The sequence below is a fragment of the Thalassophryne amazonica genome, chromosome 23 (genome assembly GCF_902500255.1).
Source record: "Thalassophryne amazonica chromosome 23, fThaAma1.1, whole genome shotgun sequence".
Taxonomy (NCBI): domain Eukaryota; kingdom Metazoa; phylum Chordata; class Actinopteri; order Batrachoidiformes; family Batrachoididae; genus Thalassophryne; species Thalassophryne amazonica.
In genome coordinates, this window is record NC_047125.1 from 30,738,365 (window position 1) to 30,790,293 (window position 51,929).

A 51,929-nucleotide genomic window follows, 5' to 3' on the forward strand; every position below is an offset into this window, starting at 1 on the left:
TAAGGTTTTTGCAAGCATATAGGAACGACAAAATAGCAAAACACGTTAGCGACAGCGAAAGTCTGGTCTCACATCGATATGAAATTGTTATGGCTTTAAGCCTCCAGTCTCACGAAGTACAAGGTCTATTAGAAAAGTATCCAACCTTATTATTTTTTTCAAAAACCATATGGATTTGAATCATGTGTGATTACATCAGACATGCTTGAACCCTTGTGGGCATGCGAGAGTTTTTTCACACCTGTCGGTTACGTCATTCGCCTGTGGGCAGACTTTGAGTGAGGAGTGGCCCACCCTCTCGTCGTTTTTTTTCATTGTTTAGGAATGGCTCAGACTGCTGCTTTGTTTGATCAAAATTTTTTCAAAAACTGTAAGGCACAACTGAGTGGACACCATTCGATAAATTCAGCTGGTTTTCGTTGAAAATTTTAATGGCTGATGAGAGATTTTGGTCTGGTAGTGTCGCTTTAAGGACGGCCCACGGCGCCTGACAGCGATCTGCGCTCCGAGGCAGCGTCATCTCGCTGTTTCAAGTTGAAAACTTCCACATTTCAGGCTCTGTTGACCCAGTAAGTCGTCAGAGAACAGAACTTTCAGAAGAAGTCGGCATGAGGAGTTTATTCGGACATTCCACTGTTAACGGACATTTTGTAATGAAAGAACGTGCGGGCAGAGTCACATGTCGGGCCGGACCCGACCGCGGGTGGTCGCAACAGGAAAAACACCTCCGTTGGAAACCTTAACAGGCAAGTTGGAACATGCCCAAGCTGTTAAACAATTTCTCAGTTACTCACTTGTTGAAAGCCATCAAAAACCACCTGAATGTTACAAATGGTTTTCAACACGGAGGTGTTTTTCCTGTCGCGGCGCACACAGATTTGCCGAGTCGTCACGGAAACGACTCGGCGAATTTGCGCGCACGTCTTTCATTAAAAAATGTCCTTAAACAGTGGAATGTCCACATAAAGTCCTCATGCCGGCCTCTTCTGAATCTTCTCTGTTCTCTCACGACGTCCTGGGTCAACAGAGCCTTAAATTAGGATGTTTTCAGCTCGAAACAGCCAGACGACTTCGCCTGGGAGCGCTGCGCGACGTCCCGCTCCGTGGGAAGTCCTTAAACTTTTCACCGAAAACCAGCTGAATTTCTCGAATAGTGTCCACTCGGATATCCCTCACAGGTCCTGAAAAAAGTTTGATAAAGCAACGCGCGCCGTCTCGAGCAGCGTCTCAAACAAAGGAATTCAGCCGAGACGGCTGGACCAGTGCTCACTCAAAGCCTGCCCACAGGGAAATGAGGTCACCAATACGCGTGAAAAAACTCACGCATGCGCACGAGGGTTCAAGCATGATTGGTGTAATCGCATGTCATTCAAATCCATATAGTTTTTTTCTTATAAAACTGCCGGTTAGTTTTATAAGATACCTCGTAAACATTGTAACCCTGAACTAATATGCAGGTCACACCGCTCCCTGCTTAAGGCTGGACTGTTAATTAAAACGTACATCTGTGCTCAGCAAAAACATGATCTCAGCAAAACAGTCTGCCCTCTCACTCAGCCAAAGTTCATCTTCTCTTGTGAGCAGTTTAACGATTACTTAAACTGTTCACTGAATATAGTGAATAGATATGTACCAATCAATCAATGTAGTGAATATAACTACTTTAGCAGTTCAGTGATTATCAAAGAGTAATATTAAAATGAAACACATTGATATTGAATTGAAACACGTGTATATGGAGAATGAGATCAAAGACAAAATCAAAGACAGCAAATCAAAGTGAAGACATTAATAATTGATAATATATTGAAAATTCCTGACAGTTAGTTTTTCCTTTTGCTTTTTGTTTTTTACAGAACATCCAGATTATTTGAAGGCCAAAAACCACCTCCACTGTAGATGCAGCCAACCACAGCTGGAGGTTTGAGTGATGCTCCTACAAACTAACCAGGAGAAAGCTGCCACCATGGATACAATAAATCCAGTCTTGAGCTTTCAAGTGGAAGCTCGTGGGCTCTGTGTTGCAGCAGGACTTGAGTGAAACGGGCAGGCAACCCAAGACACCTCACCAACTCCTCACCAATGACTTATTGGCAGCAAATGGTGCATTCCAACCTCAGGGGGCGGCCTGAGGCAGGTTTTAGCTAGTGAAGATTACTTGGAATGAAATCTATGATCCAGAACATTTAAAACTACATCCTGCCTCTCCCCCTTGCCTCTCACCTCCCTTCCCCTTCCTTCCAACCCCACTTTGTTCCTGACATCTCTTCTCCCCTCAGCCAGCTCCTTCTGGAATGTGTTCAAGCCTTTCATTTAATAGTGGAATTCCATTTTCAGCAACACGCCACAGAAGGTGAGCTTCAAGCAAGGTAGCTGCCCCCCATTTGAACATCTAATCTCAAGGGTCTCAGTCTGGCATGGGTGGCCCAGGGAGGGCTCTCCTTGGCGGTTTTGGTTCCACAACCTCCTCCCTGGAGGTAGGGACCCGAATGACTTGGCCAAGCAACAACTCCCTGGACCTTAATGAAAGCTTGGGATGGGGCATAGGGTTTGGGAGCGGTGGTGGAGGTGCAGCAGCCAGTGGTGCAGGCCTGGACTCCAATATTTCCCAGCAAACTGCTTCCAGAGCTGTAATCGGAGAGAAAAACTGGCCGGCTCTGCTGATACTGGTCATCATTGCACTGACTATCGGTGGCAACATCCTGGTGATCCTGGCAGTTTCGCTGGAGAAGAAACTTCAAAACGCCACCAACTTCTTCCTGAGGTCCCTGGCTGTGGCGGACATGCTGGTAGGGATTCTGGTCATGCCGATCTCCCTCATCAACATCCTCTATGGTGAGTCCTGATGAAACAAAGTAAAATATTTTCTCTGCACTTTTGAGGGCATCTTTAACAATGTCGTTTTACCACATTTGGTGAAGGTTCAGAAAGACACCTGGATCCATGTTTTCTGAGTGGTACAGAATTTGTTGTACGCTTTAGATAACATCCTTACAATCTGATTTCAAAAGTACAATATTTATTGTAGTCCTAAAATATTGTGTGACATTTTTGTCAGTCTAATTTAAAACATTACAATATTTGTTTTAAACATTAGATGGCATTTCATCTGCCAGCTTTTACAGTTAGAAAATTTCTCAGCTTTCACAACACCATGAACTCTAACCTGACGATAGCACGTGGTAGAAAGCACATGGTGCAAGTGCATCTACGGTATGTCCAACTTCACATGAGCACAAACAATTATATTTTGCCTCCTAATTAATCATGGGTGTGTTTCAGGTGTAGCATAAATATGATCGATCAGAATGTCATCTCTCATTGTCTTTAAGACTTGTGTGCACAGCATCTGTAATGCAGGCGTCATGTTTGGAGGAAACTAGGCACCATCCTTACAGCATGAAGCATGGTGGTGGCAGCATCATGCTGTGGGTGTTGTGAAAGTGTAGTGACACGGACCCACAACAGGGGGCGCAAATGAACGGTCAATAGATGAGCCAAAAAGTAACAATTTAATGTTGTGAAATGTGCACAACGAATATACAGACAATCTCAGAATATGATTACAGTCAAATTACAAAGGTGACGTGTGGGCAGGCCCGAGGATAGAAGACGTCTATCCTGAGAAGAGCCGGAACCACACGATTTCCGCCACCACCGAACCTGGTGAATACTGGAGCCGCCAAGTCCCGAATTCCCAGGTGATCACCGTCTCCGACTGTCGGATCTGGTACTGCTGGCGAGAACAAAGACAGTCAAGTGTGGGTGTGTGTACACCCAGTAACAACAACGGTGGGAATGCCACCTCCACCTCTCACTCAATATGTGATGAGTACCGCAGTGATTCCTCAGGGGAAAAGAGTGCCGTCCTGCACTCACTCAGCTTCCACAGAAAGAGGAACCGGTACTCCTGCAAACACTCACAATATACAGATATATTGTAACACAAAACGGCTGAGGATATTACCTTCAATGAAGTACGATATCTCGGCGATGAGGTGGAGATGACGTCTGGGTTTTATGGAGTGAGATGATGAAGAATGAGTGACAGCTGTCAGGAAGTAATGAGTAACAGCTGACACTCCCGGCTGTGTCCGTGGCGGCAGCACCCTCTCGTGCCTGAAGCCCGCACTTCAGGCAGGGCGCCCTCTGGTGGTGGGCCAGCAGTACCTCCTCTTCTGGCGGCCCACACAACAGGACTCCCCCCTCAACGGGCGCCTCCTGGCACCTGCCCAGGTTTGTCGGGGTGTCGGCGGTAGAAGTCAGCCAGGAGGGCCGGATCCAGGATGAAGCTCCTCTTCACTCAGGAGCGTTCTTCGGGTCCATACCCTTCCCAGTCCACCAGATATTGGAACCCCCGGCCCATTCGACGGACGTCCAGGAGCCGGCGCACTGTCCAAGCCGGCTCCCCGTCAATGATCGGGCAGGAGGCGGCGCCGGACCGGGAGCACAGAGGGGTGAGGTGTGGTGAGGTTTGATCATGGAAACATGGAAGACCGGGTGGATCCGCAGTGAAGCTGGGAGCTGGAGCTTCACCGCGGCAGGGCTGAGGACTTTGAGGATACGGAAGGGGCCGATGAACCTGTCCATCAATTTTGGAGACTGTACTTGCAGGGGGATGTCCTTCGTTGACAACCACACCTCCTGCCCGGGCTGGTATGCAGGGGCCGGGGACCGCCGGCGGTCTGCATGGGTCTTGGCCCTCGACCGGGCTTTCAACAAGGCAGAAGGGGCGGTGCGCCACACCCGACGGCACCTCCGAAGATGGGCCCGGACCGAGGGCACACCAACCTCTCCCTCCACCACGGGAAATAATGGGGGCTGGTACCCCAAACACACCTCAAATGGGGAGAGGCCGGTGGCAGAAGACACCTGGCTGTTATGCGCATACTCGATCCAGGCCAGATGATTACTCCAGGCCGTCGGGTGCGCGGATGTTACGCAGCGGAGGGTCTGTTCCAGTTCCTGGTTGGCCCACTCTGCCTGTCCGTTCGTCTGTGGATGGTACCCGGATGAGAGGCTCACGGTGGCCCCCAGTTCCCTGCAGAAGCTCCTCCAGACTTGTGAGGAGAACTGGGGACCACGGTCAGAGACGATGTCGGTGGGTATCCCATGCAGACGGACGACGTGGTGGACCAGGAGGTCTGCTGTCTCCTGGGCTGTTGGGAGCTTCGGGAGGGCCACGAAGTGGGCCGCCTTGGAGAATCGGTCCACTATCGTGAAGATGGTGGTGTTGCCCTGGGACGGCGGGAGGCCCGTGACGAAATCCAGGCCGATGTGGGACCAGGGGTGATGAGGCACCGGTAATGGCTGGAGAAGTCCTTGGGACCTTTTATGGTCTGCCTTGCCCCTGGCACAGGTGGTGCAGGCCTGGATATACTCCCGGAACGTCAGCCTCCATAGACGCCCACCAGAAGCGCTGCCGGACAACTGCCATGGTCCTTCGCACCCCTGGATGACAGGAGAGCTTGGAACCATGACAGAAGTCCAAGACTGCAGCTCTGGCCTCTGGTGGGACGTATAAACGGTTCTTCAGACCTGTTCCTGGGTCCGGGCTCCGTGCCAGGGCCTCCCGGACGGTCTTCTCCACGTCCCAGGTGAGGGTGGCCACGATAGTGGACTCCGGCAGGATGGGCTCCGGTGGATCCGACAGTGCAGTTTTGACCTCCTCTTCGTGTACCCGGGACAAGGCATCCGACCTCTGGTTCTTGGTCCCGGGGAGATAGGTGATCCGGAAGTCAAAACGCCCGAAGAACAGTCACCAGCGGGCTTGCCTGGGGTTCATCCGCTTGGCGGTCCTGATATACTCCAGGTTCCGATGGTCAGTGAAAACCGTGAACGGCACAGACGCTCCCTCCAACAGGTGTCTCCACTCCTCAAGAGCCTCTTTCACCGCAAGGAGTTCTCGATTGCCGACGTCATAGTTCCGTTCAGCCGGGGTCAACCTGCGTGAAAGGTAGGCACACGGGTGAAGAACCTTATCAGGCTCTCCGCTCTGGGACAGCACAGCTCCTATCCCTGAGTCAGAGGCGTCCACTTCAACCATGAACCGGCGGCTAGGGTCGGGCTGCACCAAAACTGGCGCAGTAGAGAACCGTCGTTTCAACTCCTTGAACGCGGCTTCGCACTGATCCGACCAGGTGAAGGGGACTTTTGGAGAGGTCAGGGCTGTCAGGGGGCTAACTACCTGACTGTAGCCCTTAATGAACCTCCTATAGAAATTAGAGAAGCCGAGGAACTGTTGCAGCTTCCTACGGCTTGTTGGTTGGGGCCAATCTCTCACCGCCGCAACCTTGGCCGGATCAGGGGCGACGAAGTTAGAGGAGATGATAAACCCCAGGAAGGACAAAGACGTGCAGTGAAACTCGCACTTCTCGCCCTTCACAAACAGTCGGTTCTCCAACAACTGCTGCAGGACCTGACGTACATGCTGGACATGGGTCTCAGGATCCGGAGAAAAGATGAGAATATCGTCCAGATATACGAAGACGAATCGGTGCAGGAAGTCCCGCAAGACGTCGTTAACCAAGGCTTGGAACGTCGCGGGGGCGTTGGTGAGGCCGAACGGCATGACCAGGTACTCAAAATGACCTAACGGGGTGTTAAATGCCGTCTTCCATTCGTCTCCCTTCCGGATCCGAACCAGGTGATACGCATTTCTAAGATCCAGCTTAATAAAGATTTTGGCTCCATGCAGGGGGGTGAACACGGAATCCAACAATGGCAACGGGTATCGATTGCGAACCGTAATCTCATTCAGCCCCCTGTAATCAATGCATGGACGGAGTCCGCCATCTTTCTTGCCCACAAAGAAGAAACCTGCCCCCATCGGGGAGGTGGAGTTCCGGATCAGCCCGGCAGCTAATGAGTCCCGGATGTAGGTCTCCATTGATTCGCGCTCAGGTCGTGAGAGGTTGTACAGCCTGCTGGACGGGAACTCAGCGCCTGGAACCAAATCAATGTCACAATCGTATGGACGGTGTGGGGGAAGGGTGAGTGCCAGATCCTTGCTGAAGACGTCAGCAAGATCGTGGTACTCAACCGGCACTGCCGTCAGATTGGGAGGGACTTTGACCTCCTCCTTAGCCTGTAAACCGGGAGGAACCGAGGATCCTAAACACACCCGATGGCAGGTTTCGCTCCACTGAACCACCACCCCAGACGGCCAATCAATCCAGGGATTGTGCTTCAACATCCATGGGATGCCCAAAATCACGCGGGAGGTAGAAGGAGCTACAAAAAACTCAATCTCCTCCCGATGGTTTCCAGACACCACCAGAGTTACTGGTTGTGTCTTGTGTGTGAGTAAAGGGAGGAGGGTGCCATCTAGTGCCCGCACCTGCAATGGCGAAGGAAGCGCCACCAGAGGGAGCCCTACCTCCCTTGCCCATCTGCTGTCTAGCAGATTCCCTTCTGACCCCGTGTCCACCAGTGCTGGGGCTTGAAGGGTTAAATCCCCGCTCAGGATTGTGACTGGGAGTCGTGTGGCAATCTGTGTGTGTCTCACTTGAATGTTTTGACCCCCCCTTAGCCCAGTCTCTAAGGGCGAGTGTTGTCGTTTTGGCCGTTTGGGGCAGTTTTTCTGTATGTGCTCCTTTGAGCTGCAGAGAAAACACTCCCCGCGGATCAGCCTCCTCATCTTGGCCCTGTGCATTTCCCTAACAACGTCAGCAGGGGGAGCTGTTGCCCCACAAAGCGCTGCGGCTGTGGAGCGTGGGGAGGGCGGCCCCTTTTCGAACCCGGAAGGGAGAGGGGCGGCGCGTATCCGGTCACGTCCTTCGCCTCACTCCCGACGGCGTTCCTCCAACCGATTGTCTAACCGTATAACGAGATCGATAAGCCCATCTAAATCCCGCGGTTCCTCCTTAGCTACCAGCTGCTCCTTCAGAACCAACGACAGTCCGTTTACGAAGGCGGCACGGAGCGCAACGTTATTCCAGCCGGACCTCGCAGCCGCGATGCGGAAGTTGACTGCATAAGCGGCTGCGCTCTCGTGTCCCTGTCTCATTGACAGCAGCACAGTTGAAGCGGTCTCTCCTCTGTTAGGGTGATCAAACACTGTTCTGAACTCCCCCACAAACCCAGTGTATGCTGATAACAACCGTGAATTCTGTTCCCAGAGCGCCGTAGCCCAGGCGCGTGCTTTACCCCGAAGCAGAGCAATCACATGAACTATTTTACTAGCATCTGACGCGTACATGACGGGACGTTGTGCGAAGACGAGCGAACACTGCATAAGAAAGTCCGCGCACGTCTCCACACAACCTCCGTACGGCTCAGGAGGGCTTATGTATGCTTCAGGGGATGGTGGGAGGGGTTGTTGAACCACCACTGGAACGTTCATATCCTGCACAGGGTCGGCAGGAGGACGAGCTGCAGCAGCGCCCTGAGCGCTCGCCGCCATCTGTGCGGAGAGAGCCTCCACCCTGCGGTTCAGGAGGATGTTTTGCTCAGTCATTTGATCCAACCGAGCCGTAAAGGCGGTGAGAATGTGCTGCAGCTCACCAATCACGCCTCCTGCAGACGCCTGCGCTCCCTGCTCTCCCATTGGTCGTTCAACAGCCGGGTGACGCCCCTCGGAGTCCATGACGCTGACCGAGATATCCTGTTGTGAAAGTGTAGTGACACGGACCCACAACAGGGGGCGCAAATGAACGGTCAATAGATGAGCCAAAAAGTAACAATTTAATGTTGTGAAATGTGCACAACGACTATACAGACAATCTCAGAATATGATTACAGTCAAATTACAAAGGTGACGTGTGGGCAGGCCCGAGGATAGAAGACGTCTGTCCTGAGAAGAGCCGGAACCACACGATTTCCGCCACCACCGAACCTGGTGAATACTGGAGCTGCCAAGTCCCGAATTCCCAGGTGATCACCGTCTCCGACTGTCGGATCTGGTACTGCTGGCGAGAACAAAGACAGTCAAGTGTGGGTGTGTGTACACCCAGTAACAACAACGGTGGGAATGCCACCTCCACCTCTCACTCAATATGTGATGAGTACCGCAGTGATTCCTCAGGGGAAAAGAGTGCTGTCCTGCACTCACTCAGCTTCCACAGAAAGAGGAACCGGTACTCCTGCAAACACTCACAATATACAGATATATTGTAACACAAAACGGCTGAGGATATTACCTTTAATGAAGTACGATATCTCGGCGATGAGGTGGAGATGACGTCTGGGTTTTATGGAGTGAGATGATGAAGAATGAGTGACAGCTGTCAGGAAGTAATGAGTAACAGCTGTCACTCCCGGCTGTGTCCGTGGCGGCAGCGCCCTCTCGTGCCTGAAGCCCGCACTTCAGGCAGGGCGCCCTCTGGTGGTGGGCCAGCAGTACCTCCTCTTCTGGCGGCCCACACAACAGTGGGGATGTGTTTCAGCAGCAGGAACTGGGAGACTAGTCAGGATTGAGGGAAAGATAATGACCCTGAGCACACAGCCAAGATATCAAAGGAGTGGCTTCAGGACAACTCTATGAATGTCCTTGAGTGGCCCAGCCAGAGTCCAGACCTGAATCTGATTGAACATCTCTGGAGAGATCTGAAAATGGCTGTGCACCGACGCTCCACATCCAACCTGATGGAGCGTGAGAGGTGCTGCAAAGAGGAATGGACAAAACTGCCCAATGATAGGTGCACCAAGCTTGTGGCATCATATTCAAGAAGACTGGAGGCTGTAAATGCTGCCAAAGGTGCATCAACAAAGTGTTGAGCAAAGGGTGTGAATACTGATGTACAATTCTTATGATGATTGCTGTGTGTTGTGGTAATAATGGGGAATCCAGGAGATAATCAGCACCAGCAATAACTGAGCAGGACAAGTTAGAATGTTTATAAAAGGTGAGTAACTAGATAAATTCTTCAGCATTAGAGACACGAGGGGTTTCTACACCATCGTGTCAATATCTCCTTTTCAGCGTGCTGTCACTTTGTACTCTGTGTGGCACTAAAGTGTATCATTCTTGCGCAAAGCAGAAAATCATGACATTTTGTTTCCACGGAAGCAAAAAGGCCGTCGAACAAAGTGTGAACGTGTGTGATCAAAGGCTTTATATTTGTGCTGGTTTAAGAAACTCAGCCAGCTGTGAAGGGTTAACAAGAGGTCAGAGGGCTGCGCCCCCTGCAGGCTGGTAGCAGGTACCTGACAGCTTTGTTTCAGGTTTTGGATTCTTTTAGTATCTCAATAAGAAGATTGTATGTGGTACTCACGTGGGCTGAAAAAATACACTTTCAAGTTATTCACATAATCCTTTTTCTCATTTTGGAGGTTGTAGGAACACTTGTTATCTACGTCCTTCACCTAACTGCTGCCAAAGGTGTATCAACAAACTATTGAGCAAAGGGTGTGAGTACTTATGTAGATGTAATTTCTTAGTTTTTTAATTTTAATAAATTTGCAAACATTTCAGAAAACTTTATTCATGTTGTCATTATGGGGTGTTGTGAGAAGAATTCTGGGGGGAAATGAATTTACTCCATTTTGGAATAAGGCTGTAACATAACAAAATGTGAAAAAGTGAAGCGCTGTGATTACTTTCTGGATGCACCGTATTTAGATGGTGGAATCAGTAGGTGACAGAACTGAGAGGTTTTCTGGCAAGGGATAGGATCTGTGTGCAAATGATCAAAGTCAACAATGCAGTATATAATTTACAGGAGCAGCAACCACCACAGCTCTTTGGGATAAAGCTGTTGTGTACATCGTTCTTTCAAGATCTCCTCTCCCATCTCCTAATCTATGGGGAGCCCCTGCAATGGCCAGCCCAGTCTTTGTACTCCCCACCAGCAAACTCTGAGAAGAAGAAAATGTGTGCAACGTGTCTGAATATTGCACAGATAACAGTAAAATGCAGCACTTGACTTTAGACCAGGATCTGGCGGTCTATGGTGCAATCAACTTCTGTTACCTTACAACAGCAATGCACCAACGATAAACCTGACCACGCCTCAGTTTATGACTAACACATGGGTGTACAAATGAGTGCAAATGCATTTGCTTTTCATACAACATGGACATAAAAATGACAACCGCATCAGCAGGAAACCACTTTTGTGCTGCTTTGTATCTTATGTAGCACGGAAAACGAGGCGTTGGCCAAATCATTTTTATACACAAATGTGCCTCATTCGGAGAGTTTCAGCTCCCCAAACGGCTCCAAGTAGAAGAAAACCGGTAGTGGTGGTGCCATTGATTGATTGAATTACATATTCCAGTTGTGCAGATTTAAACAATTCTCACTGCAGAGTTCTACCATGATTCGGGCACCCGCCCCCTCACCAGCTGTTAAGGCACTCTGCAGCGTGCACCCCATCAACATTTCAAAACATTTTTCTGTGCAGTTATTGAAATGAGAATATTCCTTCTTTGACATTCTGCACTGTAATTTCCAAGTGATTCAGATGGCAAATGAACAAGAGCAGCACAATAAATAAATATATATATATCAGGATTCTGCACCCGAGGGGGGCTTTTTACTCTGCAGGCTGTATATTGAGGGTTTTTTTTTTTTTCCGTGTTGGGTTAAATCACTAAATTAAAGCCCCCTAGTGGTGCACTGATCATCGCAGTGGATGAGTTGTTTATATGTGTTGAGAGCGGTGATGGGACAGAGTTTTACCTCTGCAGTCCACCTCAGCTCCACAAAGCTTTTCATCTTCTTTCATGTTTTGTTTTATAGGCTGAAATGTGCACTCTTCAACCTCAGCTCAAGTACTAATAAACCAACTTTTGAGTTTAGCAAAGAAACATGGAGGAGGAGGAGGAGGACTTCCACATTGCACTGCAGGCCTCAGCTTTCTCCTGGGTCAGAGGCCAAGCAATTACAGAACCAGCTCTCTTTAATGTGCTTGTTTGTCCTCCGACTGTCCTTTTCAAATGCTGCTTCCAAAGCAAACGGCTTCAAACAGGGGACGAGAAAGAAGGCTCTGTTTAGAAAGACGAGGAGCATTTCTGGTTTGAATAAAATGATTTGAGGTTTGAGAGGAAAACCGATAAATAAGACTGGGGTTGTCCTGCATGTGGAAACCCGTTTCTTCTCATTGAACAGGGTTCAGGTCTGCCCATAGTTTGGTGTCAGGTCTTGCCGCATCATCACACTATGGAGCAGCCTTGGCTCCTGGTTTCAACCACCTATGCAGATGATCAGTCCATCACCACCTTTTGAAAGCATCTAGATGTCCTTGGTTTTGTCCAGCCACTGGGGTCCTCGACACTGAGGCACCCGTGTGCTGGATTACGCACAGAGAAGCACACCACATGTCCATAATGTCACAGCTGAAGTTCCCTTGTGATGCAAGTGACTGAGTCTCTCTGAGAAACCAATCATTCAAGTGGGGCCACAGGATCCTCTGAAGAGACCTACAATCAAAGATGTCCAGTCATCTGCTGAGGTCACTGCTCACAACCACACAGTGAGACAGGGAGCACCAGGACCCTAAAGACTTTGGACCTTTGTTCCCCTGCAAAGGTCATTCTTTTACCTCATTTTAAAAAGAAAAATATTCAGGAAGTTCCTTTTCTCCGAAAATGATGTGGGGTCATTGTTCTCATCATTCTAATAGCTTTATTACTTGACATCTTGGAATTGTGACTTTTTCCATCCATCCAGAAATCGTGACGTCATCCTTTTAGTGTGACTCAGCATCTTGGCGTTCCGACTCTGTTTCTCATATTTGTGGCTCAGAATCTCATATTTATGACAGGCAGCAACTCATAATTATTACTTGGAGACTTGTTGTAACTCAGTACCACAGAAGCACAACTCAGCTGCTCACAACTACGACTCAGCATCTTTTAATTACTGCTCAACATGTTGTTTCATAGTCTTATAACTCACTGTCTCTTAATTACGACTTGACATCTCGTAATTACAGCTCAGCATCTCGTGATCGAGCTGGGTCCGGTCTCGGAGTATGCACCGCTGCCACACATCGCCGCAGTTCTTGTGTTTTCCCACAAGAACTTGGCCAGTCTCTTAAACTGCAATGCCATATTTGACATTCAGAACTAGGCCCAGCTAATCATAGGCTGTGACTCTTTAGCAAAGTCAAAAAGCACTGAGCCATTGCCACCACAGCTAGAAAATCCACGGGAACCAATATCATCCAACACTGACAGTGCCACTGGACACTTTGGAATCACCCATGACTGGTGGAGTGTCACCACTGAGGCAGCCGTCAATCACAGAGTGAAGCTCCCACACTGAGACATCACTCACTGTGGTCAGAGCTGAAACTGAGACAACACACACACACACACACACACACACACACACACACACACACACACACACACACACACACACACACACACACACACACACACACACACACACACACCCAAAGAATTCTTGGGTCCGAGTACATTAACACACTCATTGAACAGGCTCTAATAGAAGACGTTGAAATTCTTTATAGAACTCTCTGCGGAGACCATCACTGCCACTGAAATCAGGCTGTTTAATTTACATTTCTAATCCTGTGATATTGTCGGGAGATCAAGTTCAGAAAAGAAAGCTTCCATTGGTGTTTTAGCATTACTAGCTTGTTCCGACTGATATCATTTTGTATAAAAAATTACTAAAACTGTCTTTAATTAGTGTAGAATCTGACAATTAAGTCTCTGACCCATTTAAGATCAACTCAGTAATTTCAGAAGTCCTTTGCTTTTGAGTTAAATTGGCTAAATATCTTTCTGGTTTGTCCCCATGTTCAGTTAATCTTTGTTTTGCATATCCTAATTTTTCCCCTGCTTTCTTTGTGAACAGGGAGTCTAACGTAGAGCGAAGAGCAGCAATTTCCTTCCATTTAGCTGCTTTGGGTTTCTTGACATATTCCCTCTCTGATATACGTAACCTTGTTTTCAGTAAAGCTTATTGTACCTTTTTATGTCTTTTGATAGCAGTATAGGATATGATAAACCCCCTGGCACAGGCCTTGGAGGTCTCCAAATTATTAACAGAAGGGGAGTTAATGAAGTGGAAATGCCTAATTCTGTAGTGAAATATGATATGAATTTGTGATCTTTTAAAATTGAGGTGTTCATTCTCCAGCTCGTGGGGGGTTTTTTGGAGAATTTTTTTCTTTATGTGGTGTCCATGTACACAGCCGTGTGGTCTGATTTTATAATGTTTCCACTGGAGCAGGAGACAACAGATTCTACAAGCTGACTGGGGGCAAGAAAAAGTAATTGATTCTTGTGTAACATTTGTTAGGGTTAGAAACAAAGGTTTATTCTTTATCTGTAGGGTGAAGTGTCCTCCAAACGTCCACATATCCAAAGTCCTCGCAGAGACCAGTGGTTTGTTTTGACTGTTTTGATGGGGATAAGGTACCTAAAGGAAACCTATCCATCAAAGGGTTCATAAGACAGTTAAAGTCACCTCCTGCAATAGTGTTTCCCACAAGACCAGATAACTGTGCAAATTCCTCAGTCGAAAAAGTCCTCTCTGTGTAAGGAGGCTGCAATAAGTACAAACCGGCCATATTTGTCTTTAATACTTTGACTGGTAAGTTTTTCCTAATGGCTATTGCCGCCCCTCTGCTTTTGGTGGTAAAAGATGAGAAATAAACTTGATCAAAGCCGCACTGTTAAAACTTTAAATGCTCTTCATCATTCAGGTGTGTTTCTTGCAACATAGTCAGTCTTTTCCTTTTTTTAAAGTTAACTATTTTTGTCAGTTTGGTTTCTTTAATATTCCATGTGCATAGTCTCAATATGTCACGGGTCATAACACTTTTTGATAAATATTTATGCTCTCAAATGTATTGAAATCTCTACGTTGATTTAGTACCTGATTGTAACCCAACTGAAAGACAAAAAACAGACAACATACATTACAAATAACAAATGTGCCGACAGCACTGCCGGGGGGAGCTTCCCCAAGTGCTAACGAGGGGATTACCATAACTGGACACTAACCTGACTAACGTCTCTTACAGTTCCAAGCTCAGATAAAACCACCTGAATGATATTAATATCCACCCTTAGGCAAGAACCAGAATGACCAGTCCAATGAAAATTAAAAAACAGAGAAAATCCTCCTCCCATCACAAAAAAGCAAATTAAAATACTTTCTGAACTGTTAATTTATCCAACTTGTTATCAGCCACCCATGGTCACCGTGAACATAGGATTTTAGGGCAGAGATGAACATTTTTGTGTTCAGTTTGTTCACATTTAGAAATGATTCGCACCTGAATCTGCCCACAAACATAAACAAATCGGCTGGTGGCTCACGTGTTGATTGTCTGAGAGTGCCAACAAAAGCTGTGTGTTTAACCAGGGAATCAAAGCTCCTGGTTTCCCCACCATGGATTATTTTCAAACTGGCCGAGTAGAGCATCATGTATTTAGCTCCAAGATCCCGTAGGCGTTTCTTCACATCATCAAAACCTTTTTGTTTGCACAGAACCACAGCTGACAGATCCTGGAAAAACATGATGTTGGACTCCTGGGACCTCACGGTCCCGCTGCATCGTGCAGCATCCATCACTCTGTTAGTCAGCAAAGTTATGAAACCTAATTAGGAGGAGCTAGAGTGCGGTGAGCTCTTTCAGTTTTCATGCAGCCAGCTTTCGCTTCCAGCCCGAGCAGGCTGGGTATCCAACTCTCACAGACCTTTATGGGGTTGCTACCCTCCGTGTCTTCTGGTAAGCCAATAACCCGTATCACTTTTCTTCTTCCTCTGTTCCTGAGATAGTTGATATGCTCGGCCATGCTTTGTATTTGGGTCTCAAGCACCTGGATCCGTATCTCTGCCATCTCAGAGGCGTGTTCAGCCACAGAGATCCCGTTTTCTGCCTCGGCGGTTCTCTCCTCAATTTTTTCCAGCTGCTGAGCACGGGCCTGTAGCGTTTGGGATAATGGCCCCAGCTTCTGATCAATCACCCTGGTCATGTTTGCCGTTATTTCCTGAATAGCTTGACGAAAAGCCGGGTCAAGTACATCCTCAGTTGGCTATTAGCGGTTAACGCTCATCCTCCACTCAGGAAAAGTTGGGCAAGCTAGCAGTAGCTTCTGGTCTGCTCATCTTGGTGTCGATTTTCTAGTATCTTTTGGTGGCATCTTATCCTGGCATCTCAAACAATAGTCATCAATGCTCATATTGAAATGCCTGACATGAAAATTGTCATGGATGCCGAATTTGGCAGAGTAATTGTTACGATTAGTCATCACAGTCACAAAGAGAACCCCAATATGCAGAGCAGCCGAGACGGGAGGAGTACTTTAATAAAGGTGATTTATTAAGCGAATGCACAGGCACCAAAACTGATCACATGAGTTGCAAAACCAAAAACGCGAAGACACAGTCTCAACCAGTGAGGGGACAGCCCGAGAGCAAAAGGCAGGAAATAACCAGACACTCCAAAAATCCACATGCAAAAAATGACAGGTGACATGAAAAAAACTAAAGGAATGAAAACATAATCATATCTACTGACACAACAGCTAGAAGGCAGAGTACTTACAACCACGGTGAGGCAGGAACCAAGGAACACAAGACAAAATGTAGGAATCCGTGAATAACCAGGGAACAGGTGCAGACTTAAATACACAAATACTAATTAGACAAGACACATGACAGGTGTGGAAACCGGAACTAAGGCTACACCTGAAATAATCTGATAGAACAAACAAATAGTGTTACCAATCTTGACCAACAACCGAGAGGAGAGAACTAAAGGACAGCACGATAAATAAAATCAATGATAACAATGATCAAATAAACCAAAAGACAAATGTGGACAACACCATAAATCAATAATTCCACAAACGAACAGGGAGCAAAAATCAACCCGGCAATAATAAGCGTACAAAGAAAACATAGGCTATATACAAAACCAGATAACAGATCACACTGAAAAACGAACAACACAAAAAATAAGGAAGAAGCACGAACGGAGGAGACAGACAACAGGAAACGGCCGCATACACACAGTGGACGAAACGGGACACATGCAGGAGCGAACACACATACACACACTGACAGCCGGGACACACCCACACAAACGCAGACACAAGGCAGGAGGAACAGAGACGCACATAACAGATAAGACCCGAAACAGCACAGAACCAATAACAAACCCCAGTTTGGATGATCCCACAACAATAATGTAGGAAATATAAGTGCAGTGGTGCAGAGCGGAGAAAAGTCGACCACTCTCCACGCTACCATCTTCCTCCTCCCAAGTCAACAGAGACGTAATCAGGACCGTCTAATAAGAGCGATCATCATTAAAACGTGTTATCAACAGTAATAGAGTTTGTACAATGATTGAAGACATGAGCATATTGGGGTGTTTTGTTTTGTTTTGTTGGTATACAAGTCACGTTGACATATAAGTCACAGCACCTCCCAAGCTTATAAAAAACAAACACGGCATATATACTCAACAAAAATATAAACGCAACACTTTTGGTTTTGCTCCCATTTTGTATGAGATGAACTCAAAGATCTAAAACTTTTTCCACATACATAATATCACCATTTCCCTCAAATATTGTTCACAAACCAGTCTAAATCTGTGATAGTGAGCACTTCTCCTTTGCTGAGATAATCCATCCCACCTCACAGGTGTGCCATATCAAGATGCTGATTAGACACCATGATTAGTGCACAGGTGTGCCTTAGACTGTCCACAATAAAAGACCACTCTGAAAGGTGCAGTTTTGTTTTATTGGGGGCGATACCAGTCAGTATCTGGTGTGACCACCATTTGCCTCATGCAGTGCAACACATCTCCTTCGCATAGAGTTGATCAGGTTGTCAATTGTGGCCTGTGAAATGTTGGTCCACTCCTCTTCAATGGCTGTGCGAAGTTACGACGACGAACTGGAGTCAGGTTGAGACCCCAATGAGGACGACGAGCATGCAGATGAGCTTCCCTGACATGGTTTCTGACAGTTTGTGCAGAAAGTCTTTGGTTATGCAAACCGATTGTTTCAGCAGCTGTCCGAGTGGCTGGTCTCAGACGATCTTGGAGGTGGAGGTCTATTTGAAGTTTCAGTCAGGTTTTAGAATTCATCATAGTACAGAAACAGCATTAGTGAAGGTTACAAATTATCTTCTTATGGCCTCAGACAGTGGACTCATCTCTGTGCTTGTTCTGTTAGACCTCAGTGCTGCTTTTGATACTGTTGACCATAAAATTTTATTACAGAGATTAGAGCATGCCATAGGTATTAAAGGCACTGCGCTGCGGTGGTTTGAATCATATTTGTCTAATAGATTACAATTTGTTCATGTAAATGGGGAATCTTCTTCACAGACTAAAGTTAATTATGGAGTTCCACAAGGTTCTGTGCTAGGACCAATTTTATTCACTTTATACATGCTTCCTTTAGGCAGTATTATTAGACGGTATTGCTTAAATTTTTATTGTTACGCAGATGATACCCAGCTTTATCTATCCATGAAGCCAGAGGACACACACCAATTAGCTAAACTGCAGGATTGTCTTACAGACATAAAGACATGGATGACCTCTAATTTCCTGCTTTTAAACTCAGATAAAACTGAAGTTATTGTACTTGGCCCCACAAATCTTAGAAACATGGTGTCTAACCAGATCCTTACTCTGGATGGCATTACCCTGACCTCTAGTAATACTGTGAGAAATCTTGGAGTCATTTTTGATCAGAATATGTCATTCAAAGCGCATATTAAACAAATATGTAGGACTTCTTTTTTGCATTTACGCAATATCTCTAAAATTAGAAAGGTCTTGTCTCAGAGTGATGCTGAAAAACTAATTCATGCATTTATTTCCTCTAGGCTGGACTATTGTAATTCATTATTATCAGGTTGCCCTAAAAGTTCCCTAAAAAGCCTTCAGTTAATTCAAAATGCTGCAGCTAGAGTACTGACGGGGACTAGAAGGAGAGAGCATATCTCACCCATATTGGCCTCTCTTCATTGGCTTCCTGTTAATTCTAGAATAGAATTTAAAATTCTTCTTCTTACTTATAAGGTTTTGAATAATCAGGTCCCATCTTATCTTAGGGACCTCATAGTACCATGTCACCCCAATAGAGCGCTTCGCTCTCAGACTGCAGGCTTACTTGTAGTTCCTAGGGTTTGTAAGAGTAGAATGGGAGGCAGAGCCTTCAGCTTTCAGGCTCCTCTCCTGTGGAACCAGCTCCCAATTCAGATCAGGGAGACAGACACCCTCTCTACTTTTAAGATTAGGCTTAAAACGTTCCTTTTTGCTAAAGCTTATAGTTAGGGCTGGATCAGGTGACCCTGAACCATCCCTTAGTTATGCTGCTATAGACGTAGACTGCTGGGGGTTCCCATGATGCACTGTTTCTTTCTCTTTTTGCTCTGTATGCACCACTCTGCATTTAATCATTAGTGATTGATCTCTGCTCCCCTCCACAGCATGTCTTTTTCCTGGTTCTCTCCCTCAGCCCCAACCAGTCCCAGCAGAAGACTGCCCCTCCCTGAGCCTGGTTCTGCTGGAGGTTTCTTCCTATTAAAAGGGAGTTTTTCCTTCCCACTGTAGCCAAGTGCTTGCTCACAGGGGGTCGTTTTGACCATTGGGGTTTTACATAATTATTGTATGGCCTTACCTTACAATATAAAGTGCCTTGGGGCAACTGTTTGTTGTGATTTGGCGCTATATAAAAAAATTGATTGATTGATTGATTGAACATGCTGGATGTGGAGGTCCTGGGCTGGTGTGGTTACACGTGGTCTGCGGTTGTGAGGCTGGTTGGATGTACTGCCAAATTCTCTGAAACGCCTTTGAAGATGGCTTATGGTAGAGACATGAACATTCAATACACGAGCAACAGCTCTGGTTGACATTCCTGCTGTCAGCATGCCAATTGCACGCTCCCTCAAATCTTGCGACATCTGTGGCATTGTGCTGTGTGATAAAACTGCACCTTTCAGAGTGGCCCTTTTATTGTGGGCAGTCTAAGGCACACCTGTGCACTAATCATGGTGTCTAATCAGCATCTTGATATGGCACACCTGTGAGGTGGGATGGATTATCTCAACAAAGGAGAAGTGTTCACTATCACAGATTTAGACTGGTTTGTGAACAATATTTGAGGGAAATGGTGATATTGTGTATGTGGAAAAAGCTTTAGATCTTTGAGTTCATCTCATACAAAATGGGAGCAAAACCAAAAGTGTTACGTTTATATTTTTGTTGAGTGTACTTCAAAAAATACGGTAATTGTGATGGGACTCTTCTTTGCCAAGTTTCCAGCCCTGAACATTGTTAAATGTTGTCAAAGGGAGAAAAAAGTTCAGATTTCCACATTGTACAAATGTAAAAATTTCAGATCATTCCTGATCCGGTCAGATTAAGACAGTACAGACTGTACTACAACTGTTACAGTATAACATATATCTGGCAGGAGTGAATTCGCCCCCACCACCACCACCAGGCCACTGACAAAAATGTGCTAAAATATGGGAAAGGTTTTGCTTGCGCAAAGACTGACTGATGAATGCTGCAGAATTGGAAGATTTCCAGTGTTTAAGATAAAAATTGTTTTTAAATTGATGACTAGAGAGTCAGTGTTTAGCTTCCCAGGCTGCTTTAATGTGCAGGAAAAGGGCTTTAGCTTTTTAACATTTTCCAGGGGGGCACCCCCCCCCCCCACACACACACACCTGAAGCTAGATCTGCCTGTGTGCACTTCTAGTTTCCTGTTTTTTGGTTTCACCTTGCAGTTTGTGTCTCTCCAGCCCAATTTTTTTAATGTTCTTATTTCTATTTGTACCTGTCAAGCTTCCTAAACAGGACAGGAAGGAATGATTGTGGTGTAATGGGCCGTGTGCAGTGTGCACACGCACGCACACACACACACACACACACACACACTGTGGGTGTGGGTTGTAGCTGCCGGTGCCACTGATTGCTCACTGCAGTAATCAGTGTTTTGCACGCTCAGGAACTGACAAGTGTGTATTTTTCCTTTCAGAGAGACGAGCAGCGTGTCGTCCTGTCATTCAAACGCACACGAGTGAACACGTGCACACGTGAACTTAGCAAATAACTGCAGTCTTCACCAGCCTGATATTCAACTGACTGAATGATGGATGACATTTGTGCACAAACATTTTTTTATTATGATTAAAATATACAAGTAATGATGATTGGGGGGGGATTATAACTGGGACTTTCCATTTATTTAAGTGTTACTTGATTAATCCTACAAACAAACCAGCACTCAGACTTGGGAGAAGATAAATGTTGCTGAGTCCCAAACCTTGAGTCAAACGTGGAGTCAGCGACCTGCGGTTGTCATTGGTTCCAGGTCTTTTTAGAGGATTCTTGAGTCAACGCTGGAATGACTTCATGTCAAACGACTGAGATGAGGCGTATCACTCGCAGTATGAGGGAGCATCAACTTCGACATTTTGGCCATGCGGCTGGTTTCACTGTGCACGGTCCAGCGTGGACGTGTCTCATTGTTGAGGACCCCCAGGACACGCCCATGTGTCACCTGGCTGCAGCAGACAGATGGATATTTTTGCATTCATGGTGTTGTAGATGCATTCAACTGCAGCACCAGCGCCTGCTCCCAGACTTTACTGGACTTGAGTTATTAGTTTGTATTTCAACATCTTTCTCACAGTTCACCGTCAAATTCTGAGTCACACTTAGCACATTTTTGCAGAGCACATATTAAATAAAAACATCTTCCCGCTGCCTGATCTGTTGACATGACAAATCCGAGCCTTTGAGTTGTTTTTCCAGTTAAAGTGCAAATACGTCCTTTAAAAGAAGGAACATGATCTCAAAGTGTGAGTTCACTGGTACAGTAACCAGCGTTAGAGAATAGAAAGCTGCGCCCATTGGCCACGACAAGCTTCTGACCTCTGTAAATCACATCACATACATGTGTGTGCGCCCACAGGGAATCTAACCATGTCTGCAGCACATGGCAGCATTTTTTTTTTAACATACGAGGTCTGTGATAAAAGTAACGGACCTTATTATTTTTTTCAAAAACCATATGGATTTGAATCACGTGTGATTACATCAGACATGCTTGAACCCTCGTGGGCATGCGAGAGTTTTTTCACGCCTGTCGGTTACGTCATTCGCCTGTGGGCAGTCTTTGAGTGAGGAGTGGCCCACCCTCTCGTCGTTTTTTTCATTGTTTAGGAATGGCTCACAGACTGCTGTTTTGTTTGATCAAAATTTTTTCAAAACTGTAAGGCACAACTGAGTGGACACCATTCGATAAATTCAGCTGGTTTTCAGTAAAAATTTTAACAGCTGATGAAAGATTTTGGTCTGGTAGTGTCGCTTTAAGGACGGCCCACGGCGCCTGACGGCAATCTGCGCTCCGAGGCGGCAGCGTCTCGCCGTTTCAAGTTGAAAACTTCCACATTTCAGGCTCTGTTGACCCAGTAAGTCGTCAGAGAACAGAGAACTTTCAGAAGAAGTCGGCATGAGGAGTTTATTCGGACATTCCACTGTTAATGGAACGTGTGGGCAGAGTCGCATGTCGGGCCGGACCCGACCGCGGGGGGGTCACGACAGGAAAAACACCTCCGTTGGAAACCTTAACGGGCAAGTTGGAACATGCCCAGCTGTTAAACAATTTCTCAGTTACTCACTTGTTGAAAGCCATCAAAAGCCGCCTGAATTTTACAAATGGTTTTCAACACGGAGGTGTTTTTCCTGTCGCGGTGCACACAGATTCGCCGAGTCTTCACGGAAACGACTCGGCGAATTTGCGCGCACGTCTTTCATTACAAAATGTCCTTAAACAGTGGAATGTCCGCATAAAGTCCTCATGCCGGCCTCTTCTGAATCTTCTCTGTTCTCTCACGACATCCTGGGTGAATTAAGCCTTAAATTAGAATGTTTTCAGGTCGAAACAGGCCGACGACGGCGCCTGGAAGCGCTGCGCGACGTCCCGCTCTGTGGGAAGTCCTTACAGCAACAGAAACACCCCATAATCTCTCATCAGCCGTTAAACGTTTCACCGAAAACTAGCTTAATTTCTCGAATAGAATTGATAAAGCAACGCGCGCCGTCCGCAGCAGCTATTCAGACAAAGAGATTCCGACGGGCGGGGTGGAGCACTCCTCACTCAAGGCCTGCCCACAGGCGAATGACGTCACCGACACGCGTGAAAAAACTCACGCATGCGCACGAGGGTTCAAGCTTGTCTGACGTAAAAACATATGAATCAAATCCATTTATTTTTTGAAAAAAATAAAAAGGACCGCTTTTTCATCACAGACCTCGTACTGCTGCTATGTGAAATGTTTATTTAACTTTGTACGCTCGCAGCATTAGCACTGCTAGCAGCTACCAGACACTTGATTATGTTGTGTACGGTTAATTCACAAATACAGAGGAGATAAAACATCATACTTTTTAATACCCACACGCACGCCACCCAGCCACAAAAATATGCTTTAATAAAATACCCAAACCAAGGTTAGCCTGTTAGCTTTACTTTGTGGGGTATCTCTGAGATGTTGGCACATTTGGGTTTCCTTAGTCCTGCCCAGGTCCCACAGGGTCTTGCCTTTGCTTCACCTCTTTACACTGCACAAACTGATATCTAGGAAAGTAAAAAAGACTTGTTTAGAGAAAATTCGACTTCATTTTTTGTCTAAATAGAAAAACAATCCTGTCAAACATTTTTTACATAAGAAAAAATGTCTTATTTTGGGAAAATATATTTCATGTTTATCCATCTTGGGCTGATACAGATACAAGGCATGATAGTGTGATCCATAAAGAGACATGTAATAAGATATTTATCATATATGACAACAAAAATAAAGAACAGTAATCATGCACATGAATCATGTAGAATGAATAACGCAGGTAAATCATGTAAATATGTAAATTATGGGCTGTTCTTATGACTCTCGATAACGTCATGAGTGTCCTCTTCACTAACTTCTTGATGTCTCACAATTTCAGTATGAGACTCAAGTTGTAGAATTCTCCCTGCTATGGAGGCTACAACTCTCTCACTTCAATCAGACATCTTGGTTGAATGAAATGGGTGCTCCTGATTGGATGAAAAAAGGAGCGACACAAAGCCTGATATTTTCAATGTCTTTTTCTGTATCGCCCTGTTTTAAGATTTGTATCGCCCTGATTTTATTGCCAAGCGAGTAAAATATATGAAAGTGTGATTTATCAGCCCTATTTTTTTCTTGTATCTGATGAGGGCTGGTTTATGAGTGTAGGGCAGATTTTTGTTGTAATATGTGATAACAAGCTGTACTTAACCAGTAACAAGGAAAGGCGATGGATTTCAAATCATCCAAGCAAAGGAACAAGATTGTTTTCTTATTTTAAGACAGAGGCTAATCTTAAAATAAGAATTCTGTCTAGTTTTAAGGCACATTTTGATTATTCAGTGCCTAGACATTTTCCTAGTTTTGAGAATTCTAACCAAGTCAATTTTTCTTACCCCAATGGCAGATTTTTGCTTAACACAAGACAATCTGGCTAGATTTCAGATTGTTTGTATTATTTTGAGAGGGACAGTTTTTGCAGTGTACCTATTTAAGGTTTTTCTAGGACATAAGCGGACTAATCACTGCCAACATGGTGATAACCAGAGTCACACTTTAGAGCTTCAAAACTGCTCTTCCGGGTCTCTTCTGACAACCTGTGGGTGACACCACAGAGGGTTTATACACTATGAATATAGTCTACAGTGTTTGCTGGCTCTTGATTGGCTGATGCCATCTAAATTGGGTAATTAGTGGGTGGAGCATGCAGGGCAGGTGTTCTCCAGTAGCAGGGTTGGTGACCACTGATCTCAACCTTATACCCTAACATTTGCAACAGTGGTAAAGAAAGTATTTTTGAGAAAGCTGACACAGCTGAAAGCTCAGTGTAGCTGCACACAAACACAATCAGCTTCCCTGAAAGTCCTTTAGTGGCATATTTCATTTTATTGTTCCAGGCAAGAGAGTCTTTTGGGAAAATATATATATGATGATGAATAAAAAGGGGGTGGGGGGGGAACTGTTCCAGTAGATCTGCCATGTAAAACTATTCAATATGATTGCTGTTGTAAAAGCGCAGCTTCAAGTGAGCTTCATTAATTCAGCTTTGGACAAAATCGTCATCTGTTGTTTTGTAGCACTGACAGAAATAATAATGAGAATAAAAATGTTTGACAGAAAAGATATGAAGTAAGAAAAGAGTATGAGTTTGATTTAGGTCATGAAAAGGAACGTTTGTGCTGCAAAGGGAGACCATAAGGCTGTGCTTGCTCTTTTTAATAAGTCAAATCAAATCAATTTTATTTATATAGCGCCAAATCACAACAAACAGTTGCCCCAAGGCGCTCTATATTGTAAGGCAAAGCCATACAATAATTACAGAAAAACCCCAACAGTCAAAACGACCCCCTGTGAGCAAGCACTTGGCGACAGTGGGAAGGAAAAACTCCCTTTTAACAGGAAGAAACCTCCAGCAGAACCAGGCTCAGGGAGGGGCAGTCTTCTGCTGGGACTGGTTGGGGCTGAGGGAGAGAACCAGGAAAAAGACATGCTGTGGAGGGGAGCAGAGATCAATCACTAATGATTAAATGCAGAGTGGTGCATACAGAGCAAAAAGAGAAAGAAACAGTGCATCATGGGAACCCCCCAGCAGTCTAAGTCTATAGCAGCATAACTAAGGGATGGTTCAGGGTCACCTGATCCAGCCCTAACTATAAGCTTTAGCAAAAAGGAAAGTTTTAAGCCTAATCTTAAAAGTAGAGAGGGTGTCTGTCTCCCTGATCCGAATTGGGAGCTGGTTCCACAGGAGAGGAGCCTGAAAGCTGAAGGCTCTGCCTCCCATTCTACTCTTACAAACCCTAGGAACTACAAGTAAGCCTGCAGTCTGAGAGCGAAGTGCTCTATTGGGGTGATATGGTACAACGAGGTCCCTAAGATAAGATGGGACCTGATTATTCAAAACCTTATAAGTAAGAAGAAGAATTTTAAATTCTATTCTAGAATTAACAGGAAGCCAATGAAGAGAGGCCAATATGGGTGAGATATGCTCTCTCCTTCTAGTCCCTGTCAGTACTCTAGCTGCAGCATTTTGAATTAACTGCAGGCTTTTCAGGGAACTTTTAGGACAACCTGATAATAATGAATTACAATAGTCCAGCCTAGAGGAAATAAATGCATGAATTAGTTTTTCAGCATCACTCTGAGACAAGACCTTTCTGATTTTAGAGATATTGCGCAAATGCAAAAAGCAGTCCTACATATTTGTTTAATATGCGCATTGAATGACATATCCTGATCAAAAATGACTCCAAGATTTCTCACAGTATTACTAGAGGTCAGGGTAATGCCATCCAGAGTAAGGATCTGGTTAGACACCATGTTTCTAAGATTTGTGGGGCCAAGTACAATAACTTCAGTTTTATCTGAGTTTAAAAGCAGGAACTTAGAGGTCATCCATGTCTTTATGTCTGTAAGACAATCCTGCAGTTTAGCTAAGTCAGACTTTGACTGTTGAAGTTGCAGGTATCTTCCCCGCTGGTGGATAAAATAGTGTCAGAGTTGAATTTGTGCGCAGCACAGCCGGCGCATCATTCAGGCTAATTAATTCTGCTCACTTTAAACAAAGGCTAACCTGTTGATTTAATTCTGTGAGAGTGAGCCTGTGCCAAAACGCTCCCCGATGCACACTATTTCTGTTAGATACTGCAGCTGGCGTGTTGCCGTCCCAGGCGGCCCGTTGTTAAGTGTTTGGAAAGGCGAGTGTGTCCTGCAGAGCAGCCAAGCATGACACTTAATCCCTACCAGCTCTACATGGCAACAAACTGCTCCTGACTAACTTCTGACCTCCACCAGCAAAGGAGAAAATAAGAACGTTGCCCTCATAGATCAACAGTGCGCCACCAAAAATGAAGGAGGCGAGTGGTTTTTAGCTTCACGTACATAACTTCACCATCTTAATTTAAACTGAAAACGTACCATAAACAGGGAGAGAGTGGTTTTATCTCTGTGGAATATGACCATATACATTTTTATTAAGAGTTCAAAGATGGGGCATGAAGTGTGAACATAGATGTTTTGCGCAAAGATCACTTAACTCATCACATTTCAATGCAAAAAGGTTTTTTTTGTTTTTGTTTTTGTTTTGTTTTTGTTCTGTAGATGTCAAAACCTCCACAAATGCAGTCATGATGGCCGATTCAGTAATTACCTCTAAACAACCAAACAGGACGGCAGACATCAGTGGACCTTTGTGACATCATGAGCCAGGGTCTTGAAATCACCTTATGTTATCTCACATTGAATCAGAGTGCAGGCTGAACCTCAAGCCCCCAGATCTTCTTTGATGGACTTCATCTTCCAGTAGTTGAACATCTGAGGGTGCTCTTTCTAATGGACCTCAAGATGGTCTTTGATGGTATTCCCATTTGGTGAGTTGACCACAACCTCGGGAAAGTTGTTCCAGGCGTTTACAACAGGATACGGGAAGTACTGCGGCCTCCGCTTCAATCTTGTGTCTTTTTTTTAAGTTTAGTCCAGGATGCCGTCTACCTGGCTGTCCTACACCTTGAATAGCTTTACTATCTCCGATCGTGTCTCAGTTGTCTAAAGCGAAGTGTGGGTAGCCCTGATTCTGTCCGCTTTTCCTCAGTCAAGTCCTTGTCTTGATGGGATACGTCTTATTGCCTGGTCTTGCACATTCACAATTGTTGTGATTGAGATCTATGTACCCCTACACCATCTTAAAGGGGACCGTCTATCAGTATGGATTTCAAATGTTTTTCTCATCTCCTAAGTTAGGATGGTAGAACAAGACTTGATACATCCTTAAAGCTGCTTCTTCTGTTGTGTTGTCTTGCTTTGTTGTCTTCAGGGACATGGTTTGGAGCTCATTTGTGTTCAAGCAGTGAGCTGATGTTGTTAGGCAGCTGATTAGGATGCCCTCTCTGACAATAAGTAGATAATCTCAGCAGGAGATCTCCAGGTAGAAGTAGAATATGCTGGGGGGGGATTCCAAGTACATTTTGGTCCTGGAATGCTTTGGGATCCAACAGGAGGAGCTGAAGGATGTGGCTTGCACAAAGAACACCTTATTGTAGGTAAAGCTGCACCATGATTGGATAGATGTGAATAATGAAAGCATGGATGAGATGTTTTTCATACAGTAAATGATCAGCGTTATTGACTTTCATTTTTCTCGTGCATGTACCGTATCACGGAAATGAATCTTTCCAATCAGACTCGACTTCATCTTCATAGTATTGGACTTAATCAGCATTATTCTTTATTGCTTCCATGCCGTTGTGTTATTTGCATTATCTGCTCACCTTTTCCCCCTCAGAGGCGGCTGTGTAATTAAACCTCTTCATGCACAACCATGTTCTTCGTCTTTGTTTAATCTACAGTCAAACTGCGCTTGAAGAAACCCAAACCCATAAGAAATATCAGCACATTTTTGTGAACATTCACAGCGCTGATCTGTGGTTTTGCTGCTTGATAAAACCAGCACACACACACCAAAAAAACAAAAACAAGGATTCTTAGAAAATCTATTTCGTAGACGAGTGTGTTACCTCGATGCAGGTTTCATTTAGATGCAAACTAATTATCTGATGTTACCCTCGACCCTCCAGTTATACCGGTGTGCGTGTAAATATGTTACCTGCTTATCTCACATAAATACACTGTTGTAAAGCATCCAACGCTGTGATCAAACTGTTGTCTTGGTGTGATTAGTCTTGTAAATGGGAGAATTTAGCGCCTCTTGGTGTTCCCACAGTGCACCATGCTTCAACGCGTTGCACTTAATTAAAGTTTCATCGACCTCTTGATGAAGCATCTTCAACCTTGATGCTCTGACATTCACTCAGTCACGTCCCCAGAACAGATTCAAGATGTTTAAACTTGTGCTTTTGTTGCCGTACGGCAGCAACCGCAGTAAAGTGCTTAAAATTAACCACGAAAAGTCACAGAAGTTCTGAGGCACAGTGAGAAATTTTTGATGTTCTGTCTTAAAAATGTAGCTGTATGGACCATCTTCTTCCACAACTGTGCGGAAAAGTGTGCTAAAAAATTTTGGTTTAAATATCCTGGCTCCAAAAAAATTGTTCAAACTCTGTTTTCTTCTTTCGCTTCCTGGCTGACCTTCTCTGTCTCCGTCCTCCAGACTACGCCTGGCCTCTACCCAATGCTCTGTGTCCAATCTGGATCTACCTGGACGTTTTGTTCTCCACCGCCTCCATTATGCACCTGTGTGCCATCTCGCTGGACCGATACGTCGCCATCCGCAACCCAATAGAGCACAGCCGCTTCAACTCCAGAACCAAAGCAATGATGAAGATCGCCGCCGTGTGGACGATATCTATAGGTCAGGTTGCATGTTGTGTGTTTGCTGTTTAAATGACTTGGTTTGTTGCATCTTCACATCTGTACACAGGCGAAGCAAAAGAGGATAAAAGTGAGGTTCAGGTGGATTTTTGAAACTGTTCTTGTTTTGCTCATTTCTTTGCCATTCAGCTTCTATTTGATTTACACAATATTAATATTATCAGCACAGAGTCCTCTGACTGTACCTTAAATGCACCCTTATGCACAACACAACTTCCCCTTTATCATTGGTGGGAAAATGCATGACATAAACCAATCAAAATCACCAACCTCATGTGGCTTGATTACCATCAAGTGTTGTAGAGGAAAATAAAAACAAAAAAAAACAAAGCCAAGATAGACTGATTTACCAGTACTTCCTCCAGGTGGACAACAGGAGGAATGATAGTGTCAGGCCTGTGACAATTCCTGTCCAACATAAGACCTCTGTCTTGTGTTGGCCAGGAATTGTTTTCCTGTGTGGCACAAATCATTTGTGTGGTATCTTGTTTTGTTTAATAACTAGTTGTACAAAAATACCTGAAGCATTTCCTGCATTTTATTGTAAATAGTTGTATATAACTTTGTTTGCTACAGTTGTGCATATGTTTTTGAAATTTACAATTTATATTTGCATTCTAAGTCATAAAAAATAGTTTGTTAAACATGCATGTAGTGAAATTGGGTTCACTGCATGTATGCCAGAATGAAAGAAAAACTGTGAAGTCACACAGATGATGTTGTGTTGAAAGAAATGACACCAAACAAGGCAAAGTAAACAGTTTTTTAAGGTAAATTATGAAGATAAAACCAAGGGAGGTGATGGTCTAGTGGTTAAGGTGTTGGACCCGAGTCCAGAAGATCATGGAATATTGATTGGAAAATCACTAAAGGCCCTTGGGCAAGGCCTTCAATCCCCTATTGTACCTTGTATGGCAGCACCCTGGTCCTGGAATGACATCGGGGTGAATGTGAGGCATAATTGTAAAGCGCTTTGAGCGTCTGATGCAGATGTAAAAGCGCTATATAAGAGTCCATTTAACCAAAAGTAGTCAAAAACGGCCAATTATACCCTGAGCAACAGCAACAAAAATGCGATAAAGTGCAACACTTATAATCTCCCTCAAAATATAATAAAAAGTTGTTTAAAAAAGTGTGCTGTGTTGTTGAACTCTTGTAACGGTGATCGATATGAAACCAGCACAAGCTAGCAAGGGTGGTTCTCCAAACAGAATGGGTAGAATATGTTCCTGCAATGCTAAACATCTGAGGTGTGTAATTAGGCCTTAATGAAAAGTTTAAAACGATTTTCAGACTGTGACATATTTTAAAGTGAAGTCCGTCTTTTCAAACTGCTAACCAGTCCTTAAACCTGAACTTCAGCAGATCATCTTGAAGAACACCTTCTTCCTTCTTGATTTGCAGCCAATTATTTCAGGCTCCTTTTGGAAGATGAGAAATCATTGTTTCTGTTTTGGGGTTTTGACCCATGTAACAGTTTTGCACTGCGACGTGGTGCAATGATTGAGGTCCAAGAGGACTTAAAGAGGATTAGCTGTAAAACATTCAGCAGAAATATCAAATTTTCTTCTCTGCACCCTTTCTGTGTGAAGAGAGGAGAGTATTTTTCACTCTTTTTATTAAAAAAAAAAAAAAACAGGGTAAAAACAGGGTAAATGCTTTTTAAATTAAATACTTCATTCTTCATACTTCAAAAAAGAAGAAAAAAGAAAGAAAGCTGAGTAACACTTTAAAGCTGATTAAAGTTAGGTATATTTGGACCAGCCCAGTCTCACGTTTTGGTTTTTTTTCAACCCCGTCACGAAAATTTGACTTCTTTTGTGACGGGGTGTTTTTTAACTCACTATTACTAACCCTACTCCTACCCCGACCCTAACCTTAACGATAACCACCCTCCCCCACACCCCGGCTTCACTTTTAATTTCATGGAGCCATCACAGAATGAATTAGAATGAATTTGTGCTGCCGTGACGAAAATGAGGCGCTTTTCGTCACAATATCACAAACCAGTAGATTAATGTATATTTCGTGCTGCTGAATCACAACTTGCCGTGAGACTGGTTTGATTTGGACACTGAAGCTCAAGGTCATGCTGGTGTTTTTTAGTTTTTGTTTATTTTTAAATCTATTCTCATTGTTTGAAATTCCACACACAAATTAGCTGTGCTTTGGTTTAAACAATGAAAAGCTGACCACCTTACAGATCACTCCAGTCTACACTGTTTTAAACAAGTTAAGGTGCTGTTAAAGCTCAGGGTCACACTCTCAGTTTATAAAGTGGAGGCTGTGATGCGCTCTCCGTGGTAATTTGACTCTGAATGGCATTTGGAACCAATTTATCACCTCTCTGCTAAACTGAAGCACTGCTGTGAATGAAACACTTCATCACTGCATCTTCAGTCTGTTGGTTCTTCAGTGGACCGTTTTCACACTGCAGGTTTATCTGCTGAAACAGCGACAGGTCAGAGAACAAAACCTCTTCGTGAGCCAACAACTAAGTGAAACACAGGGAATAGTAAAGGGTTGTTTTTTATGAGGAGGATTTTATTTGGTGTAAATTATTACCTTATGTCTGTTGCCTCACTGAAAGTATTACTCATAAATCTTATAAGCTTGTTTTCATATTTTTGGGAACAAAAAGAAAAAGTAAAATCTCAAAACCATTCTGCCATTGAATTCCTTTGTTTCCTTCTCATTGTGTGATCGTGCTGCCTAACTTTAAGTTGTGGATACATTTTAACAAAATGAAGAGAGAATTAATAAAACGGTCACATTTTAAGCAATGTCTCGTAAAACGTATTTATAGGTTTAGATGATTATAGCTGACTGACACTCCAAAAACCAGGTAGAGATGATCTTTTCTTCTTCTTCGTGCGGTCCAGTCGCTCACAGCCAGCTGCTTTTGAATCATCGTAAATCCCTGCTGGCATTTGTGCATCCCCTCTAAAACGTTTTGCACCACCACATGCAGCCATGATTGAGGTCTGAGAGCGCTGACAGAGATCAATGCAAAGGGATTAGCTACCAAACCGCCAGCAGGAGATCCTTGCTCCCGCTCTCCTTGGAGTAATCACAGACGCTCGCGTTGGCCCAGAGGTTACCGCCAATCCTGCCTGGAGCACGAGTCTGGCCACGTCTTATGTAACGTTATGTCTGGGCAAACTGTATGTGCCCTAATTTGGCTGTAGCTTGTAAATTTGTGTTTGAATTCAAATTTCAATCATTGAATTTATGTTTTAAGATGTGGAAAATAAGAATAAATGCTCTATATGTTCAAATAATATTAGTCCGCTGAAATTACACTTTCCACCAATCTAACATTGCTCACATACTGCATTGGGTTCCATAAGGTTATTGTCATCTTCTTATTTGAATGAATGTTTCACTGTAATATGTCCAGACCCTATTCCAAATCTACATAAAAGTTCACTAATTTGGATCTGTCAGACTAATATGGCTTCTTCCAGATTGGTCTTTAAGTTTTAAGAAGTTGTTCATCATATAGAAAATGCCACATTTTCCTGTGTGTGTGTGTGTGTGTGTGTGTGTGTGTGTGTGTGTGTGTGTGTGTGTGTGTGTGTGTGTGTGTGTGTGTGTGTGTGTGTGTGTGTGTGTGTGTGTGTGTGTGTGTGGTGGGGGGGGGACTTAAAAATGATTCCGAATATACACTCATGATTCATCACCAAATCTTAATGGGTTCCAGCTTTGTCCCAGTTTTGTAGACAAAGGCTGAAAACATTTTTGAGTACTGTATTTTCTGAACTATAAATCACACTGGCATATAAATGGCTCCATTTTTCCTCTATGTAGAATTCACTTTTTAACACAGCTTTTCCCTAAGGGTGTGTTTAGCAATGGACAGAAACTCAGTGTGGCACATGTGCACACGACAGGGTGTGCTGTTACTTAACAGAGGGACTTACAATTCAAAAAAATAAGAAAGATGGACAAATAAATGTGTTGGACAAAATATTGAATGTTATTTGATGTAGTTTGGACAAAAGGAATCATCAGATGGACACTGATGGAGAAGTGAACAGTGGAGTTTTGCAGGAAGCCCTCAGCCTGTGGTGAGTACCAAAAGGATTGTTAAATTACAAACAAATAAATAAATAAATGTGAGATGGACAACATATTGGATTTTGTTTAGTGTGTTGATTCCTGGAAATCCCAGTATAGTTTTTATTAATGAAAATGTGATTTTTAATTGTGTATATAGATGTTGCCCCCGAGTATGTCACAGTACGGGCCAAAGTAGTCAAAAAATACTGCAATTTATACTCCAGAAAATATGGCAAGCATGTTAAAAGATGAGCACATGTACCATCTGAGAAAATATAATCTCTTTCATGGAGTAATACCTCCACTGAGGAGTAGTTAAGTCCCTGATATTTAAAACCACCCACTTACCTTTGTCACTGAAGAGCTTTGTTAAGACAACATTTTTAAAATTGCATCTTGCCTTCATTCAATTAATGGAATCAATATTTTGAGAAGAAATATTAGCAGACTGATTTGTTCTTATTGGTGTTGATGCCAAAACTGACATCATTTTGTGCATCAGGTGCACCAGACTCGTGCTCGTGCAGGTTTTTCCAATTTCATTAAAAACTTTCCCTCGGCTTTGCTGCAGGACGACGCTGTCCTTTCATGCTCTCCTAGAAGTCTGAGGACACTTCACATATCTATCAAGTGGAACAAAGCTGAGGGTCTTCTTGAGGGCCACTTGACCTTAACGACTCTATGGGGAAACATTAACACGGCTCCTGTTGTTTGTCTGAACAATCCAGACTTCTATTTTTAAGACACTCTGAGGAGTATAAGTGGGGCCAAGAACAAAGTAGTCCAATTTCTTTTGAATAAACATCTAAATACAGTTGTATGTAAAAGTCTGTGCACCCTTGATGATTTCCATGATTTTCCTTTATAAATTATTCGTTGTTTGGATCAGAAATTTCAGTTTAATATATCATATAGCAGACAAACACACTGATATTTGAAAAAGAAATTAAGTTTATAGGATTTACAGAAAGTGTGCAATAATTCTTTAAACAAAATTAGGCACTTGCATAAATTTGGGCACCCCAACAAAAAAAAAAATACATCAATATTTAGTAGATCCTCCTTTTGCAGAAATAACAGCCTCTACACGCTTCCTATAGCTTCTAATGAGAGTCTGGATTCTAGTTGAAGGTATTTTGGACCATTCTTATTTACAAAACATCTCAGGTTTGTTGGTTTCCGAGCATGGACAGCTCACTTAAAATCACACCACAGATTTTCAATAATATTCAGATCTGGCCATTTCAGAACATTGTACTTGTTCCTCTGCATGAATGCCTTAGTAGATTTTGAGCAGTGTTTAGGGTCCTTGTCTTGTTCAAAGATCCAACCCCGGCGCAACTTCTACTTTGTCACTGATTCATGAACATTGTTCTCAATAATCTCCTGATATTGACTGGAATCCATGTGACCCTCAATTTTAACAAGATTCCCAGAACCTGCACTGGCCACACAGCCTCCAAATTTTACTGTAGGTAGCAAGTGTTTTACTTCGAATGCTCTGTTTTTTTTTTCCAGCCATGCATACCGCCCCTTGTTATGTCCAAATAACTCAATTTTAGTTTCTTCAGTCCACAGCACCTTATTCCAAAATGAAGCTGGCTTGTCCAAATGTGCTTTAGCATACCTTAAGCGACTCTGTTTGTGGTGTGTATGCAGAAAAGGCTTCCTCTGCATTACAGCATCATACAGCATCTCTTTGTGCAAAGTGCACTGTATAGTTGAACGATGCACTAAGACACTATCTGCAGCAAGATCATGTTGTGGGTCTTTGGAGCAGGTCTGTGGGTTGACTATGACTGTTCTCACCATCCTTCGCTTCAGCTTATGAGTTTTTCTTGGCCTGCCACTTTGGGCCTTAACTAGTACTGTGCCTGCAGTCTTCCATTTCCTCACTATGTTCCACTGTGTTCCTCTGACAGCTGAAATCTCTGAGATAGCTTTTTGTATCCTTCCCCTAAACCATGATTTTGAACAAACCATTTTTTGGCATTTCCTTGCGGATGCCGTTCGCAGTCTGTCACAGCCCAGTGACATATTTGCCTAAACCTCTCCCTGCCAGCAACAGCAGTAAGTCACCCATCATGCACTGCTGCAGTGTCCTCACTTCACTGTTTGACATGAATGAATCATAATGGATCCAGACCTGCATTAATCGCAGCTGTTTGCACATCAAAGCTTATGTGAGCGTTAACACAGATAAAGTATTTACAACTAATGCAAATGTGTGCAGCTGCTCACAGCCATACTCACTTCAAGTGCCATTTTTTTCGGCCCGTTCCCAGCTGGGCGAGAGAAAATAATGTACCTTGCATTTAAATGAGTGATGCCAACCCACACTGTGGAGAGGACACAGCTTCCACAGAAACATCCGAGCTGGCAGGAGGACACCAGGAGATAGACAGACCCGCTTTTCTTCTCAGTGTGTGAACCCGGGTCAGAGAGCACTTTCAGCAAAACAGCTCTTTGAATCAGAAGCGGCATTGTTACGGGTCAGAAACACAGCACAGCCACTGTAGGCTTGTTAACGCTATCATAGATGGTTGATGCAGCAGGTGCAGCTCTAATTTACCATCTGATTTGTGTTATTGTTGTTCCACAGGACTTTATGATCTGTTAACAGCTTATAAATTATTTAATTCTGATGGTGAAAAGGGAAATGTAAGGTGGCCTTGAAGTGGCCAACACAAGACTGAAAAAAGAACAGTGATATTTCAACACAATGACAAATTATAAAATAAATTAGCACTCAGTATTTCAGAAATGTGACCAAAACCACAATGAGGAAATCTTATTTTATTAACAAAAACCTCAATTTCAAAAACCAAAATCAAAAAGATGATTGAAAACCACATTATCAAAAAAGAAAAGCCAACAACCAAAAACAAAACAATTAAAAAAAATTAATGAATCAAAAAAAGTAAATCATTTTTGAAATAAGAGGAAAATTGGACAGATGAATATAGACACAACAAATTAACAAAACTTACAGCTTTTTTTTTTTTCAGAAAATACATAAACCTCAACAACACAAAATGCATTCCATCATTTCTTTCTGCAACAATCCCAAGAAGTTCTGAGTAAAACCAAAAGAAATTGATGAAGAGGAAGAATAACAGGAATTTGTCCTCCCTCCCTCCAGGCGTCTCCATGCCGATCCCAGTGATCGGCCTCCACAACAAGGACAAGGTCTTTGTGAACGGCAGCTGTGTCCTTAACGAGGAGCGCTTCATGCTTATTGGCTCCTTCGTGGCCTTCTTCATCCCGCTGGTCATCATGGTGGTGACGTACTGCCTCACCGTACAGGTGAGTGACAGCTGATGTCTTTATTCCCACCAAGAAGACTCAAGGGTTCTTGCTTAACTTTCAGGTAATCGATTTGTTCATTCAGGTCTTTGTAAAACTCAGATTAGCTGACAGGTCATGATGCCCATGCACACCTGGGTATTTAGCTTCAAGAGCTGCTTCATGAACCAGCCTCAAGGTCACACTCTTATCAAAACAACTGATCTGGCAAATTGTTTTCAAAAGTCAAAAACAAAACTGAGATGCAGACGACAGTGTTGTGCCCATCACTCCAAGTGGAGAACATGTGGGCAATTCCACGGTGACTGACGTTACATTCAGAAAGGAAGCAGTCCTTTTGAAGCGACAAGGACTTAAAATATACATCCCCTGTGTGTTCCTGTCTTGTGGGAACCATAATAGGGACCAGAAAACAGCCATTAAGAAACTCCATAAACTTTATTGCAACTTTATCTTCAAACTATACAGGGTTAACAACTCTTTTTTTTCTAGGATATAAGGTTGCAAGCAGCTGTCATTCTGCTGCTCCTTGCCATGTTAGAAATCAAAGGCATAAACTGAATGATTGCATAATTATGTGTGACTGACGTTACAGTATGTCACTCTATATTTAAAGTTACAAAAAAAAAAATTCTGCTGATAAAACAATGTACTTTGACTGGTAATTGCCATATTCTATAATTTGACAATCTTAATAATGGGTTATGTTGATAGTTTTATGATTTCTGGGCCAAAGCAGGTGCAGTGCTACTGGCAACCAATTTCTCACTTCAACTGAAGTGCACAATGTTCTCATTAACACAAAACAATAATATGCTTATGCAGAGGATGAAAAATCAGTTCATGCAATAGAAAGAAAATGAGCCCAAATCATTCACATTTTGATGGGAAGAAAAACATGAAAAAATAAACCTGCTTTGACATGGTATAGCTAACCTTCACCGCATTATTGTAACTGAAATTGCTAACTTCCTGCACAAGTGGATATTTGCTCTTTCAATTTCAAACACAATGTTCTCCCAGATTTCTAAAAAAAAAAGTGGCCTGTGAGCTTCTACAACATGGAATTGCCCTTGTGGTTTGATGAAATAAAAAGCAAACATCGTTTTGTTGCTTTAGTTCTTCTCATTTTTTTTCTCCAGGTGCTCCAGAGGCAGGCCACAGTCTTCCTATATGAGACAAAGACTTCTTCCCAGCAGCCTTTGCACCCACCAGCAATGACCAACACGTCCCAGCCTCCAGCCACCACCTTTCACATCCCCCAGATCAACACCATCGCTCCTCCAGACGCAGAAGGCAAAAACCCATCAGATCTTTAAGAGCCCAATCTGCTTTCTCTTAACAGCATTATCCTGTCCACACACACACACACATATACATATATATATATATATATATATATATATATATAGCTAATATGTAGCAGAAAATTTGCACTTATTGACCATAATGCAGACTTTGACAGTAATATAGTTTAAAATGATCACTAATGATTGAAGTTTGATTATTGGATATTAATTACAGGTGTTGAAGGACCGGTCCAGGGTAGCTTGTATTTTTGCCTTCCCCCCTTGGACAGGACTGTGACTGCCACCTGTGTTGACCTTCCTACAGGGTCAACGTCCTCGCCCCAACTTAGCAGACGGGACACCTTGACCTCCCTGAAAGGGGCGGAGCCCAGCATGCTTCTCAGTGTCTCCATGTCCGACAACATCAGCATCATTCCCAGCTCTGACGTGGCGTCTCAGCTCAGCTCGCCAGCTGCCGGGCCGAGGACTGACACGGCTGGTTGCCACGGACGCCGGGGGATGATGCAGGCTATAAAGAATGAGAAGCGGGCCTCGAAGGTGAGACAAAAATGAAGGAATGTCTTAGAAAATAATGAACAAGCACAAACAGAGATGTCTAATGTCCGCCAATCCGGACCCGGATCACCTCCAAAATTTAGTAGTCTGTCTGTGGTGAAAATTTTGTCAAAATCCGTGCAGTAGTTTTTGACGTAATCCTGCTAACAGACAAATAAATACATACTGATGATTTTATTACGTCCTTGGCAGACGTAATAAAGACACAGAGGAGATAACATATCAGGAATGTCTTTAAAGGGGTCATTTTATCCACTTTATAGCCAAGATGATAATTGTTCAGTCGTGCTGGTTTGTAACAACCTTCTATGAAGGTTCTTTTTTGCAGTAACTGAATCAGTCATTTTCTGTCCCGCTGCCACTCTTCTGTGACCAGCTCTCAAAGACTTGTCAAAGTTAATGCAGCCTCTTTATTATTTATCTCTAAATGAAATTTCTTTGTGTGTGAAGATGAAGAACGATGTGTTCTTCAAAGTAAATCACAGACTCGTGGCTGCACAGGGAGTTTCAAGCGTCTCCTAAACAGTTAGAAGAGCTTGTGTTATCGAATCCTGCCAGACACTTTAACATCAAATAGTGTCAGAAAGCTTGAAACACTGCCGGCGTATTTGAGTGCTCAGAGGGTTCTGGGCAGTGGCTCCTCTGAAATAACATCCATTTTGGATGACGACCAAAATGCTCTCATACTTTGCTTCAAAAATTAAAATGCCAGCAGAAATGGTGCACTTGGAGTTATGAAGATGTCCGTCTCCACCTGATTCCGTCCATTCAAGAGCCATTAATATTTTGTAAAATGGGTAAAAGCACCTGCGTGCCCTCAGTTATTCTGATTGTGGAAGAAAATGGATTTTGTACAGATGATATCTGAAGCTCAACCCACCTAAACCGGAAGGATTCCTTCAAAGGGAAAACCCCAAAAGTCAAAATGATCATCAAGAAGCTAACAGCCAGATTTTCCTGATGTCCAAGACTCTGAAAAAAGTATCTATATTTGTATATAAACTCAATCAGATATTTGTGGTATTCTGATATCTTGAACCATTGTGTTTTCTTTTTCTTTGTACATGTCAGACTTTGCTGTTTGTCTATTCATGGGTTTTGGTGTTTATTTTTTTGTTTCTGCATCCAGTCACCTGAATTCTGCTTTAGTTGTCTGTTTCTTTGTCTTTGTGTTTGGGTGTGGCGGTTCATTCTCTGCTTTGTACAGATGTTCCTCTGCCTGGCAAAACCTCCAAATGCAAGGTCAAAACTCAACTACCATGGCAGAAAATCCAGCAAAACCTCTAAACGCAACACCAAACCTCAACTACCGAGGCAGAAAATCCAACAAAACCTCTAAACGCAACACCAAACCTCAACTACCGAGGCAGAAAATCCAACAAAACCTCTAAACGCAACACCAAACCTCAACTACCGAGGCAGAAAATCCAGCAAAACCTCTAAACGCAACACCAAAACTCAACTACCGAGGCAGAAAATCCAGCAAAACCTCTAAACGCAACACCAAAACTCAACTACCGAGGCAGAAAATCCAACAAAACCTCTAAACGCAACACCAAAACTCAACTACCGAGGCAGAAAATCCAACAAAACCTCTAAACGCAACACCGAAACTCAACTACCGAGGCAGAAAATCCAGCAAAACCTCTAAACGCAACACCGAAACTCAACTACCGAGGCAGAAAATCCAACAAAACCTCTAAACGCAACACCAAAACTCAACTACCGAGGCAGAAAATCCAACAAAACCTCTAAACGCAACACCGAAACTCAACTACCGAGGCAGAAAATCCAACAAAACCTCTAAACGCAACACCGACACTCAACTACCGAGGCAGAAAATCCAGCAAAACCTCTAAACGCAACACCAACACTCAACTACCGAGGCAGAAAATCCAGCAAAACCTCTAAATGCAAGGTCAAAATGCAACTACCAAAGTTGAAAAATTAGCAAAACCTCTAAACACAAGGTCAAAACTCAACTACAGAGGGAGAAAAAACAGTAAAAGCTTTCACCTCAAGGTCAAACTCAGCTAGAGGTTGAAAAAGTTGTAAAACGGACAGAACCGTGCAGCTTTTATCAGGTAAAAACTTTGCATCCTCAGTTGAAAAGATGACTGAGCTTTTTTTTTTTTTTTTCTGACTTTGACTTTGGGTTTGAGTTCTGACTTTGGGATTCCCAACTGACCCGACCTGTAGACTTGTTTACTTCTGTTTTTCCATCTTTACCAACAAAAATTTGATAACAGTTTCCCAAATTCACATGAAAGAAAGCTCAAAAAGAAAATATAACTAAAGTTCCTTTCATTTGAAGTAATTATAAGTGGTTGTTAAAAACTAAATGACTGTCTTTGGGTTTTGGACTGTTGGCTGAACAAATGAAAGCTTTTGAAGATGTCTGCTTGGGTTTGGCAGAATTATGAACATTTTCTCCTATTTTGAAATAAACTATAAATGCCAGTAATCATTCATTTTAATCTTTTTCTTGCTTTTCATATTTCTGCTCTTCTACATAGTTTTCCTTCCTTGTGCCCTTGCTTCCTTTATCTTCTTCACTTCTGTCCTTCAACCTCTCACCTCCTCTTTCGTCCTTCAGGTGCTGGGAATTGTCTTCTTCCTCTTCCTCATCATGTGGTGTCCGTTCTTCATCACTAACGTAACCGTGGTTCTGTGCCGCGGCTCCTGTAACGAGCCGCTGCTGTTGGAGCTCCTCAACGTGTTCGTGTGGGTCGGCTACATCTCCTCCGGCATCAACCCGCTCGTCTACACCCTCTTCAATAAGACCTACCGCAGGGCGTTCTCTAGTTACATCAGGTGTCAGTACAAGGTGGGGGCCAAGGCTGCGGGAAAAAGCTGCAAAACTCTACTGGTCCCACCGCCGTCGCACGCCGTCACCCCGATTCTGATGGGTGCTCACGGGAAAGGAGGCGTTGACCGCAATAGTAACTGTCGTAATGGTGGCCGCAGGGATAACGGCAGACTGACGGTGGACCCAGAGGACACGACAGACGATGGGACACAAATCGGAGCAATGTCGCAGAGCCTCTCGGAATTCCAGAACATTGGCATGTTGTCGGAAACGGAGATGGAACCGGAACTGTCCTACATCAGCTACAGCCCGGCTTCCAGAGAACTCACGAGCAGCGTGTGACCGTATTTGTCTTTTTCTGTTTCTGATCTGCAGACGCTGAGCCCGGCAGCGTTCCGAAGCTCTGATGCATATGGAGCCAGCAGCATTTTCACCCACAGCGGAGAGCGGACTCCTGAAGGAGACTTTTCCTCACGCTGAAGTGCACGACGAGGATCAGCGTGTAAGCTATAGAAGACTTGCACCTCACTCCGATTAAGAGAAGCGTTTTTGGAATGAAAGCAATATTTTAGTGTCAAAATGCTGGTTTTCATGCTGTAAGTGGGGAGTGAAGGCGTCTGTAAATCCGCTGTTTGTGCTGCTGTTCAACATGTAGTGTGCTTCCCGGGAACTGTTAGCCGAGATCCAGGCAAGAGCTCGCTGTTAACATGAGCGGGCATGAGGTCAGCGGGGTCCAACTAGGACTTCAAGCATGCGCATGGAGTTCAAATGAAGTGTGTCGCCTCTCAGAGTCGGAGGAAAATCGACCAGATTTGTGGTGATGGTGATTGACAGGAGCTGTCATCAGATGTGTCTGAATGCAGATTTGCACCGCAGATAAACAGCTGCAGAAACCAGATTTTCTCAGAGGAAACTTTCTCAAGGCTGCAGAGTTTGTGTGAGAGGATCCATGTGAAGGAACGCACCAAGACGCCGGCCCCCGGTAGACCCACAGTGCTCTCTGCTGGCCGCATGGCAATAAAGGTGCTCCCCTCCTAGTGAAGACGGTGATAAGAGATTTTAAAGCGAGGTGCAGACTGTCAGGCTCTTCTCTGTCCACTGTCTCACCAACACAACACCTTCAGCAAGAGTTAAACCAATAAGCTTCCAAATTATTTCTAAAAACAGCACACTACTGTTCCTTAGATGCCATCCTTTATTAATAAAACATTTAATACAGCAAAAATTAAGTCCATTAAAAATTGGAAAAGGGAATATTTCTGTTAAAAGCTACAAAATCTACAAGACATAGGTGGCTCCAGAAGGGGGGCTAGGAGAATCAATGCCACCCCTGGAAATTTATTAGCAATCCCAAAGATTCTCTTCAGTCATATGCTACCTCACTAAGGGGTGGATGCTTGTTTATTATGTTTATCTCGTTTACAGAAGATTATTTTACTCCCATTATTTCAAAGCACTTGGTTGTCTAAATAAACTTTAATTTACTTAACAGGTATTAGAGCCATCATCGTGGGATTGTCTCAACATACCAGCTCTGCCAAAAACACTTTCCATAGAAATTTCTATATGTGATTAAATGTTACATCGATACGATTCCTGATTTTACAACATTGGTCCTTCATTTTCTAATGCAACGTCAAATTACTGAACCATCTTAAGCGGGGATTCTTCCTACATGATTTATTGAGCTCTTTAAGCCAAACAGCCATGAACTGTAGTTTTTGAAGTTTTCTGGCTGCATGAAAGTAGATCTGTGATCCATATGGAATACCCCCCCCCCCCCCCATCCTACAGTTCAGTACACATATGAACCACAGAGTAATTGAAAAATTTCACAATAGTGTGAAAAACAGATTCATTCTCATGGCAAATTGTTTTTAAAGCAATAATTGCATAAATCTCAAAGCAGAGTTGCAGTGAAATCAAAGCACATGAACGGAGCACGTTAAAAGCAGACAGTCTCTGTTGCCTTTTGCTGCACTCGAGGAAGGCTGGTGCACCTCAGGGTCCAAGCACAGAAAGAATCAATCTGACATATCAGGAGAACCGAGTGTGCGTTGCACTTTCTCTGTTCCAGCCGGAACCCGCTGAGCAGAGCATGGGCGGAGCCAAGGCTGGTGGGAGTCCACTGAGGTGAGCTCTGGGGACTTTTGCTGAAACCAACCCATCTCTAAGAATCTGGAGCTGTCCCTTATGGGAAGCAGAAAGTATAAAACACAGTGCAAAGCAATTCGGGGGCTACAGCTTTAACAGTTTTAAGGGTGACTGCACGCACTGCAGACTTTGATAAAATGTTGCAGCAAAGGTCAAGCAGAAAAAAAAACAGAACTCATGATGTGGATGTTAATATTTTCCTGTTACTCAATCAGTCAGCTCTAATGGTTCTCCAGACAAAAACTTTGGCAGCATCCCAGAACTGCAGTGCTAACCCGTAACTCTGCCGTCGGACTCCAAAATGCACTCTTTGATTTGTGGCGGCTTTACAATCAATTCTGCTCGAGGCACCACGACCCAGAGCACGACTTAAAGAAAAGAATACTTTTGGTTTTGTTATGTAAGACTGACACAAAATCAATACGCTAACAGATCGAACCCCAACTCTGTCCAGGCACGCGTCGTGTCCGTCCTCCCACCATTTATCAACAGCATCACTCCTCTATCACCAAGAATATCTGCAACATCCAGCTTACAAAACCAAAACTATTACTGTGTACTACACACCACAACCTGTGGTCTGCAGTGTGTCAGGTTCTAGTCTCAAATTTGCAACCTGTGTTGTCACTCGCTTATACCCTCACCGGCCACTTTACTAGGTACACTTGTTCAACTGCTTGTTAACACAAATAGCTAATCAGCCAATCACATGGCGGTAACTCAATGCATTTAGTCATCTAGATGTGGAGAAGATAACTTGCTGAAGTTCAACCTAAGCATCAGAATGGGGGAAGAACGGTGATTTAAGTGACTGTGAACGTGGCATGTTTGTTGGTGCCAGACGGGCTGGTCTGAATATTTCAGAAACTGCTGATCTACTGGGATTTTCACACACAACCATCTCTAGGGTTGACAGAGAATAGTCTGAAAAAAAGAGAAGATATCCAGTGAGCGGCAGATGTGTGGATGACAATGCCTTGTTGATGTCAGAGGTCAGAGGGGAATGTGGAGACGGGTTGAATGGGCAAGTGCATGATGCCATCATGTCAATATGAACCAACATCTCTGAGGAATGTTTCCAACAACTTGTTGAATTTATTCCATGAAGAATTAATGCAGTTCTGAAAGCAAAAGGGGGTCCAACCCGGTACTAGCAAGGTGTTCCTAATAAAGTGGCCGATGAGTCTACAAAACACTAGAGGAACCAAAGCTGGACAACCGTGGAATTAACAAACTTAAATGTGGTTTTGGAAAACAACTTATTCACTTCACCACTGTCTACTCAGGAAAACCCCTGATCCAGATCCTGATCCAGATCGGCAGAAGAGTTCACAAACTAATCATCTTTCATGGAGTATTGATGAAATGTCTTAAATTGTTCCTCTTACTGAAATTAATCATTCCACCATGTTTTCTAGAGACTGGCTGGAAATCTTCAGTTGTGGAAACATCCAAAAATAACCAGTCTAGCATAAAATAAATGATTTATTTATTTATTTATTTATTTTTGTGATCCAGCTTCAACATCTGGATTTCAGTTAACTACCATATTTGTCTGGATCTTCATCTTAATAAGGCTGATCATTCCATCTTAAGTGATTAAAATGTTCAGCAAAGAAAACATCTGACAATCTCAAAGAAAGTCGAAAAATGGCTCAGAAGCCATTTCAACAAAATCTTATGGTTTTGACAAGATTACTAAATATTTTAGCAAAATTGATAAAAATGTTGATTGAAAATCTTAAAAATGATCCACATCCAGATCTTGAGGAACACCAGAGTTGGTCAGTCCACGATGGAGATCCTCTTCAAACATTTTGAGTGAGCCTTGAAACACACTAGCAGCAAATTTCTCAACATCTGCAGCTTTCTTGCAAACAACCAAAACAACACGAAAGTCCAACCTTGCTGGTGCCCTGCGACCCCTCCCCCCTTCAAGACCAACACAGCAGTGGACCCACCAACCCCTGAGCCTGAAGTCTGCAGCATCCATTTAGGATGAAACACGATTCACTTCATTCTAATTTGATGCTTCTCTGTGTAATTGAATCTCTGCTTGTATGCTAAAGACCAACACCGTGGGCACGTGCGCCACATTTCTCTCCACACAGAGAGGTCTACATGAGCTAATGTTGGCCCACCAGCCAACAATCGTGCATGTTTGCAGTGACGTCTGAACGGTCCTCACTTCATTGCTTATTTTTGTTCCACCCCACATGAATGAATGAATGAATGATGAAAGGATGACGAACCACTGCGAGGAAAAGACGTAATGATGATCACCTGGCACAATCAACAAAATGCACAAAGCATGTGCAAAATAACAAACGAGAGAAACCAGGAGAGTGTTCTGTGAATGACGGTGACGTTGAGACGAAAGAAATTGGACTCATTGTGAGTTTTTGGGGTTTTTTGGTCTTCAAGGTGTTGCATCACTCAAAGTACCTGTCGTTTCCCATCAAAAGTTACCTGAATTTCAAACCCAACTTATAAAACTCTCTATTGTTAACAACACCTGGTCACAAAGGTAAACAATAGACAATGATGTTACTGTTCCCTGAAGCATCGTTATGGTCACCTCGTGTTCAGTGGTCGTTATTTTCTTTATTGAAGAAAGGAATCATGAGGCAACAGCAACGCTGTCGGCTATTGTTTACCTGCACAACCCTGTTTGGTTAAGACTTGACATTCTGAAGGATTCTATCCTGGGCTTCCAGAACAGTTTAGTCTAAACTGAAGAAGCTACCTGGATGAGTTGCAAAACCTCTTGAAGACCCAAACGCTTTTGAGAACTCTGGCTTGAACTTACTCTGAAGAAGCCACATAAATGAGGAGCAAAACATACTGAAGACCAAAGCAGCAGTGTCTCTGTTGAAGTAACTTCTAGATACAGTATTTTCACCTGGATGACTGCGAGTCTCCAGCAATGACTCGGTTAATCGTGTACGTATGTATGTGCCAGGCCAGATCAAACCACATACATCCAGGTTGATTTGTGAAGCCAGTCACACCAGTTTACTGACAGAGTTTGTTTGGTACTTTTACGGCGGGATGATTTCATCTTTTTATCCCCTGCCAGCTGTAAACCTGGAACATAGAGATGAAGAAATGCATTAAGTCAGTGTGTCAGTCACATTTTCTAGTGCCCATGACAACTTGAACAAATTTGATCAGATTTTCACCAAATTCAAACTGGAAATCTCAAATTGGTACATCTCAGTTAAGTCTGAATTTGAGCATTATCAGGTTTGGAAAGACCCACTAAGGACCACCCACCTTACTAAATGGAGGATTGGTTGTTAGTATTTTTTATACCCAGCAGCTGCAGGGCTTTGTTTTTTCTTCATCATCTGCAGTATTCAGTCTACATACATTATGATGGTGAATGGGTTCCTTTCCAGGTTGGGTCCAACCTTTACACCAGGTTTTATGATCATTGGAACAATACTTTCCTTGACTTAAAAATACTTTTTCAATGATAAACATCCGAACCATGAAAAAGCAACATAATAACAAAAATGGGCCTCTCATCCTTTCTGATATAAATTGTCTAAAAAAAAAGTCTTCCTAAAACTCCCTAAAATAAATGGCTCTGAGAAAAGTCGGGATGTTCTGGCAGCTGTATGATGAACCTCATAGTTATTAGCAATTTACAGCTAAAAATGTGATAAAGGTCTCCGCTGCTCCATAGCACTGTTTCAACGACATTTCAGTGTCTGTACTTGAATTTGGGGCAGGTTTAACTGCATGTTCAAATGTCCTGATTGAAATGCTGCTGAAACAATGTTTATGTTTTACCTTGGCCTGTAAACAAACAAACAATCAAACATCATGTTTGGGTAAGATTTAGCACTGCGTTAACCTCCAGGTCACGGTGTAGTTTGAGTCAGTTGAATGTTTAGTGGACTATACTTTGTACTGGGCCATACTTGGTAAAACGTTTCTCTTTGGAACCTTTGATAATTGATCTGCACCGATACGGATCATTCATCTGTCTCGCTTTTGTATGATCCAGCTCTTGTGTAGTCACTGTCTTTTTATGTATTTTATGTTATTCAGTAGTTGTTGATTTTTTTTAAATACCATTTTAACTGTAAATGTCTGTTTTTACCATGATTACATCATCACCCACACAATATAAATTTTCTTTTTTTTTTTTAAGAGTGTTGCTGCTATTTATTTATTAAAACACTATTCTAATGTGTGTGCAGGTGTTTTATTTACACTTTTATATATATTACACTTACTATACATTTTGTCTTACAGTCATGTATTACCTGATTTCTGGGTGTATCAACATGCTAGGTTTGAATCTTGGTGGGCTGTGCTAAGGAACAAGCAACAGTGGCCTCTAGTGGCCACCAGGACCTTGTAATTGGCAAAATATATGCTAACCATATATGCTATCTATGCTAGACATGAACTGTTAGGATTAACCATGGTTAGTATATGTACTTAGCATATCCCGTCGTGCTAACCGCAACCAAAAAACATGATGGGATATGCTCACGACACATGCTAACTGGGGGTTGATACTACCCATTAAAGTTAACCATGGTTAGCATATGTGTTGAGCATATCTCATTACGCTCACTGCAGTTGATATGGCCCATTTAGGTTAACCACAGTAAGCATAATGGGATAAGTGGTTACCAGTTGTTTCCAGAGCAGAAGGGTCCTGGTTCAAGACCACCCATGCCCATTCAGCATGTAATGTGGACTTGTGGCATAAAACTTGTGCCAATTCAACATGCAGATCCATCTCTGATCTGCTGTGAAGACCCCGAGTGAAAAAAGGAAGAAGCCAAAGGAACTTAGTTATAGTCATCATGATGGGATATGCTAACCACATACGATAAATGTGGCTAACGCTAATGGTTTGGGTTAACAATGATTAGCCATCATACTAACAGCAGTTGACACAATCCATTGAGGTTAGCTGTAGTTAGCATTAGGGAATATTGTTAATTGCATATGCTAACTGTGGTTGACACTAACTATTAAGGTTAACCACAGTTAGCATGAAGGAATAAACTAATGGCATATGCTAACTTTGACACTAATCGTTTTCATTAGCCTGACCATATGTGCTAACCCTGGCTGGCACTGTTACATTTAGCCAAATACTAGGTTTGACCATGGTTAGCATGGCGACACGTGCTAACCATGCATAATCAAACAACAAATCTTTGTCTCTCGTGGGGTTTGTACACTGGGCTTCTTCTTAAGACCAATGCAATACCTGGTCTGCTGAACGAGAACCTTCCAATCTGGATTTCACGGTTTTACATATCTCCCCACCATTTTTCATTAGCTTGAACCTAACACTAGGGTTGACACGCGGTTACTGTTACCAAATATGCTAACCACATATACCAGTTTTTGGTTAATGCTTGTTAAAGTTTTCTTTCATACAACCTGTCAGTAGGTAAACATCTCATGTTCATAATAACATTCAGCTCAGGAAGGGCATCCGGCGTAAAACTTGTGCCAAATCTCTATGCAGATCTGTACTGGATCTGCTGTGTAGAAACAGCAGCAATCAAAAGTCAAACATCATCATCATATCGGTCATAAATCGCAGCACGCTCCTCCAGACACAAGTCTGCCCTTCACATCAAAAGAATAAACTTGGTGAAGGTGAATTTGAAATATGATGAATAAATAACAAACTGGACCAAACAGTTTTACAGTTTTGCTTTGGGATTATTGTTGACAATTATTTTCAGATATTGAAATGAAAGTGTATATTTCATAATACAATTTGAAGCAGAAACGTTTCACAGGATCTACGTCCAGATCCTGATCAGCATCAAAATCTTGCAGGTTATTTTGTGATGCTTGAAGCTTTTTTAATGTCAACGTTCACCGATTAAGACTCTCTGGAGAAACCGGTCTTTACATATGTTGGAAAAGAACGTTAACACAAAAACTGGCACTGATTAAGATCACTGTAATGGGCAGAGCAGGGAGAAAATGCAATATAGGGAATTTAACAATACTGCTATATTTGATGATTTAATTTTTAACTGTTTAATTAAAATTGACTTCTTCTGCCTGTGGTGCTGTCAGCGCTGCTATAACGACTTTAATTGTTCAATAAATTAAGCTTTTATTTTATAGACGTTTGTTGGCAGCGCGTCAGTGAAATCAGCACCATGGACAGCGACAGGAGGAAATCTGAAGCAACAGCACCACCGTGTGGCGACATAGAAAACTATCAAGCGTCTGATTAAAATCTGGATGATGATTATTATTATTGTGAACTCCTACGTCAGACAGCACTTACAACATGCATTTTTTTTTTCCCTCATGGGAATCTATTTATCAGATTTATTTCCTACAAGAGTTCCATTTAGCAGGATCATTCAGATTAACACGTTTGCATCAAACTGCGAAAAAGGTTGGGCACATCTTTGAAAAAAAAAAAGTCCTTAAAACGTTTGGGCTGCTGCATTTCGAATATTTTAGAAGAATTATTAAAATTAGCTGCTTTAGCTTGAGAAGGTGTTAAAAGAAATTGATCAATATGTTTGGTCTGTTCTGGAATAGCTCATAGTTGTTTTCCTGATTGGGTCAGAACTAGTTCGGCATTAATAGTTAGTAGAAGGAGATTTATTTTTACATCAATTCTAAGTTCAACTGACTTGAATGCAATATTTGTTCATATTTTTAACAGTCTATACGACTTAAAACGAATAATTAATTTACATTAGTACCTTTTGTGGCAGATTTACGTAAATCCAAGAATTAAACTGATCAGAAATTAATTTTAAGATGATGTTTTGCAACCAAAATGTGAAAATAAGTGTCCATTTTTCTATGCGCATCATATTTGTCTGAATGTGTGCCTGTTACTTTCCTGCTCTGACGTCATTATTTTGAGCTAAACGAGTTTTGATTGGTGTTCTCTCAGTGCGCTCGGAGGAGTGGGTGGTGCTCTCGGCAATTTCCGCCAATGTTCGGCGCGCCTCGGACGCGCATGCGTCTTCACTGACTCTGATGTTGCCGCATCTCCCCTGGTTTGTTTGATTGGACAACTGCGTCAAGATACAATGAAGTTCCAAGAGGAATACCGGTAGTCAACTGTGCTGCATTTCAAAATAAAATCTAAAAGCCGTGTACGAAAAAAACACCGATTAGAGTGTGTGTGTGCGCGCGCGGGGGGAGGGAGGGGGATTCTACATCATAGTATCATCAGAGATTATTGTACACTTTAATCATAAATATGGTTGTGCTTTCATGTGAAACGGCATTAAAAATACACAATTATTTTATGACTATCAAAATTTTGACATGAAACCTGTTTCCACTCTGAGACACGCCCACACACGTGTGTGAGAGAGAGTGGGACATTCTCTGTGTTCATGTGGACAAAAAGTTACAAAATGTTTGCGATATCCACTGCTGTGATTGGTCAGAATAGCCAATGTTTTGTCGGTCTGAAAGCAGAGTTCTTCTATTAGATTTCTCCGCACAAGCTCCATTTAAAGGTGCACTCACAGAATTATTAGGGTATGTTTGCTTTTTGTCCACTTTCCTTTGGCCTAAAGGTGTGTCATGTTGGATTCAGTTGGTTTAGTGGATGTTGGATTCAGTTGGCTTAGTGGTGAGCACTGTTGCCTCACAGCAAGGAGGTCATAGGATTGATTCCCACCTGTGACCTTTCTGAGTGGAGTTTGCATGTTCTCCCCGTAGTGCAGCAGATAACTGAAACAATCATGCAAATAGTGATAAAAGCATCAAATTTGGCAGAAATACTCCTTAGACACTTCTCTTTTGAAAAAAAAAAAAAACAATTGGCCACTTGACTTTTCAGTCGGTGGTCAGGTTGGGGTCAATTGAAGAATTACACAGAGGTCAAAATTAAAAGATGCTCCGATCATATTGAAACCTATTCCCCACTATTTGCCTGATCATAAAGATTCCAAAAAGGTATAGTTTGGACTATCTGTGACTGAATTCTATGGAGTTACGGGATAAAAGCAGCAAGAATGGTGACAAAGGTCAGTGTCATTTTGTACCGGAGTCAAAAGATAAAGTTGCTCCAGTTTTGGTAAAAAGTGATGCAAATTATTGGTTGAGCTAATAGGGTTTATAAATGGAATAGTGTTGACAGTGTTGAATGCTTGGTCTCCAAAGTAAAGGTCAAACAAGGTCTGCATCTATTGGATTCTATGACATGTGACATATGTTACCCCATAATGTGATAAGTAAGGATGATACATGGTCCAAACTATTCCTTTTTAAAACCATGATAACTCAACTAGTAATTTGCATAATTTTTTACCAAAACTGGAGCAACTTTAACTTTTGACCCCTGTACAAAATGACATTGACCTTTGTCACCATTCTTTTTTTTTTGTCCCATAACTCCATAGAATTC

At 43.2% G+C, this 51,929-nt stretch overlaps 1 protein-coding gene across 1 annotated transcript; it reads left to right on the top strand.

Annotated features, from left to right (window-relative positions):
- Positions 1-2,307: 2,307 nt before the first annotated feature.
- On the top strand, positions 2,308-41,792 carry htr2cl1 (5-hydroxytryptamine (serotonin) receptor 2C, G protein-coupled-like 1). The gene is made up of 6 exons (XM_034164836.1): positions 2,308-2,835; positions 29,127-29,327; positions 36,552-36,715; positions 37,858-38,011; positions 38,330-38,562; positions 41,177-41,792. Exons 1-6 carry the CDS (start codon positions 2,418-2,420, stop codon positions 41,729-41,731), a joined length of 1,725 nt encoding a protein of 574 aa, XP_034020727.1. The 5' UTR covers positions 2,308-2,417; the 3' UTR covers positions 41,732-41,792.
- Positions 41,793-51,929: the final 10,137 nt, after the last annotated feature.

Excerpts from the sequence above, each read along its gene's own strand:
- htr2cl1 (XM_034164836.1), top strand. The coding sequence starts at position 2,418 with ATGGGTGGCCCAGGGAGGGCTCTCCTTGGCGGTTTTGGTTCCACAACC. Across the intron at positions 2,836-29,126 it reads CCTCATCAACATCCTCTATG|ACTACGCCTGGCCTCTACCC; the intron begins GTGAGTCCTGAT and ends TCCGTCCTCCAG. Across the intron at positions 38,563-41,176 it reads ATGAGAAGCGGGCCTCGAAG|GTGCTGGGAATTGTCTTCTT; the intron begins GTGAGACAAAAA and ends TTCGTCCTTCAG.